The sequence below is a fragment of the Phyllobates terribilis genome, unplaced genomic scaffold, assembly GCF_046119375.1.
Source record: "Phyllobates terribilis strain yellow unplaced genomic scaffold, ASM4611937v1 Scaffold_1911__1_contigs__length_192092, whole genome shotgun sequence".
Lineage (NCBI taxonomy): Eukaryota > Metazoa > Chordata > Amphibia > Anura > Dendrobatidae > Phyllobates > Phyllobates terribilis.
The window spans coordinates 92,847-164,935 of record NW_027364671.1 but is presented as its reverse complement, the minus strand read 5'-3'; the positions used below and the strand labels follow the sequence as shown (position 1 = coordinate 164,935).

The 72,089-nt window shown below is 45.8% G+C and overlaps 1 protein-coding gene across 1 annotated transcript; it reads left to right on the top strand.

The window, feature by feature from the left end:
• Positions 1–46,682: 46,682 nt before the first annotated feature.
• LOC141245568 (protein spinster homolog 1-like) lies at positions 46,683–59,569 on the top strand. Its single transcript, XM_073669077.1, has 14 exons — positions 46,683–46,890; positions 47,063–47,128; positions 47,379–47,515; positions 47,864–48,015; positions 48,716–48,785; positions 49,402–49,541; positions 49,634–49,786; positions 49,960–50,149; positions 50,358–50,423; positions 51,101–51,199; positions 52,476–52,647; positions 55,045–55,061; positions 57,448–57,644; positions 59,281–59,569. The coding sequence occupies exons 1-14, from the start codon at positions 46,683–46,685 to the stop codon at positions 59,567–59,569; spliced, it is 1,956 nt and encodes a 651-aa protein (XP_073525178.1).
• The last annotated feature ends 12,520 nt before the right edge of the window (positions 59,570–72,089 follow it).

Below are 72,089 nucleotides of genomic sequence, written 5' to 3'. Positions count from 1 at the left end.
GGATGGAAGACTCCTTCCGGTGACCATCTTGCTCGTCACTGAGCCCGTAACCCTTCAGGTGGGAATGCTGCACTCAGAGAGGATCTCCTTCCATGTGCTTTCCAGACTCTCTCACTCCCTTTTGCTAGGTCTACCCTGGCTACAGAGACATGAACCCGTTCTGAATTGACAATCCGGTGAGGTGCTCCGTTGGGGGCAGGATTGCCATGAGACCTGCCTGGTCCCGGTTCCCCCGGCTCGACCTCCGGCTACTCCGGCTAATTTACCTGGTCTACCGGCACCTTACTGGTCCTATGCAGATGTCTTCGACAAGAAGGAAGCAGAGACACTGCCACCTCATAGGCCATATGATTGCCCTATCGACCTGGCACCCGGTGCCACTCCACCCCGTGGGCGTATTTACCCGTTGTCGTTGGCCGAAACCCGGGCCTTTCGGAGTACATCGAAGAAAATCTGGCTAGGGGATTCATCCAGAAATCTACCTCCCCGGCTGGAGCCAGATTCTTCTTCGTAAAAAAGAAAGAAGGTTCACTATGCCCCTGTATCGATTATAGAGTGTAGCGTCGGCGTCCCTGCCTCCTGCTAGGCAGGGACGCCGTTCCCCTCACCTCTCCGCTCCGTGCCCGGCGGCTTCCTCCCGCTCTGCTGGCAGCGCGTGCTGCTTCCCGGCCTCTGTGCTTAGGGCGCGCGCGCGCGCGCTCCCCCTCTCTTAAAGGGGCCACGCGCGCCGTCCTAAGGAGTCCCCGGCCAATGGCCGGAGGACCTCACCATATATAAGGCACCTCCTCCAAAATGGAGGTGCCTGAGCAATGTTGTTGCAAAGCCTTTCAACTCTGCTTCAGCCCTCAGGTCCTGTTACCAGTTACCTGCCAGTTACCTGCCAGTCACCTGCCAGTCACCTGCCAGTCACCTGCCAGATTCCTGCCTGTTACTTATCTATCTGCGGTCCGACAGTCTGCCTACCAGCCCTGCCAGTCTGTCTATGGATCAGTCTGCCCGCTCACCTGGGAGCGCTCACCTGCTACCTGCCTGCTAGCCTACCTGGAGGCTCCGCCGTCACGTGCTGTGACCACCTGCCTGTCCAGAGACTCTTGCCCGCTCACCTGGGAGCGCTCACCTGCTACCTGTCTGTTAGCCTACCTGGAGGCTCCGCCGTCACGTGCTGTGACCACCTGCCTATCCAGAGACTCTTGCCCGCTCACCTGGGAGCGCTCACCTGCTACCTGCCTGCTAGCCTACCTGGAGGCTCTGCCGTCACGTGTTGTGACCTCCTGTCTGTCCAGAGACTCTTGCCCGCTCACCTGGGAGCGCTTCTCTGCTACCTGCCTGCTAGCCTACCTGGAGCCGTCACTTGCTGTGACCACCGGCCAGTCCAGAGACTCTTGCCCGCTCACCTGGGAGCGTCCACCTGCTACCTGCCTGCTAGCCTACCTGGAGGCTCTGCCGTCACTTGCCGTGACCACCCGCCTGTCAAGAGACTGTCCCCGTCACTTGCCGTGACCTCCTGCCCTTCTACCCAGAGACTGTCCCCGTCACTTGCCGTGACCTCCTGCCCTTCAACCCAGAGACTGTCCCCGTCACCTGCCATGTCCTCCTGCCCTTCTACCCAGAGACTGTCCCCGTCACTAGCCGTGATTACCTGCCCGCCTTCCCTGGGAGCCACCCGCTTCCTTACAAGGACTGCCCCCTTGTATAGTTGTTCAGAGGTTCCACCTCCCAGACCCGTTACAGTTTGCTCGGGCCATGGAACCCGGTGGCACCCAAACTCCCTCGCTCTCGGACCTATGCCATGAACTGTCCCGTCAGAGGTCCCAACAGTAGTCCATCCTGAGCCACCTGCGGAATGTCAACTCTCGCCTGGACACTCTGACTGCTCCACCAGCAACCACCGCTAGTGTCATGACTCGCAACCCGGCAGCGCCGCTGCCCACCAATACCATGGCATCCTGCCCCGGTCCCCGGCTTTCTGCACCTCCTCGCTTCGGAGGCGACCCCGCTCAAGCTCGGGGCTTCATAAACCAGTGCACCCTGCACTTTGAACTCCTGGCCCACCAGTTTATCTCCGACCGAGCCAAAGTGGCATTCATCATGTCCCATCTCACTGGGGAGGCACTGGCATGGCTTAACCCTCTGTGGGAGAGAGGGGATCCCCTGGTGTCCGACCTGTCGTCTTTCCTCACTGCTTTCCGAAGGGTCTTCGATGAACCGGGACGAAAGACCTCATCTGCCTCCTCTTTGCTACGTCTCCACCAAGGGAGTCTCACCGTGGGCCAATATGCCATACGATTCCGCACCCTCGCTTCTGAGCTTGCCTGGGATAATGAGGCCCTGGTGTCCGTCTTCTGGGAGGGCCTTTCCGGTCGGATTAAAGATGAGCTCGCCGGTCGGGACATTCCTACCACCCTGGATGACCTGGTGTCTCTGGCTACCCGGATTGACATCCGGTTTCAAGAACGTACCAAAGAGACCACCCGTGAGAGAAGGTTTCCCCGCCTAGCTCCTACTTTCCAGAAACCTGTCTCCTCTTCTGTCACTCCCCGGGCGCACTCACCCGAGTCCATGCAGATCGACCAGACCAAGTTGGTCAAATCTCGCCAAGAGTCACGCCGAGCCGAGGGCATTTGCTTCTATTGTGGCAGTAAGGAGCACCTGATTCGTTCCTGCCCGGAGAGGCCGGGAAACTCCAGTGTCTAGGACCGCTCGGAGAGGTCGCCCTAGACAAAAATAAGTCCTCTCCAACCCTGACTTTGTCTGTATCTATCTCCTGGGGAGAGAACCGTCACTTTGAACTCTCCCACCTGGACTCTGGATCCGCTGGAAACCTCATCTCTCAGTCCCTGGTTGAGAAATACCATATTCCCACCAAGTCTCTGGCTGAACCTTTGTCAGTCGCCTCCGTGGATGGAAGACTCCTTCCGGTGACCATCCTGCTCGTCACGGAACCCATAACCCTGCAGGTGGGAATGCTGCACTCTGAGGTAATCTCCTTCCATGTGTTGTCCGGACTCTCCCACTCCCTATTGCTAGGTCTACCTTGGCTCCAGACACATGAACCCGTGTTGAACTGGCATTCCGGTGAAGTACTCCGGTGGGGGCCGGCCTGCCATAAGACCTGCCTGGTTCCGGTTCGTCCGGTTCGTCCTCCACCTATCCCAGCTAATTTACCCGGTCTTCCGGCTCCTTACTGGCCCTATGCTGACGTCTTCGGTAAGAAGGAAGCAGAGACATTGCCACCTCATAGGCCATATGATTGCCCGATCGACCTGGTACCCGGCGCCACTCCACCCCGTGGGCGTATTTATCCGTTGTCTGCGGCAGAAACCCGGGCCATGTCTGAGTACATAGAGGAGAATCTGGCCAGGGGATTTATCCGGAAGTCTACTTCCCCGGCTGGTGCCGGATTCTTCGTTGTCAAAAAAAAAGATGGCTCGCTTCGCCCCTGTATTGACTATAGAGGACTCAATCAGATCACGGTTAAAAATAAATACCCCCTTCCGCTCATCTCTGAGTTATTTGATTGCCTTAAAGGCGCCAGGATCTTTTCCAAGCTGGATCTACGTGGAGCATATAACCTGGTCCGTATCCGTCAGGGAGACGAGTGGAAAACAGCATTTAATACCCGGGACGGACACTATGAGTACCGTGTGATGCCCTTCGGTCTCTGCAATGCTCCCGCCGTCTTCCAAGAACTGGTCAACGACATCTTCCGTGACCTTCTTTACTCCTGCGTGGTGGTATACCTGGACGACATCTTGGTCTTCTCTCCGGATCTTCCCACACACCGGAGGGATGTTCGTCAGGTCCTGCTTAGGCTCAGGCAGAACCACCTCTATGCTAAATACGAGAAGTGCCTTTTTGAGCAGACCTCTCTTCCTTTCCTGGGCTATGTTATCTCCCGGACAGGCTTGCGAATGGATCCCGAGAAGCTCTCTGCTGTCCTAAAGTGGCCCCGTCCGGAGGGCTTGAAGGCGATACAGCGATTCCTGGGCTTCGCTAATTACTATCGTCTCTTCATTCCTCACTTCTCGTCACGGACTGCGCCCATATCTGCGCTCACCCGTAAGGGAGCAAATCCCAAGGTATGGTCATCCGAAGCTGAGGAGGCCTACCTTTCCCTGAAACAAGCCTTCTCCTCTGCCCCTGTGCTGCACCGTCCGGACTGCAACAAACAGTTCTACCTGGAGGTTGATGCCTCCTCCTCTGGAGCCGGAGAAGTGCTCACCCAAAAGTCTTCCTCCGGGAGAATGGTAACCTGCGGCCTTTTCTCTAAAATCTTCTCCTCCTCTGAGCGCAATTACTCCATAGGAGACCGAGAACTGCTAGCCGTTAAATTGGCGCTGGAGGAGTGGCGCTACCTGCTTGAAGGTGCTCTATACCCGGTGATCATCTACACGGATCACAAGAACCTGGCATATCTCCAAAATGCTCAGAGACTTAATCCACGTCAGGCCCGGTGGTCTTTGTTTTTTGCCCGCTTCGATTTCATCCTTCATTTCCGCCCGGCGGACAAAAATGTCAAAGCTGATGCCTTGTTCCGATCTTTCCTGTCCTCCGACCAAGAGGAGGAACCTATGCACATTATCGACCCCTCCAAGGTGATGAATGTGGCCCCCTTGGATTTGACTCGTCTTCCACCCGGCAAGACGTTCGTGGCGCCTCCAGACCGTGAGAGGGTTCTTCGCTGGGGTCATTCTTCTAAACTAGCTGGTCATGCTGGCCAAAAAAAGACCTTCCTACTCATTTCCCGGCATTACTGGTGGTCTACCCTGCGTAAGGATGTGGTAGACTTCGTCTCTGCCTGTTCATCTTGTGGCTGCAACAAAGTTCCCAGACACTTACCAGCTGGTCATCTCCTGCCGCTTCCCATACCTGTTGCCCCGTGGCAACACATCGCTATGGACTTCATTACGATCTTCCTGTCTCTGCCGGGTGTACTGTCATTTGGGTGGTCGCGGACCGCTTCTCTAAAATGGCCCACTTCATTCCCCTGCCTGGTCTTCCGTCTGCACCTGAGCTGGCTAAGGACTTTATCTGCCATATCTTCCGTCTCCATGGCCTACCCCTCCACATCGTGTCGGATCGAGGGGGTTCAGTTTACCTCACGCTTCTGGAGAGCCACATGTAAACTGCTGGACGTCACCCTGGACTTCTCCTCCGCTTACCACCCTCAGTGCAATGGTCAAGTGGAGCGGATCAATCAGATCCTTACCAGCTATCTCCGGCACTTTGTTAATGCCCACCATTCTGATTGGGTGGACCTCCTTCCTTGGGCCGAGTTCTCTTATAATAACCACGAGAGCGAATCCTCTTCCAAGTCCCCGTTCTTTATTGTCTATGGCCAGCACCCCCGGATTCCGTTTCCCGTCTCCGCCTCTGTGGACAACCCTGCCGCGCAGTCTCTTGTCAGAGAGTTTTCTACCATTTGGGAGAGTACTAGGTCTGCACTTCTTCAGTCCTCCGAGCGGATGAAGCGATATGCTGATAAGAGACGTCTGGATCCGCCTCAATTCCGTCCGGGAGACAAGGTTTGGCTCTCTTCCAAACATGTACGGCTCAAGATACCCTCCTACAAGTTAGGCCCTCGCTTCATCGGTCCTTTCGAAATCCTCAGGCAAATTAATCCAGTGGCCTACAAATTAAAACTCCCGGCCACCTTATGGATTTCCAACTCCTTCCACGTATCTCTCCTCAAACCCGTTGTCTTTAACTCTTTTTCCAACAATCCAGGTACTCCTCCTGCTCCGGTTTCCGCTGAAGACGTCTTTGAGGTAGAGAGTATTCTGGCCACTAAGAGGGTAAGAGGAAAGACCTTTTTTTTGGTAGATTGGAAGGGGTTTGGTCCTGAGGAGAGAACATGGGAGCCCTGGGAGAACATCCATGCCCCTCTCATCCTTGCTAAATTTCTCTCTGGACAAAAAAAGGGGGGGCCTAAAGGGGGGGGTACTGTAGCGTCGGCGTCCCTGCCTCCTGCTAGGCAGGGACGCCGTTCCCCTCACCTCTCCGCTCCGTGCCCGGCGGCTTCCTCCCGCTCTGCTGGCAGCGCACGCTGCTTCCCGGCCTCTGTGCTTAGGGCGCGCGCGCGCTCCCCCTCTCTTAAAGGGGCCGCGCGCGCCGTCCTAAGGAGTCCCCAGCCAATGGCCGGAGGACCTCACCATATATAAGGCACCTCCTCCAAAATGGAGGTGCCCGAGCAATGTTGTTGCAAAGCCTTTCAACTCTGCTTCAGCCCTCAGGTCCCGTTACCAGTTACCTGCCAGTCACCTGCCAGATTCCTGCCTGTTACTTATCTATCTGCGGTCCGACAGTCTGCCTACCAGCCCTGCCAGTCTGTCTATGGATCAGTCTGCCCGCTCACCTGGGAGCGCTCACCTGCTACCTGCCTGCTAGCCTACCTGGAGGCTCCGCCGTCACGTGCTGGGACCACCTGCCTGTCCAGAGACTCTTGCCCGCTCACCTGGGAGCGCTCACCTGCTACCTGCCTGTTAGCCTACCTGGAGGCTCCGCCGTCACATGCTGTGACCACCTGCCTGTCCAGAGACTCTTGCCCGCTCACCTGGGAGCGCTCACCTGCTACCTGCCTGCTAGCCTACCTGGAGGCTCTGCTGCCATGTGCCGTGACCTCCCGCCTGTCCAGACACTCTTGCCCGCTCACCTGGGAGCGCTTCTCTGCTACCTGCCTGCTAGCCTACCTGGAGCCGTCACTTGCTGTGACCACCGGCCAGTCCAGAGACTCTTGCCCGCTCACCTGGGAGCGTCCACCTGCTACCTGCCTGCTAGCCTACCTGGAGGCTCTGCCGTCACTTGCCGTGACCACCCGCCTGTCAAGAGACTGTCTCCGTCACTTGCCGTGACCTCCTGCCCTTCTACCCAGAGACTGTCCCCGTCACTTGCCGTGACCTCCTGCCCTTCAACCCAGAGACTGTCCCCGTCACCTGCCATGTCCTCCTGCCCTTCTACCCAGAGACTGTCCCCGTCACTAGCCGTGATTACCTGCCCGCCTTCCCTGGGAGCCACCCGCTTCCTTACAAAGACTACCCCCTTGTATAGTTGCTCAGAGGTTCCACCTCCCTGACCCGTTACATAGAGGACTCAACCAGATTACTATCATAAACAAATATCCCCTGCCACTCATCTCTGAGCTGTTCAACCGCCTTAAAGGTGCGAAGATCTTTACCAAGCTCGATCTTCGTGGGGCATATAACTTGGTCCAGATCCGCCAAGAAGACGAGTGGAAGACGGCATTCAATACCCGGGACGGCCACTATGAATACCGTGTGATGCCCTTCGGCCTCTGTAATGCTCCTGCCGTCTTCCAAGAATTAGTTAATGACATCTTCCGTGACCTCTTATATTTTTGCATGGTGGTGTACCTGGACGACATCTTGGTCTTCTCTCCGGATCTTCCCACACACCGGAGGAATGTTCGTCAGGTCCTGCTTAGGCTCAGGCAGAATCACCTATACGCAAAATTTGAAAAATGCCTCTTCGAGCAGACCTCTCTTCCGTTCCTGGGCTATATTATCTCTAAGACAGGTCTACGGATGGACCCCGAGAAGGTTTCTGCCTTCTTAAAGTGGCCCCGTCCGGAGGGGCTGAAGGCGATTCAGTGATTCCTGGGCTTCGCGAATTATTACCGTCTCTTCATCCCACATTTCTCTTCCCGGACTGCTCCCATCTCTGCGCTCACCCGTAAGGGAGCAAATCCTAAGGAATGGCCGTCCGAAGCAGAGGAGGCCTTCCTCTCCTTAAAACTAGCCTTTTCTTCTGCCCCAGTGCTGCACCGTCCGGATTGCAACAAATTTTCTGGAGGTTGATGCTTCCTCTTCCAGAGCGGTGCTCACCCAGAAATCTCCGTCCGGGAGAATGGTAACCTGCGGCTTCTTCTCCAAGCTCTTCTCATCCGAGCGCAACTACTCCATAGGAGACCGAGAACTGCTAGCCATCAAATTGGCGCTGGAGGAGTGACGTTACCTGCTTGAGGGGGTTCTGCACCCGGTGGTCATCTACACTGACCTCAAAAACCTGGCATATCTACAGAATGCCCAAAGACTCAATCCACGTCAGGCCCGGTGGCCTTTGTTCTTCGCCCGCTTCAACTTTACCCTACATTACCGCCCTGCGGACAAGAACGTTAAAGCCAACGCCTTGTACCGATCCTTCCTGTCTTCCGATCAAGAGGAGGAGCCTATGCATATCATCGATCCCTCCAAAGTGATGAATGTGGCCCCCTTGGACCTGTCTCGTCTCCCACCCAGTAAGACATTTGTAGCGGTTCCAGATCGTAAGAAGGTTCTTCACTGGGGTCATTCATCTAAACTAGCCAGCCATGCTGGCCAGAAGAAGACCTTCTTGCTCATTACCCGGCATTACTGGTGGCCTACCCTGCGCAAGGATGTAGTAGACTTCGTGACGGCCTGTTCGTCCTGTGCCCGCAACAAGGTTCCCAGACATCTTCCAGCCGGCCGTCTCCTGCCTCTTCCCGTACCTGCTGCCCCATGGCAACACATTGCTATGGACTTTATTACCGATCTCCCTGTTTCTGCCGGTTGTACTGTCATTTGGGTGGTCGCTGACCGCTTTTCTAAAATGGCCCACTTCATCCCTCTGCCTGGTCTCCCGTCTGCATCTGTGCTGGCTAAGGACTTCATCCATCACATTTTCGTCTCCATGGCCCACCCCTCCACGTTGTGTCTGATCGCGGGGTCCAGTTTACTTTGCGTTTCTGGAGAGCTACGTGTAAGCTGCTGGATGTTACCCTGGATTTTTCCTCTGCTTACCATCCGCAGTCAAATGGCCAAGTGGAACGTATCAACCAGACCCTTACCAGCTTCCTCCGGCACTTCGTCAACGCTCACCATACCGATTGGGTAGAGCTCCTACCATGGGCCGAATTCTCCTATAACAACCATGAGAGCGAATCTTCTTCCAAGTCCCCGTTCTTTGTAGTCTACGGTCAACATCCCCGGATTCCGTTTCCCGTCTCCGCTTCAGTGGACAACCCTGCCCCGGAGTCTCTGGTCAGCGAATTTTCCACCATTTGGGAGGACACTAGGTCCGCACTTCTTTATTCCTCCGAGCGGATGAAGAAACATGCTGATAAGAGACGCCAGGACCCACCTCAATTCCATCTGGGAGACAAGGTTTGGCTCTCCTCCAAACATGTTCGTCTCAAAATACCCTCCTATAAGTTGGGTCCACGGTTCATCGGTCCTTTTGATGTCCTCAAGCAAATCAACCCAGTAGCCTACAAGTTAAAACTCTGGGCCACCTTACGGATTCCCAACTCCTTCCACGTATCTCTCCTCAAACCAGTTGTGCTTAATTCTTTTTCTGACAATCCAGGTACCCCCCCAGCTCCGGTCTCCGCTGAGGACGTCTATGAGGTAGAGAACATTCTGGCCACCAAGAGGGTAAGAGGAAAAACCTTTTTTCTGGTGGATTGGAAGGGGTTTGGCCCAGAGGAGAGAACTTGGGAACCCAGGGAGAACATCCACGCCTTTCTTCTCCTTAAAAAATTTCTTTCTGGCCTAAAAAAGAGGGGGCGTAAAGGGGGGGTACTGTAGTATCGGCGTCTCTGCTCCCTGACAGGCAGAGACGCCGTCCCTCTTACCGCCACGCTCCCGGCCCGGCGTCTTCCGGCTTTCCTGCTGCTGCTGCCGGCGCGCGCAGCTTCCCGGGCACTGTGCTTAGGGCGCGCTCTCCCCCCCTCTTAAAGGGGCCGCGCGCGCCGTCCTAAGGAGTCCTCAGCCAATGGCCGGAGAACCTCTCATATAGAAGGCACCCCCTCCAAAATGGAGGTGCCCGTGCAAGGTTGTAGCTTTGTGTCCTAAACTCTGCTTCAGCCCTCAGGTCCCGCTGCTAGTCTGACTACCAGTCCAGTCCGCCAGCCTGACTACCAGTCCAGTCCGCCAGCCTGACTACCAGCTCAGTCTGCCAGCCTGACTACCAGTCCAGTCCGCCAGTCTAACTACCAGCCCTGTCCGCCAGTCCTGTCCGCCAGCCTGACTACCAGCCCAGTCCGTCAGCCTGACTACCAGTCCTGTCCGCCAGCCTGACTACCTGTCTCCGCCAGCCCGACGGTCTGCCTACGATCCAAACCCGCCAGTGTGTCTATGGGCCTGGCTTGCCTGCCTACCCGGAGAACGTACCAGTTACCTGCCGTGCCTATCAGTCAGCCTACCTGGAGGCTCTTATCAGTTACCTGCCGTGCCTACCCGGAGGCTCCTGCCAGTTACCCGTGGGAGTCCCCTGCTCTCATACAAAGACAGGCCCAGAGTAGCACCTGGTCCTTCTGCTCGGTCCTTCCCTGGTTCACAGAGTCGATTGAGCCGCCGTGCTACCCTGGTCAGACCGAGTTGATACCTAGTTACGCCCCTCTGGTCCCTCCTTGCTCCGCAGCACAGAGGTTCCACCACCCGGATCCGTAACAAGAAGCAGAGGTGACTCTTGGTCTTCCTTTCCTGGGGCGGTCCTCATGTGAGCCAGTTTCTTTGTAGCGCTTGATGGTTTTTGCAACTGCACTTGGGAACACTTTCAAAGTTTGCCCAATTTTTCGCACTGACTGACCTTCATTTCTTAAAGTAATGATGGCCACTCGTTTTTCTTTACTTAGCTGCTTTTTTCTTGCCATAATACAAATTCTAACAGTCTATTCAGTAGGACTATCAGCTGTGTATCCACCTGACTTCTGCACAACACAACTGATGGTCCCAACCCCATTTATAAGGCAAGAAATCCCACTTATTAAACCTGACAGGGCACACCTGTGAAGTGAAAACCATTTCCGGTGACTACCTCTTGAAGCTCATCAAGAGAATGCCAAGAGTGTGCAAAGCAGTCATCAAAGCAAAAGGTGGCTACTTTGAAGAACCTAGAATATAAGACATATTTTCAGTTGTTTCACACTTTTTTGTTAAGTATATAATTCCACATGTGTTAATTCATAGTTTTGATGCCTTCAGTGTGAATGTACAATTTTCATAGTTATGAAAATACAGAAAAATCTTTAAATGAGAAGGTGTGTCCAAACTTTTGGTCTGTACTGTATATATATGTGGAATGTTTGAGCTGAACGAATCTGTAACAGAGTGAAATTTGCTGAATATATGTGCAGCTGCTAAGTGAGATTTGTGTGACAGAGGCCTCATGTATGTTTGTTTCTTTATGTGAAGGTACAAAATTACATTTAAGTCTGAGAAAATGATGATACATAATTAAGTATTATCTATATAATATATATATTTCTATATTTCTTTAGTAATTATTACTTCTTGATTTAGCTAATAGTGGATAAGGGTAACCACACATTAAAATGGTTTATAAAGCAAATTTACATTTAGAATAATTTTTCACAATGATAATTTTATAGTATTCAAGGATATTATTATTTTTAATGGTTACATAAATAGGTACACACCTCTTCAGACAAATATATGCTATGACATTTATGCAAAATATTTATAGAAGAATAATTATTTTTAATTTGGTTCTGATATATAAATTATTTTCTAAAATAATATTTTTTGCCATTAAGGGGGAAAATGTGCTTTTGATCCTGATTACATAATCACTTTTGATCAATACTTATTTTTCACACATTTTAATGAAGAAGAAATATTAATAAGCTACAATGGTATGATTAAGAAGGGTATTACATGCAAAGTTACATAATTTAATCATTTTTGGTAATACAAGGTTATGACAAATATGAAATCATCCAGATAATGGAAATATAAGGGTATTTTTATGGAGAATACAATTACTCTGCATTTGTCATTAACATATAAAGGCCTTATTTTTATTATTATTATTATTATTATTATTTTTAGTCTTAATTTAATTTTTCTTTTTTCAATTTTATTCTTACTTTCTTCTTATTTTTTCATTTTTCATTTTTAATTCTAATTTTTTTATTTTATTATTTCAGTTCAATATCTCAATTGAGAAAACACATTCATATTTAATAAAGTAATGTCTAGTACAAGAATATTGCTTCATTAAATATAATGATATGGTTCCAATATAAGAAAAAAAATATTTCAATTTTTTGAGTAAACACAAGTCATTCTTGCATTCATTCATTCATATATTTATTCATTTTGGTTCATGAGTATACTTTCTTTGGTATTATTGGTAAACACTAGTGATTAGCGAGCTTGCTCGCCACTGCTCGGTACTCACCCGAGCATCTCAGTACTCGAGATGCTCGGAGCTCGCCGAGTACTTTCGAGATGCTCGAGCGGGAGCTCGGGTCCCCGTCCTGCATGTTTGGCGCTATTTAGAGCACCAATCATGCAGGGATTGTCTGCCACTCACTGTAATGCCACAGCCATGGTGGTTGTGGCATTACAGTGATTGCCCAAATCGATGGGAACAGTGCTCACAGAGAAACATGAAAAGCCGGCAATTCAGCAGCGGCATACACCGGTACCGACAATTTAGAACAGAAAGAATAGAGCATCACACATAGATTAGATCGATAGAAACATGTCAGTCACATATATAATAAGTACAGTGACACTGTTGGTTACTGTACTTGTTATTTAGTGTTAAAATAAAGGATTTATTAAAAAAAAAAATAATAGTGTTTTCATGCACCCGTCTCTTTAAAAAAGCCGGCCGGCAATTCTTCAGCGGCATACATCGGTACCCGACAATTTAGAACAGAAATAGAGCATCACACATAGATTAGATAGATAGAAACATGTCAGTCACATATATAATAAGTACAGTGACAGTGTTGGTTACTGTACTTGTCATTTAGTGTTAAAATAAAGGATTTATTAAAAAAAAAATTGGCATAGGGTTCCCTGTAATTTTAGTCTCTAGCGGAGGTTAAGCAGACGGCTGGGGCAGATGTCTGAAACCTGGGAAGGGGGTAATACCCACGGAGCTTCCCAGGCCACTAATATCAGCCCCCAGCTGAATACCTAGCCTTTACCAGCTATTAAAATGGGGGACCCCCCCAAAAAAGTGACGAGGGGTCCCCCCTATTTTAATAGCTAGCAAAGGCTAGGCAGACAGCTGGGGGCTGATATTAATAGCCCAGGAAGGGTGGCATGAATATTGGCCCCCTCCCAGGCTAGAAACACCAGCCGTCAGCCGCCCTATGGATGCGCCAATTCTGGCACTTATCCTCGCTCTTCCCACTGCCCTGTAGCGGTGGCAGTGGGGTAATAGGGCGGGCGTTGATGTCAGCTTATAATGCCAGCTGAGATCAAGCCCAGGTTAGTAATGGAGAGGCGTCTATAAGACACCCCCATTACTAACCCCATAGTCAAAGTTAAAAAAAAACACAAACACCCAGAATAAAGTCCTTTAATTGAAATAAACGCACAATTCTTTAATGTTCTAAATTAAACCATACTTACCATCACGCCCATTCCAGCTGAAGCCAATGTCTTCTGCAATAAAAGTAAAATAATAAACCAACCTCATCCTTACATTTCCATGGTTCCCAGGACGGCTCCAGCTCTGCTACATTCACATGACAGGCTGGATCGCAGCCGAAAGCTGAATTTCATGAAATAATAAAAAAAAAATTGACGTGGGGCTTCGCCCTATTTTTGTGTCCAGCCAGGTACAGCAGGCAGGAGCGGGCTGCCCCCAACCACCAGCTGCCAATTTGTACCTGGCCGGACACAACAATATAGGGAAGCCCTTTTTTTTCTTTATTATTTCATGAATTTCATGAAATAATAAAAAAAAAAAATACATGGGGCTTCGCCCTATTTTTGTGTCCAGCCAGGTACAACTAGGCAGCTGGGGGCTGGAATCCGCAGCGCATGGAGGCCCAAGCTTTCTGCCCCCCCCCCCCGCTGTAAATTGCAGTCCGCAGCCACCCCAGAAAATGGCGCGTTCATAGAAGCGCCATCTTCTGGTGCTGTACCCAACTCATCTAGGGCCCTGGTGCGGTGGCTCACTGGGTAATAAAGGGGTTAGGGTCAGCTTGGTATTATCAGCTGGCCCTAAGCCCGAAATTCATGGGGTCACGCCAATATTAGACATGACCGCCATGAATTTCTAGTAAAGTATTTAAAAAAAACACAACACCCAGAATAAAGTCCTTTAATTTAAATAAACGCACAATTCTTTAATGTTTTAAATTAAACCATACTTACCATCACGCCCATTCCAGCTGAAGCCTATGTCTTCTGCAATAAAAGTAAAATAATAAAGCAACCTCATCCTTGCCTTTCCATGGTTCCCAGGACGGCTTCAGCTCTGCTACATTCACATGACAGGCTGGATCGCTGCCGAAAGCTGCCATCCCGCTTGCCATGCCGCAGACTCTGAGAAGCGCAGGCATGCTTGCGCTCATCAGTGTATGGCTGTGACGGCATCCAGATGAGCTGAGTTCATGTCCAATGAACTCAGCTCACCTCATGCACGTCACTGACAGCGTGGGAAAATTCTCCTGCGCATGCGGTGAGCGTGAGAGAATTCTCCTGCGCTCAGCGCAAGCGCAGGAGAATTTTCCCACGCTTGTGGTGAGCGCAGGAGAATTCTCTCACGCTCACCGCATGCGCAGGAGAATTTTCCCACGCTGTCAGTGACGTGCATGAGGTGAGCTGAGTTCATTGGACATTAACTCGGCTCATCTGGATGCCGTCACAGCCAGACACTGAGGAGCGCAAGCATACCTGCGCTTCTCAGTGTCTGCGGCATGGCAAGCTGGATGGCAGCTTTCGGCTGCGATCCAGCCTGTCATGTGAATGTAGCAGAGCTGGAGCCGGCCTGGGAACCATGGAAAGGTAAGGATGAGGTTGGTTTACTATTTTATTTTTATTGCAGGAGATCGTTGGCTTTAGCTGGAATGGGCGTGAAGGTAAGTATGGTTTAATTTAGAACATTAAAGAATTGTGCGTTTATTTCAATTAAAGGACTCTATTCTGGGTGTTTGTGTTTTTTTTTAACTTTGACTATGGGGTTAGTAATGGGGGTGTCTTATAAACGCCTCTCCATTACTAACCTGGGCTTGATGTCAGCTGGCATTATAAGCTGACATCAACCCCAGCCCTATTACCCCACTGCCACCGCTACAGGGCAGTGGGAAGAGCGAGGCTAAGTGCCAGAATTGGCGCATCCTATGGGGTGGCTGACGGCTGGTGTTTCTAGCGTGGGAGGGGGCCAATATTCATGGCACCCTTCCTGGGCTTTTAATATCAGCCCCCAGCTGTCTGCCTAGCCTTTGCTAGCTATTAAAATAGGGGGGACCCCACGTCATTTTTTGGGGGGGTCCCCCATTTTAAGCCTTTACTAGCTAGGTATTCAGCCCCCAGCTGAATACCTAGCCTTTACTAGCTATTAAAATGGGGGACCCCCAAAAAAATGATGTGGGGTCCCCCATTTTAATAGCTAGCAAAGGCTAGGTATTCAGCTGGAGGCTGATATTAGTAGCCTGGGAAGCTCTGTGGGTATTACCCCCTTCCCAGGCTTCAAACATCTGCCCTAGCCGTCTGCTTAACCTCCGCTAGAGACTAAAATTACGGGGAACCCCACGCCAATTTTTTTAAATAAATCCTTTCTTTTAACACTAAATGACAAGTACAGTAATCAACACTATCACTGTACTTATTATATATGTGACTGACATGTTTCTCCTGCGCTCACCGCAAGCGCAGGAGAATTTTCCCACGCTTGCGGTGAGCGCAGGAGAATTCTCTCACGCTCACCGCATGCGCAGGAGAATTTTCCCACGCTGTCAGTGACATGCATGAGGTGAGCTGAGTTCATTGGACATTAACTCGGCTCATCTGGATGCCGTCACAGCCAGACACTGAGGAGCGCAAGCATACCTGCGCTTCTCAGTGTCTGCGGCATGGCAAGCTGGATGGCAGCTTTCGGCTGCGATCCAGCCTGTCATGTGAATGTAGCAGAGCTGGAGCCGGCCTGGGAACCATGGAAAGGTAAGGATGAGGTTGGTTCACTATTTTATTTTTATTGCAGGAGATCGTTGGCTTTAGCTGGAATGGGCGTGATGGTAAGTATGGTTTAATTTAGAACATTAAAGAATTGTGCGTTTATTTCAATTAAAGGACTCTATTCTGGGTGTTTGTGTTTTTTTTTAACTTTGACTATGGGGTTAGTAATGGGGGTGTCTTATAAACGCCTCTCCATTACTAACCTGGGCTTGATGTCAGCTGGCATTATAAGCTGACATCAACCCCAGCCCTATTACCCCACTGCCACCGCTACAGGGCAGTGGGAAGAGCGAGGCTAAGTGCCAGAATTGGCGCATCCTATGGGGTGGCTGACGGCTGGTGTTTCTAGCGTGGGAGGGGGCCAATATTCATGGCACCCTTCCTGGGCTTTTAATATCAGCCCCCAGCTGTCTGCCTAGCCTTTGCTAGCTATTAAAATAGGGGGGACCCCACGTCATTTTTTGGGGGGGTCCCCCATTTTAAGCCTTTACTAGCTAGGTATTCAGCCCCCAGCTGAATACCTAGCCTTTACTAGCTATTAAAATGGGGGACCCCAAAAAAAATGACGTGGGGTCCCCCATTTTAATAGCTAGCAAAGGCTAGGTATTCAGCTGGAGGCTGATATTAGTAGCCTGGGAAGCTCTGTGGGTATTACCCCCTTCCCAGGCTTCAAACATCTGCCCTAGCCGTCTGCTTAACCTCCGCTAGAGACTAAAATTACGGGGAACCCCACGCCAATTTTTTTAAATAAATCCTTTCTTTTAACACTAAATGACAAGTACAGTAATCAACACTATCACTGTACTTATTATATATGTGACTGACATGTTTCTATCTATCTAATCTATGTGTGATGCTCTATTCTTTCTGTTCTAAATTGTCTGGTACCGGTGTATGCTGCTGGTGATGAATTGCCGGCCGGCTTTTTTAAAGAGACAAAAACACTATTATTTTTTTTTAATAAATCCTTTATTTTAACACTAAATGACAAGTACAGTAACCAACACTATCACTGTACTTATTATATATGTGACTGTCATGTTTCTATCTATCTAATCTATGTGTGATGCTCTTTTCTTTCTGTTCTAAATTGTCAGGTACCGGTGTATGCCGCTGATGAATTGCCAGCCGGCTTTTTTAAAGAGACGGGTGCATGAAAATCGGAGGGCACTAGTGTGTTCCAATTGCCCTGCTATGTTTTTCACGCACCCTCCTATATACCTTGCCTGCCTGTCTGCCTATATATTCTGCCAGCCTGACGTTTAATTGAGCACTGTTCCCATCGATTTGGGCAATTTTTGACCTTCTGCAGACCGCCGGGGGGACCGCCAGAAAAATGCTCGAGTTTCCCATAGACTTACATTGGGCTCGTTGCTCGGGTCGAGCACCCGAGTATTCCAATTTGCTCAACCCGAGCTTCGAGCACCCGAGCCTTTTAGTGCTCGCTCATCACTAATAAACACTTGTTTCAAAACACACTGACACCTATGGGTTGGAAAAGGTAATTACACCTATGACATAAAAATGTTCTATCACATGAAGAACTTGATTAATAATGAATTACTATCTATTATTGTTTTATTATTCCAAACATAATTTATTTTAATATTTTGATAATAATTAGATGAACATTATTGATTGCTATGGTACCCTATGATATTATAGGTTAGGAAAGTTGCCAGATTTGGTATCAGATTAGCGAATGAAGACTTCAATCAAGACATTGCAATTATTAATTCTATCTTAATAAAGATTTTTCATATTTATAAATTAAAGAGATTCTCAAAAGTTACAAGAAGAAGCAACCGATATACGGAAATCTCAGAAGGTAAAGATGTTGTGAATGCTGAGTGATAATAGACTGTGTCAATTACAATACATTCACACCACTGATAACCACGACTGCAGAGGACGATGATCCTATATGAACTGGGTTGTGTTCAAGTTTCATCATGTTCCAGTGGTTTCCTATCACCTGAAAGCTGGTGAATAATAACGGAGTGTCAGGATTCTGCCAGCCTGATATATGTGTTCTGTACATTAAGGATTAAGTACTGGTTATGGTGCTATATAGAGCAGGGAAGTGTCAAGTTAACCCTTGCTTTTCTGACCAAAGACGTCACACCTGTTCCAAAAGTGACAGGAGACCAGTGAGGATGACACGGAGGATTCCAGAATTATCCAAAGACAATCCAACGTAAGTCCAGGTGACACTGCACAGATATTAAAGCTACATTTCATCCATGGACTTTGTTTTCTTATCAATTGACACACATGATCTTTCTAATAAAGAGTACAGTTTAAAGACTGAACAATAATGAACACAATTATGGACTGTACAATATCTACACGCTATAATTTATTTCAAAGGAATTTTCATCTAAAGACTGTGTTTTAAAAGAACCAAGAAGAAGACGAGACAAGAACCGATGACATCAGATGATGACGATTGGACCCGTGATTATTTCGATTTAGATTTAGGGAAGTATAATTATATATGTTAAATGAATAAACAGACTGCGACCCGCATAATAAATGACGTGGGTTAATGGTCCCCAGAAAAATTCCGACCCCGTCTCCACATAGCCCACTCAAGACTTATATAAAACTAGGAGAACAGCTGAGTGAAATCGCATGAAAAGACTTTATTGTAGACATAGTTCATTAAAAGACAATACATAGCATTAATAGTTATGACACAAAATTAAGACAAGCAGACAAATGGTCCCGCATATTTGTAAGTGGGTCTCTCCAGAGGTTCACCCCTAGAGTCAGAAGGGTGCATGCTTACACTAAAACAGGGAGAGGGACGCACAATCAGGGCAAGCAAAAAGGTCACTCCCATATGGACCATGCGGTCCAGAAAGACCCAAAGGTCATATTGTACCAAACTTACCCTAATGTAAGGGGCCCCAGACCTCTGGGAGACCACACAGGGACCAGATAGTGAATGAGAAAGGCCTCGACGCGCGTTTCGCCGGGTGTAGATCAGCTTTATCAAGAGGCGTGTGTGAGGGTGCTGCCAGGACCTTTAAATATGCCCAGAAGTGTCACATGATACATCATGTGGTCGTCCAAGATGGCCGCCAAGTACTGGATGATGGGCGGCGCATGCGCAACGGCCGTCACATATCCCGCGCACGCGCCCCAGCTGTCATGACGTCGGCGCGCGGACCGAAATGCAAATGAATGCTATTCCCGGCGGCGCGCCGAAGGCATAAAGACAGCCGAGCGCAGCACGGCACGGGACGGACCGGGCGCATGTGCACTACATCCATGTAGGAGGTGAGCTTGGGACTGAGTGCCAATAACAGAAATGAAACCACATAAAGGGAGCAACAATATCCCCACCAATCAAAACCCGGTAGCTATTCCAGCCAGCCAGCACAATACTAATGTTCTATAAAAGTTAATATCATGATACTAATAGTAGCAAATAATGCTGGTCATGGAAGTACAGCTCAATAGAAAGGTATGAAAGGAGGGGATGGTGCATTAGGTCAAAAAAAGAGGTACATATGTCTATACAATTAGCGTTATAACAGCATAAGTCCCCTTGCAAAAGGGGACATATAGTGCCAAAAAGTGCACAACTATAGATTTCTCAACATGGTTTCAATCAGTCACAAGTACCAGATATCAAACAGAATCCACAAGTAAAGTGTACATCCCGGTCAAGAATCAAGAGTGCAGTAGCAGTATCTGTATCAGAATCTCTTGTAGACATCAAAAGACGAAGGAGTTCAAAAGACAGATCGTCTGCCATAGATGTACATCAAAAAGAAGAGGTCCTGGGGCACAGTCACTGTCGGAGAAAATGTGAGTACAAAGAGAATAAAAGGGAAAATATAAAAATTAGAAAAGAATATAAAAACTAAAAACCTAAAGCCATGGTCCAGAAATAGACATATCATGGTCCACAGGGGAGCAGAAACACAGAACATATCATACAATCCGTCACTTCATTTCAGAGGAAGGACGAGAACCCCAAACTCTCATTGAGGCCCCGCGGAGCCATGGTGTCTAAAGTGACGATCCATCTGGCCTCCTTTTGGGCCAGAAGTTGCTTACCATTTCCACCCCGGGAGCCCAAATGTATGACATCAATGCCGCAAAACTTTAGTGTCCTCGGATCGCAATTGTGGACAGCCTTAAAGTGACGCGGCAATGTTTTGAGCTCCCTGGGGTCGGCCACCGTCCGAGCCGCGCCAATGTCCCGCACGTGTTCACAAACCCTGATCCTCAGCTCTCTCGTAGTGAGTCCTACATAAATTAATTGACAACCACATGTAGCATAATATATAACATGGGTTGTACCGCATGAGATGTAATTGCGGATTTTAAACTCACGAGAGCCATCAGAGAACGTGAACACCCAGCTGCGCAGGATATTGGCGCAGGCGGCACAGTGGCCACAGGGGAACGAGCCAAACGTGGGTCCGCGGGACACAAATGGATTCGTCAAGGGAGTTATATAGTGGCTGGATACCAGTATGTCACCCAGGTTATTGGCCCGCCGGGGGGTCATTTGTGGATAGCTTCCTAAAGATTCACGTAGGGAGGGCTCCGCGCTGAGCACACCCCAATGACGGGAAAGGATCCGCCGCATATTCCCCCACTCATGATTATATGTGGAGATGTAGCGGATTCTTTCCGTTGTCACCCGTTTGGATGAATTTGAGGAATAAATCAGATGGTTACGGAATGTGTTCCGTGCTCTCGAGTAGCCACGGCCGATGCAGTGGTTGCTATACCCACGTTGCCTGAAACGTTCTGCCAGATCCGAAGCCTGTCTCCTAAACTTGTAGTCGGTGGAACAGATCCGCCTCATCCTCAGGAATTGTCTGACCGGGATGGCACGAATTGTAGAGGGATCATGTGCAGAGGCAGCATGTATTAAGGAATTGACCGAGGTGGGTTTTCTAAAGACATCAGTCTGGATGGTGTGGTACTCACCCACCTCCAGACTGATGTCTAGAAAGTCAATCTGTTTATGATGGTATGTATAGGTAAGCCTAATGGAACGATTGTTTGAGTTAAGCTGCACCATGAAATCGTCAAGCTCCTCCACCGTCCCCCGCCACAGAAACAAAATATCATCGATGTATCTAAGCCATGACACGACGGGGTCGGCGCGGCGCACGCCCTCGTCGCCAAAAATGTCTCTCTCCCAGGACCTCAAGAAGAGATTGGCGTACGAGGGCGCACAAGACGCCCCCATCGCCGTGCCACGCCTTTGTAGATGCACCGTATCTTTGAATAAAAAATAATTGTGGTGGAGGACGAAGTGGAGGAGATCAAGGATAAAATTTCGTGAGAGGCCGTCCAGATCGGACGCCCCAAGGAAGAGGCGGACTGCAGAAAGGCCCAGATCATGGCTAATACATGTGTAGAGGCTCTCAACATCGGCCGTGACTAGCAGGATACCATCCGTCACAAGGACGCCATTAACGCGCCTTAAGACGTCCATCGTGTCCTGAATGTATGAAGGAAGTGTCTCCACTAATGGGCGAAGGTGGCTGTCAATATACTGGCAAATAGGACCACACAAATTACTTAGGCCTGACACGATTGGACGTCCCGGCGGGTTGAGGGCGTCCTTGCGAATTTTTGGAAGTAGGTAAAAAGTAGCAGTTTTAGGGAATCGAACAGGTAAAGCTTCAACTGTTTGCTTGTTAATAATTCCCTGATCACAGGCCCTGCCCAGGATCCCCTGGAGCGCGGCAGAGAAGGAGGCAGTAGGATTAAAGGGTAACCTCGAATATGTCTTGGTATCCCTTAGTTGGCGTAACGCCTCCCTCTCATATTTAGAACAGGGCCACAGTACAATGTTCCCTCCCTTGTCCGCTGGTTTAATAACCACATCACGAAGTGATTTCAACCGTTCTATCGCAGTACGCTGAGAATGAGTAAGATTGTCAATGCGTCTGCGTGTGGAGAGATGTCTCAAATCCTCCGTCACTAGACGCACAAATATTTCAACTGCCGGACTCAGGGACAAGTGAGGGAACCTTGTGGATCTAGGATACCTCGACTGTGGTAACCCACCTGTATTTGGGGGTTGGTCCTGCTCCATCAAGAGGTCCTACAAATCCTTCAATGCCTCCATCTCTGTCGTGGTTACAGGGCCATCCTCACCATGTGGCCTGGAATGTAATTTTTTAAGAATAAGTTTACGTGCAAACAGGTGAAGGTCCTTCAGGGCAGTAAAAAAATTAAATGCATTAGTGGGTGCAAAAGATAGTCCCAGCCCCAGGACCTCCATCTGCTTGTCAGTTAGTACGTGGTTGGATAAGTTAACAATGCGGAGCCCCCCGCAAGCAGCACTAACCTGGTAAGGTGTGGCACGTGTTCTTCTATTATTGGGTCTTGTTTGAATCTTTGAAGATAGGAAGCCATCCACACCAGGGCGGCCACCTGGGTTGCCACCTGGGTTTTCTGACGGTGTTTGTTCGCCGTTAGAAGTAGTTGAAGCGACCAATGTAGTTAAATGAATATTAGTCACGGCTTACCATAACATGGATTCACATCATTATGCTATTGAATACATATAACAATAATCCGATATTGATATTATTATTATTATTATTATTATTATTATTATTATTAATATTGTTATGGACATTAAATGATATTGCCAAGGAAGAAGAAAAGAAAAATGATCCTATTATCCTAATGATGAACCTATCTACTTTGAGGATTTCAGTTGATGTCTGTCATCCTCAAAAGGGGGAATTGTTAAATATTAATTACGGATATTAATTTTATTCTGAATTCTGTACCATACATTGCATAAGATTGCATCAGCCATTGTGCTAGGGTTTCTAGGTAACATGCGCTATTTGTTTATTTTTAGTTAGTCCATTTCACAGGACACTGGACGACACATGGTGTCATCCTAACACACGTGCTGGACACAGACAGACGCAACCTACCATCCAGGATCCAAGGAAAAGATGAGTGAATCTCAACTATTAAGCTAATTATGGATAAATGGACAATCACTCTAACTATTTAACTATTTTATGTAACTATTGCAATCATTCTTTATAATGGACAATCCAAGAATAAATCGATATATTTTTTTATAAGAATATCGTGATATTGATACTTTGATCAATCGCATCTGATAAGAAGTCCTCAATAGAAAAATATACTGAAAGAAGTATTTTTTTTACACCTTCAGACATTTGTCCCATGGTTCACTCAAACCAACACTGTGGGACCATTTGGCTGCCAAAATATTATAGGGAGTCTGTTCCCAACCTGGTATCTCAATAGACTCAGTAACAACTATCTTTTTCTTAAATAAAGGCATGTGTGACATGCAGAAGGAATGCTGTTGCTTCAAAAGCATCCAGCAACTGTTACAAAATAACACAAGCACAGGAGACAGGAAGTGTTGTGCTCCAGAAGCATCCAGCAACTAGAGGGGTTAACACCGTCACAGGAGACAGGGAGTGTTTTAGCAGAGCCCCAGGGGGATTGTGGGGAACTTGTTATTGTAGTTTGGCTGAAGCCGAAGAGAAAGGTAGTGTGTTATCTGGATCTGACAGAAGGCAACTAAACAGGATTCAGATCACGAGAGAAAATAAACACATGTCAGATAAACTCCCTGAACTAACAGTGCAGAGTATTATCGGGCAGGAAGATAAGAACTGGAAGGAATTGTGTCACAGGGATCATCTCCCTCATCAAACCCTGCCCCCCTACATCTCCATGCAGGATACAGAATGCTGTTTACTATTGTGTCCTTGTGAAGGAAAAGCCTGTGGTTGTGTATGCATAGAAGTGTGCTGCTAAGAGATCTAATCTATGCTGAATTATGCTACTGAAGAGACTGTAATACTGTGCCTTGTGAAGAAACTACTGTATTGTTACTGGAGCCGGTTGCTCAAGAAACTCAGACTGTACTGTAATGAAGATTGTTGCTGTAATATCCCTGAATTGCACTGGCCGTGCTTCAGATTACATTCCACTGTTAAACTGTTAAAAAAGACTCTTGTTAGATGTGTCTGGTCAGCAATTGAATCTATCATGTGCCTGAGAGAAGCTTCTGCCTATGGTTGCCCTGAGTAACATTTCCCCGAGGATTCCAAAGAATTCATGAAACCGGTCTCGTCCTATCTGAACCTAGTGACGTGCGTGTAACATTGGTGGCCCGTACAGGGAATCCTAAGTGGGAATTAGCATGTAGAGGGAGAAGAGGAAAAGTGTCTGGAAAACACAGCAGCAAAACACATCAATTCAACTCTGCTACACCAGTTAAAGGGGACCAGACCTAAAGAAAACTCACTAGCAGCAATGGATGTGGAAATACAAATGGACAGAATTAGTGAGCTGCTTCTTCAGTTAACCTGTGAAAAATTGAGAACAGTAGCAGAACATATAAAGATGTCAGAAGAACAGATTTCTAAAGCACACAACCGCAGGTAACTGTTAGCTGCCATTAATGCAAAAATGGATGAGCTGGGGAGAAAGAAGCTGAAGACGTCATGGGGACATTCCTCCAGGAGCTAACACAGTTTCTAACCTGGCTGAAGTTTGAGGATGGAGGGGTGGCACCAATTACCAAAAGCAGGAATCTCCATCCGCAGACAGAACTACAGGAATTTAAAGAACAATTCAAAGCCCTAACAACAGCCCTACAGGAATCAATCAAAACCTCTGAACGGGTGACAGACTCAGACACAACCTTTACCCTGCTCGGACTAGATAAATCAGAAAGACAGTCCTCTGTAACACCACAAATCACCATAAGGAAAGAATTCAAGATCCTGGGACAGATTTGAGAGTGTGAACAGAAAGAGAAACTGTCTTATATGAACTTGCTGCACCAGATCGATGCTGGCTTACAGAAAGGCTACAAGCCAGATGAGATCATTGAGGGGGTGGTGAAAGCGATCATCCCAGGACTGAACCTCCGTAGTATGCTAGAAATGAAGAGTCAATTGACCTTGCAACAGCTGAAGATGATTTTGAAAGGGCACTATAAAGAAGAGAGTACTTCAGAATTGTTCCACCGACTCATTAACCTCTCACAGAAAAATAATGAATCACCCCAAAGTTTCTTGTTCAGAGCAATTGAACTGAAGGAGAGATTGTTGTTTGCATCCAGAGATGTAGAAGCGGAGAAGAGGTTTGATGCTAGACTATTCCAGAAGAAGTTTTTGAGAACATTGGGAACGAGATTAATCAGCAAAGGCATCAAGTTGCAGCTGAAACAGTACCTAGAAGATCCTGGCATTCTGGACCAAGTCCTAATTGAAAAAATGAATGAGGCAACTTGTTTGGAGTCAGAGAGCGAACAGAAGTTACAGATAGGCTCTGCTCCTAAAATCACCAAAATGAGTCAGCTGAAGCTGGGGACCCCCGGTGGCCAGTCCGAAGATCATCATGGAGACCCTCCAGTGCCACCTCCGAGAGGGAACTTTAAATCACCAACAAAAGAGAGGACCGCCAACGCTGACTGGGAGGAAGTAATAGATCTGCGAGCCGAGTTGATTTCGGTAAAAAAGTTGATTCGTACCAGGCTGGAACCTGTATCCCTCAGACCCAGGAGTGGGTTCCAGAACAGAAGATACCCGACTTGTGAAGTGTGCCGTTCATCAAATCAGAGTACGGTGTGTGTCCACTGTCTAAGATGTGGTGAGGAAGGACATTTTGCCAAGGAATGCAAAGGGTCAGAGATGGGTCGTTGAAGTAGCTGACTTCAATTCCAGCATCAAGTACAGGCCAGGAAAATGCAATGCGGATGCTGACGGATTGTCGAGAATGCCTCTAGAGCCTATGGAGTTCATGCAAAAATTCTCGGAGGAAGTCAGTCTGGAAGCAATTGAGAGCACTACCCAAGCAGTACAAGTTTATCAGGAGGAAGACACACCATTGTGGTGTCCGTTGACGGTGGAAACCACCATAAAAGCGGGAGAATAAGATCACCCCCTGTCTATTCAACAACTACCAAAAGAAAAAATCCATAGAGCACAACGGAAAGATCAGATAATTGGTAGAATACTACTTTATGTGGACCAAGATCGGTTTCCAAGTAAACGGGAGAGAGATAATGAATCACCAGCAGTATGTTTTAGTTAAAGAATGGACGAAGCTCTACCTCAGTGAAGACAGTATCCTGTATTGTAAAGGAGGACAAAACCGGCAGTTAGTACTACCCAGAGTATTCCGTAGGTTGATCTTCAAAGAACTCAATGAAAACATAAGACACCTAGGAGTGGAAAGGACCACCAACTTGATCCGTGAATATTTCTTCTGACCGTACATGCAGAGAGATATTGAGAGGTATGTGACCAGGGAGTGTGGGTGTCTGAAAGATAAACATCCCAACACATCAACCCAGGCACTTATGGGCAACTACAGTATGTATCCGTTTGAGATGGTCTCAATAGACTTTCTACATCTCGAGACGTGCAAGGGTGGCTACGAATACATATTGGTGGTGATGGACCATTTTACTCGATTTGCCCAAGCATATCCCACCACCAATAAAGCTGGTCAAACAGTGGCAGAGAAGTTCTTCAATGATTTTGCTTTGAGGTTTGGTTTCCCTACGAGGTTACACCACGACCAAGAAAAAGAAATTGAGAACCAGCTCGTAGACAAGCTAGGAAAATACTGTAGAATTCAGAGATCCCACACAACGCCCTATCACCTAGAGGGTAATGGACAAGTGGAACGTTTTAAGCGGACATTATTGTCGATGTTGCGCACTTTAAAGTGGTTGTCCACTACTTTTACATTGATGCCCAATTCGTAGGATAGGGCATCAATGTATGATCGGCCAGGGTCCCGCACGCGGCACCCCGGCCGATCAGCTGCTACTAGCGCCGGCGGCGGTGGCCGCAGGCCGGAAGTGATCACCAGCGGAGCTCCACCGTCAAATGGTAGTGGCCGCCGCGGTGTACTGCACATCCGCCTCCTATTCAATTGAATGGGAGGCGGATGTGCAGCACACCTCGGCGGCCACTACCACTTGACGGCGGAGCCCCACAGGTGAGCACTTCAGGCCGGTGGCCACCGATAACAGCTGGTATGTGGGGGTGCCACGTGTGGGACCCTGGCCGATCATACATTGATGCCCTATCCTACGGATTGGACATAAATGTAAAAGTAGTGGACAACTTCTTGTCAGGACTCTTGTTTTCCTTTGGGACATTTCTGCCCTTTTTCAAGATGGCGTCTTCTGTATCATGTGCCCTTACCTCCTGCCCTTATTACTCCACCCCAGCCTCTAGTCCAGTGCTAGAGTATTTTGCCTGAGATCCTCCTTCTGGTGGCTTCCTGGCTTTCTGCATGCTCCCGAAATTCTGCTGGAATCATCTGTTCCCTGAGAGCCTGCTTCATACTCTAGTTTCCAGCATTTCTCGTGCCCCTGGCTGTTTTGTGCTGGTTCCTCTGCACCTCTGCCCTCCATCTGCTTTGGCTCTCAAGTAAGCTGCTCTGAGTTCTCAGTCTCCTTATTCGGATGGTTGCTGAGCATGGGACTGGTCTGCACTGTCCGAGACTTTACCCGGGCCTCTTTGATTGCTTCTGCATTGTATGGACTTGCTGATGTATAATGGTGAACTAACCTTGCAAAGACTCATTATTCTGTGAACTTAAGACTGAGATTTCTCTGCATTTTTGTGCAAAACACTGTGTGCTTTAATATAGACTTTTCACCTATAAACTGTGTACTGTTGTGTCTCGCTCCACGCAAACAGTCTCCTTAGTTATCCACTATAATTGTTACAGGATACTCTAGCCCCTTTAGGAGACTGCTGGAGCAATGACTGCAGAAAGCAAGTTAGAGCAGGTGTATGCCATAATTAGATCTCTGCAGAAAGATGTGGAAGGTGTGCAAAAGAGACTTGGAGGCCTTGTGCACAATCAACAAGTGTTTGGACAAACTTTACAGGACTTAAGTATCCGTATGGCGGCTCAGGAAAACAAACTTGCTGGCTTGGAGTCCCAATATGGACGGGCTTTCCAGGACTTAAACACGCAAATAGCGGCACAAGTGACTTTACCCTCTGGTAAACCGCCACTAGCCAGTCCACCTAAGTTGCCACCATTCAGGCTTAATGGTGATCGTGACAAATTTTGCGGTTTTGTGAACCAGTGTATGCTATATTTTGATGTGCATGTTGACCGTTTTCCTACTGATCGCTCTAAAGTATTGTGTGTAATTATGCTGCTGACCTCATGAGCGCTCGCCTGGGCGAATCCGATGATCGAGTCTCGTGATCCACGGTTAAATGATTTGGATGAGCTCTTGGCCGCTATGGCATTAATGTTTGATGACCCTAATCGCCGCGCAACTGCTGAGTCTGCTTTATTATCTGTACGCCAGGGTAAACGCTCTGTTATTGAATATGCGACTGAATTTAGGAGATTAGCGGTTGATACTAATTGGGACAGTTATGCACAATTGCCTATTTTTAAGAAAGGTCTGTCTAGCATTGTGAAGGATGAACTAGCCCGTTCAGAGTCACCACAAGAGTTAGAAACGTTTATACAGCATTGTGTACGCATAGACATTCGTCTTACTGAGCGTAGACAGGAGAAATTGGCTGTATTTAACCGTATGTCTAATTTTTCCTTTCCTCCAAAAGAGCCTTCAGGTAAATCATCTCGGGAGGTAGAGGAGGTGGCCATGCAGATTGATTCTGTGCAGAGGCGTGAGAGTAATGAGCGCCGAGAGCACCGTCTGCGAGAGAGGCTATGTTTCTACTGCAGTCAGTCAGACCACTTCCCAATTTACTGTCCTAAGCTGTCTGACAAGGTGCTAGCAGCGGTAGGGGAGTATGATAACTGTGACGATGAGTCTGACATCTCTGAATGTAGCCTGCCATTAAACGCTGTTTTCCATTCTGTCTCTCTGGCTACACCTCCCAGGGAGCTGCAGGAAAAGAACTCTCACTCTTCACTCCCTATTAAGATTCTGTGTACAGGGCAGTGGATTTTCAGTGCGGCTATGATTGACTCTGGCGCTGGGGGCAACTTTATGGACATTACATTCGCCAAGGAACATGGCATTGAGATACAGCGTAGAGCCTCACCAATTGCCATGGAAACAATGGATGGGTCACCCTTAGTCTCTGGGCCTGTGGATCAGGAAACAGTACCCCTTGAAATTTTGTTGGAGCCTAATCATCAGGAGCAACTTTCTTTTCTATTAATTTCTTCTCCTCATTTTCCTGTGATTTTAGGCATCCCTTGGTTGCGTGCTTGAAACCAGATTGTCAACTGGGAGACCAAGGAGATTACCTTCCCAACAAGGAGCAACTCAGCGATTACAGAAGCCGTTCCTGAGTCCAGAGATAAAGAATCTCCTGCACAGGTTTTTTCTTTACCTTCTGTGTATAAAGATTTCTCTGATATTTGTGACCAGAAGAAAGCAGATCATCTTCTTCCACATAGGCATTATGACTATCCCATTGAGCTGCTTCCTGGGACAGCTATTCCTTTCAGTAATGTATACCCTTTGGCGGCACCTGAGCTTCAGGCCCTGAAGGAATATATTGATGAAAATCTGGCTAAAGGCTTCATACGCCCTTCTTCCTCACCAGCAGGGGCGCCTATATTTTTTGTGAAGAAAAAGGATGGGACCCTGAGACCCTGTATTGACTATAGGGAACTTAATAAGGTAACCATACGGAATCGCTATCCTTTGCTGTTGATTCCCGAATTATTGGACAGAGTTCATCATGTCAAGATATTCACTAAACTGGACCTTCGTGGGGCTTATAATCTGGTGCGTATTCGTTCCGGTGTTGAATGGAAGACAGCATTCAGATGTCGGTATGGACACTTTGAATACCTCGTGATGCCCTTTGGGCTTTGTAATGCCCCTGCGACGTTTCAACATCTTGCTAATGACATTTTTAGAGATCTATTAGATCAGTTTGTGGTGATCTATTTGGATGATATTCTATTTTTTTCTGACTCTCTGCAGGAACATGAGGAACATGTCAAATCTGTTTTGAAACGTCTGATAGAGAACCATCTGTATATCAAGCCGGAGAAATTTGAGTTCCATCGTTCTGAGATCCAGTTTTTAGGTTATATCATCTCTCCTCAGGGGCTGAACATGGAATCTGGTAAGATTCAGGCAATCCTTGACTGGCCGGTACCTAAGAACGTTAAAGAGGTCCAACGTTTTATCGGTTTTGCAAATTTCTATAGACGTTTTATTCAAAATTTTTCTGATATTGTTCGGCCCATCACTTCCTTGACCAAGAAAGAAAAGCCCTCTAAGTGGTCATCACAGGCTCAAGAAGCTTTTGATCGGCTTAAGACCCGTTTCACCTACGTACCGCTGTTGATCCACCCAGACCCAGCACAGCCTTTCATTGTGGAGGTGGACGCTTCTGATAATGCTTTGGGGGCTACTCTCTCCCAAAGAACTGGAGAGAAGAGTCTGCTACATCCTTGTGCTTGTGGGAGACAAGGAATTGCTGGCTATTATTGTAGCTTTCAAGGAATGGAGGCACCATCTGCAAGGAGCCACACAACAGATTGTAGTATTGACTGACCATCGGAATTTAGAGTTCCTTAGATCCGCTAGAGGTCTTTCTCCTCGGCAGGCTCGTTGGAATCTATTTTTAAATCAATTTAACTTTGTTATTTCGTACCACCCAGGTTCTCGTAATGGGAAGGCTGATGCTTTATCCCGATTCCATGCTGCGGATTCCGTACATGGAGCCCCGTCCAAGACCATTCTATCTGATGCCAACTTCATCGGAGTGATCCACAATCAAGACTTATGGAAGGAGTTCAAGGAGGCCTATGACAGTGATGTATTTCTGGCCAATCCTCCTGCTGATATCAATCTCGTTCTTAGGAGTGGCATGTGGTTCAGAGATCGACGTATCTACGTCCCTGAGGCCGTCCGTCAACAGATCCTCAAGTTGGTCCACGACTCCAAGTTGGCTGGTCCCAGGGGGGTACAGAAGACACAAGAATTCCTAAACAGATTTTTCTGGTGGCCGACTTGCCTGAAGGATACTAAGGACTATGTGCTCTCTTGCGAGGTATGTGCTCGTTACAAGACTCCTCGTGTGTCACCTACGGGTCTTCTTCAACCATTACCTGTTCCGTCTCGTCCATGGGGGTCTATCTCAATGGACTTCATCGTGGAGCTGCCTATGTGGCGCCCAGCTGCGCTTGGTACTACAGATCCTAGAGGGTTGCATAGAAGGATTTCTCCACAAGAGGCCCCCACAGCACACACACACCTCCACCTTCCACCTCAGACCACCAGAGGGAGCCCGTTAGAGATATAAATAGGGAAGGTGGAGCTAGGCAGCTCAGTGATTCAGCAGTTCCTGCTCAGACACAGAAGTAGTCAGTGCAGTCGAGCCAGAGCCTAGCAGTTCCTGCAGAAAGAGTTCAGTATAGTCTGTAGAGTGAGTCCAGACTAGAACTCACAGAGCTCAGGATAGAGAGCTAGGAGTGTGCCGACACTCTGAGAGTGGCGAAGAAGAGCAGCGTCCTGGCTGCAGTGTGTGTAGCCTAGTGAGGGGCTGAGCGGGGCCGAAGGCGAGTGGAAAGGGAGTGGCATAGGGGGCAGAGAAGCTTAACCAGCTCACCCCGAAGCATATACCGGACACCGGGTCCGAGTCTACGTGGATCTTCATGACCAGTAGAAAACAACCGGAACCCCTGGCAAACTACATGTCCCAGGATCACCAAAAGCTGATACGTACCAGGGTCAGGAATCACGGAGACCCCAAAGAATAGGGAGAGTGATCTCCAACAGAAGGCCCTATCACCAAGTCAGCAGGTGCAGAGCAGAAACCAGGTTAGGTCTAGCTCCAGGCAGGTCAGAAACTTACTACAGAGAGGCAAGAGACAGGAGGCTCTACACCCGCTCACTGGGGAGGATCTTGATATGCACCCTTCACCCTACAGTGCTCCAGGATGTGCCTGAACTTCCATCAGTAAAAGGTACTGAAGTGACTTTCGTGTGTGCTCCTATTCTTGCTCTGACCCGGCTGGGTCCCCTCTGTCCTGCATCCCCCTCCCTCCTACGCTGCCCTGAGGCCCTGCTCCACCTGTGGGGAGCAATACCATCTAAGCTGCCACAACACCGGCCTCAGTGGACTGCTGCAGCGCTGGTGATCCTCACCAGGCACCACAGGTGGCGTCACGAACATTTACAAACCTATTATCCCAATAGACATTCCCCTCTTTTCAGTTGTCCGCCCTGGGCCACGAACCGGGCCAGCCACCATGATATCCCCCAAACATCTGAGGGCCCGGCTGCCGAGTACCCCACGGCCCCGGGGGCGCGACAACTTCATCGGGTGGTATGAATACGATCCTGGTGATAGTTGATCGTCTGACCAAGGCTGCCCATTTTGTTCCTTGCACTGGCCTCCCCTCAGCTAAGGATACAGTGAAGTTGATTATACAAAATGTTTTTCGGCTGCATGGGGTCCTGGATGAGATCATCTCTGACCATGGAGTGCAGTTTACCTCAAGATTTTGGAAGGGGTTTTGCTCTGCACTCAATATTAATGTCTGTCTTTCTTCCGCTTATCACCCTCACACAAATGGCCAGACCGAGCGTACCAATCAGACTTTGGAACAATATCTAAGATGCTATATCAGCGATCTTCAGTATGATTGGTTGGAGCTTCTTCCATTAGCTGAATTCTCTTACAACAACTCTCAGAGTGCCTCCACTAAGTTAACACCTTTCTTTGCCAATTTGGATTTTCATCCGAGTATTTTTCCTAGGTCTCCGATTAATGCTCCTGTTCCAGCTGTAGAGGAAAGGCTGACTGCAATGAGGCAAAATTTGGAGGTTCTGAAGGAATCTCTGACCTCGGCTCAGGAACGTTACAAAAGATCGGCTGATAGATTCCGTAAACCAGCACCCATGTTTAAGGTAGGAGATTCCGTGTGGTTATCCACTAAAAATCTAAAGTTGAACTTTCCTTCACAGAAGCTTGGATAGAAGTTCATCGGTCCTTTCAAGATCAACGGTATTGTGAGCTCTGTGGCCTGCCGTCTGAAGCTGCCTAGGAATATGAAGGTACATCCAGTTTTTCATGTTTCCTTACTGAAGCCTGTGTCTCCTAATACCTTCCAGGGACGTGTTGTGCCACCTCCACAGCCTGTAGTGATTGATGGGCAAGAGGAATTTGTGGTGGAGGAAGTGATTAACTCTAGGACTCGCAGGAATCGGCTTCAGTATTTGAAAAGATGGCAGGGGTATCACCCTGAAGAAGACTCTTGGGAACCTGTGGAAAACATCAATCCCCATAAAAAGATTTCTCGTTTCCATCAAAGATTCCCTGAGAAACCGGGTCCAGGATCATCCTCAGGCTGCTAGTAAGGAGGGAGTAATGTCAGGACTCTGAATGTTTCATTTTCTTTTGGGACATTTCTGCCCTTTTTCAAGATGGCATCTTCTGTATCATGTGCCCTTACCTCCTGCCCTTATAACTCCACCCCAGCCTCTAGTCCAGTGCTAGAGTATTTTGCCTGAGATCCTGGCTGTTTTGTGCAGGTTCCTCTGCACCTCTGCCCTCCATCTGCTTTGGCTCTCAAGTAAGCTGCTCTGAGTTCTCAGTCTCCTTATTCGGATGGTCGCTGAGCATGGGACTGGTCTGCACTGTCCGAGACTTTACCCGGGCCTCTTTGATTGCTTCTGCATTGTATGGACTTGCTGATATATAATGGTGAACTAACCTTGCAAAGACTCATTATTCTGTGAACTTAAGACTTTGAGATTTCTCTGCATTTTTGTGCAAAACACTGTGTGCTTTAATATAGACTTTTCACCTATAAACTGTGTACTGTTGTGTCTTGCTCCACGCAAACACTTTCCTTAGTTATCCACTATAATTGTGACACTTCTTTAACAGCTGACGAGAAGAAAGACTGGAAGAGTTCTCTGTCAAAAGTGGTACATGCTTATAACTGTGCAAAGAGTGATGCAACAGGTTACTCAACCTTCTTCCTATTAAATGGCCAAGACTGCCAATCGACATCATGTTCGATACTACTGTGTCAGAGACTTACAGAACGTATCTGGAGTACGTTCGGAAATGGAAGGAACGGATGGCAGAAGCATACAACATAGCGTCCAAAGTGGTTATGCAAGGACAGAGCAAGAGTAAGGAGTACTATCATCGAAAATGTTATGGAACAGAAGTGGTACCAGTAAGCTGGGTGCTAGTCAAGAAGACAAGGTGTATGTGGTCGTAAAGAGGAAAGTCGATGACAGTCCAGTGTATGAAATCCGATTGGAAGGAGGGGACAATAAAACCAGAATAGTCTATCAGAATTTATTACTACCATGTCATTATCTCCCACCACAACAAGACTTCCCAGAAGCAGAGCGACATCGACCAAGATCGACTAAGAGACCACCACAGATTAAAGCTCCGGTGGGAGATAGTGACCTTGAAAGTTCCAATGAAGAAGAGCACACCGTTTTATTTCTCGGACCGGCAAGGAGAGGGATGTACCATCCTCAGGAGAGTGAACTAAGTCCAGAGGCTCCAGAGTTTGTACCAAGGAGTACAGATGAAGTCCAATTCAGATCTGATGATCGAACACCGGTCACTGGAGAGACCGATCGACACTCAGGAGAAGCAGAATTACCAGACCATGTAGAACCAAGCGATTCCAGAGAAGTGCAGGAACTTACAGAGGCAGTTCCAGGAGCATCTGAGGAAGCACGGGAAATGAGTGCGGCGGAAGAAACTCCTGTGACCGAAGAACCCGTGGTATCTGAGGAACAACCCTCCAGGAGGATGTCGACTCGAGAAGTGAAGAGGCCCGTGATACTGATGTATGAGACACTTGGTGAACCGAGTCAAGTGCCAAGGACTGTCGACTGGAAACAGGTATCTTTGCCTACGGACCAGGTAAGCCCACTGGAGTGGTATTCACCACTGAGAGGCAGTATGGAAGATGTTGCCTGGTGGAAAGACTTGTTTTCATGCTTTGATTTTCCTTAAAAGACTTTGTAGAAATAAAGAACTGTTAAGGCCTAGTGAGAGAGACAGCTTGTTGAAGATGTACGAAAAGCTCCAGCTGAAGCTGAAGAGATTGTGTTAATTGTGTTAATTGTTTATTTCTTACAGGAGTACTACAAGAAAAAGGTTGTAGAATAGATTGTTATAAATGTTTATAAATGTTATGCCAATTTGTATATAAAGTTACTCAACTTTCACCACTGTCTCAGAATTGGTTAGATTGACCAATTAAGAAGAATGTTGAGGACGACATTCAAAAAGGAGGGAGAGTGTGACATGCAGAAGTAGTGCGGTTGCTTCAAAAGCATCCAGCAACTCCAAAGACATACTGATACAGAATCTAGATTGTGAGCCCCAATGGGGACAGTGCCCATAATGTCTGTAAATTGTCTGAATTGTAAAGCGCTGCGGAATATGTTGCCGCTATATAAATAAAAAGATTATTATTATTATAACTGTTACAAATAACACAAGCACAGGAGACAGGAAGTGTTGTGCTTCGGTAGCATCCAGCAATTAGAGGGGTTAACACAGTCACAGGAGCCAGGGAGTGTTTCAGCAGAGTCCCAGGGGGATTGTGGGGAACTTGTTATTGTAGTCTGGCTGAAGCCGAAGAGAAAGGTGGTGTGTTATCTGGATCTGACAGAAAGCAACTGAACAGGATTCAGATCAGGAAAGAAACTAAACACAGGTGAGATAAACTCCTTGAACTAACAGTGCAAAGTATTATCGGGCAGGAAGATAAGAACTGGAAGGAATTGTATCACAGAGATCATCTCCCTTATCAAATCCTCCCCCCCTCCATTTCCATGCAGGATAAATAATGCTGTGTACTATTGTGTCCTTGTGAAGGAAAAGCCTGTGGTTGTGTATGCATAGAAGTGTGCTGCTAAGAGATCTAATCTATGCTGAATTATGCTACTGAAGAGACTGTAATACTATGCCTTGTGAAGAAACTACTGTATTGTTACTGGAACCGGTTGCTCAAGAAACTCAGACTGTACTGTAATGAAGATTGTTGCTGTAATATCCCTGAATTGCACTGGCCATGCTTCAGATTAAATTCCACTGTTAAACTGTTGAAAAAGACTCTTGTCAGATGTGTCTGGTCAGCAATTGAATCTATCGTGTGCCTGAGAGAAGCTGCAGCCTATGGTCGCCCTGAGTAACGGTTCCCCGAGGATTCCAAAGAATTCATGAAACCTGTCTCGCCCTATCTGAACCTAGCAGCGTGCGTGTAACACATGTTTAACGCAATGTCACTCTATCACACCTTATCACACAGAGGCCTTATAAATTCTAGATGATTGGAATTTTGAACAAAAAGAACTTCTGAACCTTCTGCGTATCCTGCTGACTACGCCAAATGTTTTGCCAAGTTTTTTTTAACGCTAAGGTTCGGATATGGCTTTAAAGAAGGAAACCACTTGCGATGTTACGCAATTTTATTTATAATAGTTGATTTAAAAGATAAAATACATAATTAAAGGAATAGTATGATATGATGATATTGCGAACACTTTTGTATATGTTATAATACAAATGTTAAGTACATATATATACTCACTTCATCACCAAGGAGCTTTTAAACATCATCCGTCGGGAATATCAGAGAAGCAATTTCACCAAGACAGAGAACTCCTAGAAATCTTCATAACACTGCATGGACAGGTATCACAACACTACACACCAGTGCAGGTACAACTTATGGCTTCTGCTCAGTAATATTCTCTCTGGCCTTATATAGTAAATGTATACTACTAAGTCTAATTCACCTTTGCCCCGACAGTGGCTGGCTGTAGGAAGAAAGATAAATCAGATACAGGCTCTTACATAGACAATGGTACACAATTCAAAAAGCTCTTAGGGATCAAGTACCGTATTTTTCGGACTATAAGACGCACTTTTTTCCTACAAAATTTTGGAGGAAAATGGGCTTACGGAGCACTGAATATTCATGCTCCTTAATAGCGGCACACAGTGTATTCCCAGTGCGGCTCCTGCTGCTGCCGGGCGATCGCTTTTGCCCGCTGTCAAAGGGCATGGATATTCACTCCCTCTCCACACCCATGGGAGTACACAGTCCCAGCGTGAGGAGCAGTGACTTCCGGCAGCTGATCTCTCCCTGTGAGCTGCGCATGGCAGTGACCCCATGCGCGGCTCACATGGCAAGATCAGTGCGGGCAGACAGAACACAGCGCTGGAGGAGAGAGAAGAAAGGTGAGTAGGAGTGTTTATTTTTTTATGTGCAGTGTGATGGGGATTAGGGGGACCATGAATACCAGGATAAGGATGAGGGGGGCATACATAAAGGGATAAGGATGAGGGGGACCATGCATGCCAGGATAAGGATGAGGGGGCCATACATACCAGGGTAAGGGGGCTATACATAACAGGATAAGGATGAAGGGGCCATGCATACCATGATAAGGATGAAGGGGCAATACTTACCAGGTTACGGATGAGGGGGTCATACATACCAGGATACGGATCAGGGGGCCATACATACCAGGATAAGGATGAGGGGGCCATACATACCAGGATAAGGATGAGGGGGATCATACATACCAGTATATGGATGAGGGGAATCATGCATACCAGGATAAGGATGATGGGTGCCATGCATACCAGGATAAGGATGATGGGTGCCATGCATACCAGGATAAGGATGAGGGAAGTCATGCATACCAGGACAAGGATGAGGGATGTCATAAATACCAGGATAGGGATGAGGGATGCCATACATACCAGGATAGGGATTAGGGGTGCCATGCATACCAGGATAGGGATTAGGGTGCCATGCATACCAGGTTAGGGATTCGGGGTGCCATGCATACCAGGATAGGGATTAGGGGTGCCATACATACCAGGATAGGGATGAGGGGTGCCATGCATACCAGGATAAGGATGAGGGGTGCCATGCATAACAGGATAGGGATTAGGGGTGCCATGGATACCAGGATAGGGATTAGGGGTGCCATGCATACCAGGTTAGGGATTAGGGGTGCCATAATACCAGGATAGGGATGAGGGGTGCCATGCATACCAGGATAAGGATGAGGGGTGCCATGCATACCAGGATAGGGATTAGGGGTTCCATGCATACCAAGATAGGGATTAGGGGTGCCATACATACCAGGATTGGGGTATGAGGCGTGCCATGCATACCAGGATAAGGATGAGGGGTGCCATGCACACCAGATTGGAGGGGTGCCATACATATCAGGATGGAGGAGTGCCATGCATATCAGGATGGAGGGGTGCCATGTGAAGCATCGGCGTCTCTGCCTCCTGGCGGACAGAGACGCTGTTCCCCTCACCGCCGCAGTCCAGGTCCGGCGTCCTCCGGCTCCCCTGCTGCTGTGGCGTGCAGCCACCCGGGCACCGTGCTTAGGGCACGCGCGCGCTCCCTCCCTCTTAAATCTAGCCTACCTGGAGCACCAACCTCTTACCTGTCGTGCCCACCAGCTCGCCTACCCGGAGCAACAGTCTGGCTATCTGCCGAACCAGCCTGCTTATCTACCCGGACCACCCATCAGCCTTCCTGCTGTGCTCATCCGCTGTACCCATCTGACCCGTGGGAGTCACCTGCTCTCACACAAGGTCGGTCCTAGAGTGGCACCTGGTCCCCCTGCTCGGTCCCTCCCTGGTTCACGGAGTTGATTGAGCCGCCGTGCGACATTGGTCAGGCCGAGTAGGCACTTAGTCACGCCCCTCTGGTCCCTCCTTGCACCGAAGCACAGAGGTTCCACCTCCCGGACTCATAACACCATGCATATCAGGATGAAGGGGTGCCATGCATATCAGGATGGAGGGGTGCAGTGCATACCAGGATGGGGATGGGGACCAGGTATAATAGGAAGGGGGGGGGGGCATATATACCAGGATGGGGGATATTATCAGAATCGGGGGACATTACCCCTATAGCAGTGTCAGCAACAGACCCCCTCCCCCTTAACAGGGCATCGTGACCACATTTTTTGCTTTAATTTTTTTTCTATTTTCCTCCTCTAAAACCTAGGTGCGTCTTATGGTCCGAAAAATACGGTAAGTAATTAAACACAAAAGGTTATGTAAATCTTCATGTTTTACAATAACCCTCCATAAACAGAAGACTATTGGTGATAGATGCTTCAGACAATGAATAAGCAGGTCCTAACATAGTCTTGTGTCTAAACTTCAAGTAAATACAAAGTAAATGAAAACAGAATGAGCCTTATATATCTGTCAGTATATAACCAAACCAGAGCACATGCTGGTTTGATTTGAACACATTCTTTATATTTCATATTGGACCCAGAGTTCCATACATGTGTTCCTGAAATACTCGGTTTCACCATATCGCCCCTTATATCTATATAGTGCTGTCACACGTGCCACTTCTGAAGCTGCCAAAGGACAATTATACAGAAGCCCAAAACGTGACTTGTCTGAAATAAAAAAAAATTCTGTATGGCTCTATATGGTTTATTATATAGTTTCTGTATGGCACTATTATGTAGGTACTCACTGTAAGGCAGTATAATGTTGGTACAGTATAGCACTATTATGTAAGTATTGTATATGTATTATATATGATCCATACCAGCGCTCGGCCATATGGACACTCGGCATGCAATGCAAGTTATATACCTTGAACTACTTGGTCTCATCACTCCATTCGAACCCAATATCTTATGTCGCTAAACCATATTCAGAGACACAAATCTTCTGAATTCTGGGGGTAGGCGATGACCTTTATTAACAAATGATATAAAGCTCACACAAAAATACAGGAGGATCTTGCATTTTAGAATGGATGATGAAGAAGTCACCAGCCATCGCCACTGCTCCTGCGGAGGGCAAGTCTGGATCTGCCTGTTTACCATGTCGCTGCCAAGTGTCTTCTCATCTTCTCATGCAAGATTATCCATCCTCCAACTGTGACAATTATAAAGAAAGCAGAAGACATAATATCAATACATATTTTTTTATTTTACTCACTTATATAGCGCCAATTAATTCCACAGCGCTTTACAGACATTATCATCACTGTCCCCATTGGGGCTCACAAGCTAGATTCATATAAAATGTAACAGTAATGTACATATGGTAACAACCCTAATAAGGATAAAAATAATAAATGTCATAATAATGTACTCAATAATGTGAGGGAGGGTGGGCCGTGACACTTGCAAAATCTTGATGGCTGAGAATACAGAAATAGCGTTTCAGGAGTATAAAGATCTCAATAAGAAATGTAAAAAAGTAATCAAACTAGTAAAGTTATCTACCAAAACACAAATCGCCAGTGACATTAAAATAAATTCCCCCAAATTTTTACAAATATATCAATGCCAAAAAGAAAAAAATGGATGGTATCGGCCCTTCAAAAGATCATAATAAAATAATTATAGAGGGCAAAGAAAAAGCTGAAATATTCAACAGGGATGCCCAAACTTTTACATGCCACTGTATATGTGTGTGTATGATTGTGTCCATGTGATTGCAACTGAAGTTTGTTTGTGAGACGCACAAGAGTTGTTTACATTAGAACAAGCTCACTGACAGATTCTCAGCTAACTCACTCTGCAGCCAGATGTGCAGGGTAATAAAGAGTCTGTAAAAGCCACACAGTGTAAAATTTGTAAGGAAATCCAATTTCAAGCAATATTTTTAGCTCTATTTACATGCATTAAAGAAGTTATCCACTACTTGGACAACTCCTGTTTATACCCCACGCTTGGCCCCCGTAAAATAATAAAACTTATACTCCCCTCCAGTGCTGGCGCCGTTTCCGTGGTGTCAGAATTCGCTGTCCCCGGGGCTCACATTGTCTTGTTGTTGTGACATGTGACACCGGTGACAATCAGCGCAGGCGTCAATGTCTCTGCGTTCAGACAAATGGGACATGAAAAGGAAGGCAGAGATGAGCCGCATTCAGGGTCTCCTCTTCATGTTCGATTTGTCCAAAGGCGGAGACAGTGACGCCAGCACTGATTGGTCACGAGTGTCACATGTCACAATAACTGCACGAGAACCCCGGGACCGCGAGTGTCGACAGCGTGGGAACGGCGCCAGCAAGGGAGGTGATATAGTTTATTTTATTTTATCATGGGAGGTGAGTAAGGCTGTGTGCCCACAATGCGTTTTTTAAGCGTTTCCTCAGCAGCAAAAACACTGCAGAAACGCATTAAAAACGCATGTTAGAAGGCCTGCCATGATCCCCAATGATAATCCGCGTGTGCTATGCACATGCTGCGGACATTTCTGCTGCGGATTATCATTGCGGAAAAAAACGCAGCACTATCAATTATTTTGCGGAAGCGCTGCATTTTCGCCGCCATTGACTTGCATTAGAATACGCCAATTCCGCAAGACTGCATCTGTACTTGCATAATTGGCGCGTTCTAATGTGCGGATGGTACCCGGGTGTAGAGGAGAAGAGAGTCTCATCCACACCCAGGTACCATTAAAAAAAAGCTGTAAAAAAAAGAATAAAATAAAAAATAAATATATACTTACCTTCCGGCGGCCCGCGCTGTGCTCCTCCTTACTTCCCGGCACTTCGCGATGGAATGAAGGACCTGCGCTGACGTCAGAGTCATGTGACAGGTCACGCGACGCTGACGCCGGCAGGTCCTTCAATCCACCGCTGCCAGGAGCCGGGACGGTGAAGCAAGACAGCGCGGGCCGTAAATATACGAGGGCGATCCAAAAGTAATGATAATCAATACTAAACACAATGAATATAGTCAAAAATTTTTTTTATTTTTCTACATAGTCTCCTAACAAGTCTATACATTTAGTCCATCTCTTTTCTCAACTTAGAATTCCCTTCGAAAAAAATTCTTGATCTTGACCCTCAAAAAAATCCCCAACAGCTGTTATCACGTCGCTATTGTCGTCAAATTTCTTGCCCCGGAGGTGTTCCTTGAGCCAAGGAAAGAGAAAGAAGTCACTGGGGGCTAGATCTGGCGAATAGGGGGGGGGGTTGTTCCACCAGTTCAAAGCCCGCTTCTTGTATGGTAGCCATGGCAACTGCAACTTTGTGAGCCGGCGCGTTATCTTGGTGAAACAGCACTCCAGCCTGCCGTTTGCCGCGCCTTTTCTCCTTGATAGCCTCCCGCAATCTTCTTATTTGTTCTGTGTAGTAGGAGCCCGTAATAGTGGCTCCCTTCTCCAAATAGTCCACCATAATAATTCCTTCAGCGTCCCAAAAAACGGACGCCATAACCTTCCCTGCTGAGCTTGACACTTTGAGTTTCTTCGGTGTCAGTTCGTTGGCTCGTTTCCATGTCATCGATTGTTGTTTCGTTTCGGGATCAAAGTGGTGGATCCAGGTCTTGTCCATGGTCAAAAAACGTGACAAAAAATTCTCCTTGTCTGCTTGGAACTTTTCGAGACGTGCTCTTGAAATGTTAACTTGTTTCTTCTTTTGCTCGTCGGTTAAAATTTTTGGCACCCAACGCGCCGAGACCTTTCTCATATGCAATTCTTTTGCAAGGATTCTTTGAATACTGCCATATGAGATCCCTGTGACCTCCGCTACATGCCTGATAGTCACTCTTCGATCGGCCAATACAACTTCTTCAACTTTTTTCATGTTTTCTTCATTGAGGGACGTGGATGGGCGTCCTTCACGATGTTCATCTTCCGTCGATGTTCTTCCCAGCCTAAATTCCTTGGCCCAGCGTGCAACTGTGGAATATGGAAGAGAAAAGACCCCAACGTTTCCACCAAGTCGCTGTGTATGTCTTTGGTAGTAATTTTTTTCAAGCAGAGGTATTTGATGACAGCTCTGAGCTCGTTTTTTTCCATTTTGATGTTCACTCCTCGGCAGTTCCTACTCAAATGAATGTAGCTCCCGTGAATCGTGGCCTATTTAAGTGATTTTTTTTTCCTGGACTAGTGGGTACCTAAGAGAGAAGAAAACATTTTATTTTAATTTCTGTGTGCAATAGAAATAACCGATTATCATTACTTTTGGATCGCCCCTCGTATATTTATTTTTTTATTTTTTGACATTCTCTCGGTCACACTATATAAATTCATGCCGGTTGCATGGATTTATATAGTGTGACCAAGTTGTCAAGCATTTTCCAAGTGATGCTAAAATCACAACCCGCATGCGGAAATGCAAGTGAAGAACGCTTCACATCCGCATGTCCCTGGCAGGAAAAACGCATGTACAATCCGCATGTACAATCCGCATGTACAATCCGTATGCGTTTTTTTCTGCCAGGGAGATGCAGAAACGCTCAGGAAAAAATCCTGAGCATTTCTGCATCGTGGGCACATAGCCTATAGGTTGTTTTTTTTTTTATCTTATCAGGGTTCAACATTTTCAAATGAAAAGATTCATTAGGTGACTCTTTGTATCAAAGTACACTGAGTGTATATGCATGCACCGCACGATGACATCACAATGGCTTAGAACCTCCAGCGACCGGCTGATGATGTCACAATCGGCCCCTGCGTATAAGTATGGGCGCCGGCCGGATCCCAGTCACTCACTATTGTGTGTTGCAAAATTTGCTATAGAAAGTGATATTTATTTGTTATTATCAGCGCCCTCCGGTGGGAAGAGAGAAAGGTAAGTCTGAACTTCATCTAATGAGTAATGGGAGTCTGTCCCAGGGGGAGACACAACCTGTAGATGATTATAGGGGGGACATATATAGATTTCCCTATAAAATTATCCCCAATAACAGTATAGACACGGTTTTGTAAACTGTCATTAACCCTTTTAGAACATGGCCAATATTTCCTCCTCTTCTTATTCTTCATTTTTCCAATCACTTAGTCAGGTGAAAGCTTGTTTTTTTCTTTTTGTGAGACGAGTTGTTGCTGAAAAATGGGGAAACAATTACGAGTGCGGTGAAATGGTGAAAAGCAAAATAATTTTGCAACAGTTTTTTGTGCTTCCTTTTCACCGCATTCATTTTTTGGTAAGATTTATCTGGAAATATGATTCAGGGTCAGCGTGATTACAGCAATATCAAACATATTGCTTTTTTATTATCATTATTATCATTAGTATTATTATTACAGTGGTTGCAACAATTTCAGAACTTTGTAAAAAAAAAAGTTTTTTTCACCATTTTATGAGCCTCTGCTCTTGTTTTTTTTCCATGGCGAGTTGTCATTATTATTGACACCATTTTTGGGAACATACAAAGATTTGATGACATTTTATTGCATTTTTTGGGGGGAAGATGCTGCGATAGAAAAAAAAAGGCAATTCTGGCGTTTTGATGGTTTTTCTTACTTTTATGGATACATTGATGCACAATATGTATATTTTTATCTCTTTAGTTTTTAATTAGGAACAGGAGTTAATTGAACTTTTTATATTTTATATATATTTTTTTAAATTTTTGTTGATATTTATTTTTATTTTTTTACTCCCCCTGGTAGACTTGAACCTATGATTGTTTGATTGTTTATACTATATACAGCAATAGCACAGTATTGTGGTATATATTGAAATTTATGTTCTTATTGTGCTGTAGTACCACAATTCTCAGCATGCACTTCTAGAAAAGTATAGGACTACAGGTGTCAGCATGCCCTGTCATCAGAGTCCTTATCATTCTGTAGTACTACAACACCCAGTATATACATCTGGAAAAGTATAGAACTAGCAAGATCCATCCTCAAGTCTTTCATTGTGCTTTGGTCTATAATGAAATTGATGTTCCTCTTGATGGATGGATGGATGGATGGATTCAGTAGTACTACAAAACTCAGCATGTCCATCCATCCATCCAGAGGGACATGAATTTCAATATAGACCACAGCACAATGAAAAACGTGAGGGTGGAGCATGCTAGTTCTATACTTTTCCAGACGTACATACTGGGTGTTGTAGTACTACAGAATCCATGGATGGACGGATGATTAGATAGATCGATGACATCACAATGGCTTAGAACCCCCAGTGACCGGCTGATGATGTCACAATCGGCCCCTGTGTATAACTATGGGCGCCGGCCGGATCCCAGCCACTCACTATTGTGTGTTGTACTCACGATTTCTGTGTTGCAAAATTTGCTATAGAAAGTGATATTTATTTGTTATTATCAGCGCCCTCCGGTGGAAAGAGAGAAAGGTAAGTCTGAACTTCATCTAATGAGTAATGGGAGCCTTTCCCAGGGGGAGACAACCTGTAGATGATTATAGGGGGACATATATAGATTTCCCTATAGAATTATCCCCAATAACAGTATAGACACGTTTTTTGTAAATTGTCATTAACCCTTTCAAAGCACGGCCAATATTTCCTCCACTTTTTTATTTTTCTGATCACATAGTCAGGTGAAAGCTTGTTTTTTTTTTTTGTGAGACGAGTTGTTGCTTAGAAGAACAGCATTCATTTAACGTTATATTATACTGAAAAATGGGGAAAAAAATAATAACTATGGTGAAATGGTGAAAAAAAAACAGAAAAACAAAACTGTTTTTTGTGCTTTTTACCACGTTCATTTTGTGGTACGATTGATCTGGAAAGATGATTCAGGGTTCATATTGTTTTATTATTATTATTATTGTTATTACTTACCGTAAGTGGTTACAACAATAGTTTTAGAATTTAAAAAAAAAATTGATTTGTTTCACCATTTTATGGCAAGTTGATGTTTTTATTGACACCATTTTGGGGAACATACACAGTTTGGGTGACTTTTTATTGCATTTTTCGGGGAAGGTGCCGTAATAAAAAAAAAAACAAGGGAAAAAAAGGCCATTCTGGCGTTTTGATTGTTTCTCTTACTTTTATGGATATATTGATGCCAGAGACTGTATTTTGCAGATTAGAAGATGCACCCCAAATTTTGGGGAGGAAAATGGGAAAAAAATGAAATTAATAAAATAGTGCGTCTTATAATCCCCTTTTACGATAGCTTACCCGGGGGTGGTCGAGGGGGCTGCGGTGAAGCGGGATCCCAGGAGGCAGGGTCGCTGCTGCAGAAAGCTTTCAACGGTGGCAGGAGTGGGGCAATGCTGCAGGGCCCGGGCTGGAAGGTTGGGGTGCTCAGCACAGTGCGAGACTGCTCCGGGCCACGGGCTTTCAGAAAATATCAAACAAGTCCCCACACTGCCCATCGTTTGCATCGTTTTCACTGCAGTGGACTTTGGGAAAATGGCGCATGTTTAGATTGAGATCTCCGCTCCCAAGATCGAGATCTCGGGAGCCGAGATCTACACATGCTCCGCTGGAGGCGTCCATTTTCCCGAAGTCCACCGCAGTGAAAACGATGGGCAGTGCGGGGGTTCCACTGACATTTTCTGGAAGCCTGGTGCCCGAAGCAGCCTCGCATCGCTGACCACCCCCACCTCCCAGTCTGGGGCCCACAGCATCGCCCCACCACCTTCAACTTCCTGCAGCAGTGACCCTGACTCCTGGGACCCTGCTCCACCGCAGATACCCCCCCAGCCCGGTAAGCTACAATTGGATTATAAATCGCACCCCCATTTTCCCCCCAAATTTGGGAGAACAAAAAGTGAGTCTTATAATCTGAAAAATACATATATATATATATATATATATGCTTGTTTTTTTTCTCTTTATTTTTGAAATCTTTATATTTTATTATTTTTTTTATATTAAAGAAAAACTTTTTTTGCTGAATTTGACCTCATTTTTAGTCCCTCTAGGGGACTTAAACTTATTGTTGTTCGATTGCTTATTACACTATATACTGCACTACCACGGAATTGACTGAGACTAATGCAATATTTTTACCGTCTTGTGTTTTTCTCCAGTGTTTGCAGGGCTCTGTTGAACATGGCATCTCTCTTCAATTCCACCCCAAAAATGCCACTTCTATTAGAAGATGTGGAAAAAGGAAAAGACCAGCAAGATGAGGATGAAAACTGCGAAGAACAGGACCTGCACGCCCGGACTGGAGTCTCCATAGTCCGCTCTTTCATTATTGTAGGCGTTCTAACCTTCATCAATCTGGTCACCTTCATAGCTGCCTTCACTTTCGTAGGTAAGTAGGCGTAAACCGGCTTATGTCGGGGGCAAGGTGTATAAGGCCCAAAACTGCAAAAAAAGAAGAAAATCTTCATGGCCAACGAGAAGGCTCGTTAGCTGCTGTGATGTCTATTCCTGCACTTCTCTAATTACAATAATCATTCGTGTTCTTCTTTTTGTTCTGGCAGGAGCGATTTCTTACCTACAAAGCGCATTTAAAATGGACGACAGCAAATCCGGCCTTATAAGCTTAGGTAAACTTTTAACATAAAATCCCATTCTATAGGTCACTTGTGAGGACGGCTGGAATCTCGTGACATCATAAGGTTCCAATTTTGTAACGTTCACATGATGGCCGCCTTTATAGTTACCAAAAATGCAAACAGTGATGAGGACGGGAGAAGTGTTTTCAGTGCAACAGTTTAAATAATCCTCAAATATAAATAAATATATGTTAAAGAAATCATTTCTATTAACTGTGACCTCTTGTTTTTCCCCTTCTAGTATTCACGATCAGCAGTGTCCTGTTTGGTCAAATCTATGGATACCTGGGTGACCGCTGGAACAGAAAATACATCATGTGTGCAGGGATGTCCTTCTGGTCGGCCATCATTCTCTGCAAGTCCTACGTTCCCAATGAGGTAACTGATCTAATTGGTAGAAGCATAAAGACTTAAGGCTCATGCAGACGTCTGTGGATCTCGGTGCCATCATGGACAATAATGCACGGACTGGCCGCGGGTCTTCCGACCCGAGCATCGCTATCACGCTGTCAGAGATCGGACCGGGATCCACCGACGTCTGCATGAGCCCTAAAGCCTCTCACTTGTTTGTATGTAGATCAGTATTTTGCATTAGTATTTGCAAGACAAAAGTGAGAGCGGGTCCAAAATTAGGAAAAGTTTATAATTTTTCCATTACCGTATTTCTTTAGGTGTCTTAGAAAACTTTCATAAATGGTCACTGAATATTTTTTTGTGTTTTCACAGTATTTTACAGTTTTTCTCCTAATTAATGGACTGTCTGGAGCTGCAGAGGCAAGTTTTAAAATAACTGCCCCCTCCATCATTGCCGACGTCTTCGTGGGAGATCGGCGCAGCCGCGCGCTTAACTTGTATTACTTAGCAGCACCCTTTGGCTGGTGAGTGTAGATCTATTTATTGTTTTAAGGAGGGAATCATAGCCAAACTGTCTAAGAGTAAGTCCGACAAGGCGGATTTGCTGTGGACTTTTTTCGGTACGGATTTTGCTCTACAGATGCATGTACAATACATATGGATGGCGTTTCAAAAACCCCTCCGCAAGTAATGATCATGGTGTCGCAACACGTAGGGGGAGGATCAGCAGTGAACCAGCAAACATTTCTGGAATTGCTGCAGATTTCTAGGAAATTGATTCAAGACTCTAAATGGAAATATTTTTTCAGCAATGTCAAGACTTTCCCTAACAGAAAACTGCACTGATTGCTATGGGCAAAAAAGTTTTCTGCTAGACAGTTTGACTTTTAGCACTTATGACAAGAGCTCCTCAAAGAATGTGAAGACTCAGAATGATCTTACACTTTTTATTGTTTTTTTATAAATCATTTAAATGGACATAGGAAATGTTGTAATATATCTTATCAGGAAATATACTTATTTCCCTTCATTAATTCACTGATAAAAATCCATCTTCAGTGACAAGACAGATTGTAGCTTTATGCGGCATGGGGTAACAGTTGCTGCTCATAGAAGTCTATGGAGGGGGTGGAGTAGGAAGGAGGAGCCGGAAAAAGGCACTCAAAAATGTATATGTTTATATGTGTGCAGAAATTATGACAACTTTGTTTTTGTTTTTTACAGTGGCCTTGGTTACATCATTGGGTCTAAAGTGACAAGTGCATTTGGTGGCGCCTGGCAATGGGCCTTCCGGGTAAGTAATAGGTCTGAGGGATCTTGTGGACAAACTGTGAATCTTAATTATAATTCCTGAATCGTATTAAAGGGAATCTGGCAGTATGTTTTTCCATTTGATCTGAGAGCAGGGGCCCTGTAGGGGCAGAGCACCTGATTCCAGCGATGTGTCACTTACTGCTCCTTGTAGATGCTTTAAAAAAAAAATCACTGTTTTATTAGCAGGAGATTATGACGAGGGGACTAGTTGTCTCGTGCCATGTAGTCCTCCTGTTCTGTGTAACCCCGACCCCACCACTGATTGGTGGCTTTCTGCCTATGTACAGTGTGCACAGAAAAATCTACCAATCAGTGGTGTAGGCAGGGTATACAGAGCTCAGCATTCAGAGTACTGCTAGATCTGCAGCAGAGAAAACTGGGATTTTATCAATACTTCACCAAGCACACCAGCAAGTGACACATCGCTGGAATCGGGGTCTCTGTCCCTGCATTATGCTGCTCTCAGATGCGCAGCAAACACCTCGTCGCAGATCCCCTTTAATGGAACCAGTTCCACAACAGTCTGTGCTCATGTCCTTTTTGTGATGAAACCTCTGTATATGTGATATGTGATGTCTCCTTCTTCATCTACACAGATCATCTCTGCTCTGGGCCTGGTAGGAGTCCTGCTCATGGCTGCATTTGTAAAAGAACCGTCCAGAGGAGCTGCAGAGGAAAAGAACAAACCACTGAGCTTCAAAGGATGGCTTATGGATGCCAACCAACTGCGTAAAAAGTAGGTGTCTTCTGTGCATTGATTTATGTCACTGATCTCCCCCGTGACTTCTGCGTCATTTACAAGTTTTTTACCCTTTTCTCTCTCTGCAGCCGAAGTCTTCTGTTTTCTACTCTTGGGACTATTATGGTAAAATTTGTGGCAGCTGCATTCGGCTTCTGGGCTGTTACTTTCCTGAAGCGTGCCCGGGCTCTCATGCTACAGAAGGCGCCATATCAGACTCAACTATCCAACTATGATGACAGGTACAAGTTTAGCAAACTTTAATTTGACATTCACTGGTGGGAATTTAATTCCCCCTATGACCGTTTTCTCTCTAAAAAAAAATATTTATATTTCAAATTATTATTATATCAAATTATTTATATTTCATTTCTTCAAGCTACTTTACTAATCTCTTTACCGCTTTTCTTTGCAGTCTGATTTTCGGAGGACTTACGGTCATCTCTGGCATCCTTGGAGTTGGAACAGGGGCGGAGATAGCCAAGAGATGCAGGAAGTACAACCCTCGTGCTGACCCTATAGTTTGTGCGGTTGGATTGCTGGGCTCCGCCATTTTCCTGCTGTTGGCTATTATTCTTGCAGACATCAGCCTTGTGGCCACTTATGTAAGTACCTGGAGTACAGATTGCTTTCATCCCCTTACTGGGTCTCGGCTATAGGACCGAGCAGTAGAAATCATAGACTATGGCGGGGGCTGTCTATGAATGTACGGAGACTGGGGTGGATGAATGGATTATAAAGACAAAACCTATGGGGGATAGGAAAGCGTGCAAGACACAAATGTTTATATGTATTGTTCTTTACTCTCTGCAGGTGTTTATATTCATCGGGACCATATTTCTGAGCCTGAACTTTTCAGTTTCAACTGATATCCGCCTGGTGAGTGGAGAAAAGCGCTAAACTTATCATAGCTATAATTATATGTATGTAGTCAGTCTCTATGTTCTGTTTTTACCCATCAAATGCCCCATAATCCTGGCTGTGCCCAAGCGTCTGTTGGGTAATTCCCAACTAAAAATAAACCTGGCGCAAGATGATTAAAAACTTCTTTAGTAAAATCTCAGTCCACAACATGTCTGGGCTTCTTATCTATCCTGGCTGATTGTGCATTTAAAGGGGTTGTCCACTACTTTCACATTGATGCCCTACCCGTAGGATATGGCATCAATGTAGGATGGCCGGGGTCCCGCACGCGGCACCCCCGGCGATCAGCAGTTATTGGTATCTGCAGCGGCTGCCACCGGCCGGAGGGGCTTACCTGCGGTGTTTGGCCGTCAAGTTATAGTGGTCACCGCGGTGTACTGCACATCCACCTCCTATTCAATTGACTTGAATAGGTAAGGACTTCCGGCTGGTGGCAGCCGCCGCCGGCACCGATAACTGCTGATCGGAAGGGATGCCGCATGCGGGACCCCGGCCGATCATACATTGATGCCCTATCCATAGTGGACAACTTCTTTAACTTAGGCTTCAAGTATGTTCACTTTGTCCATGTTCTCTTGTCTCGTTGGGTTCAGTGACTCCTTCTGCTCATTCAGAATATTCTCTTGTTTCAGTATGTGGTTTCTCCCACAAGGCGATCAACAGCACAGGCGTTATCGATGGCGGGGTCCCACCTGCTGGGGGAAGCTGGAAGCTCCTATTTCATCGGGCTAGTAAGTAGCTGTTACATATTCTCACATCACTTTAGGGCTACATTCACACATCTGTTTCCATTTGTACATTGTCGCAAAACAGACCATTTTTCTCTTGTGTCATCTGTTTTTTTAAAAAGTGAAGGTGGTAGACTGTCCAAACTTTATTTATCCATTGACTCTTAATAATGGATCAATGAAAAATGGATGAAACACAGATGGAAAACTGAAGTACAAAGTATATCATCCTTTCTCCATCCATTTTTAACAGATTCCTATAGACTAGAAATAGTAACCCCAGTTTTAATTTTTATTTCATAAATCAATAGTACAGTACACATGAAAATAAGAAACGTTGGAATATATCTTTTCAGAGAAATCTGCTTCTTTCTCCTCTCGAACTGATCGTTTATTCTCAAAGTTCTCACTGTATTCAGTGAAGCATTACTGGGATAGGAGATGACAGTTGGTGCTTATAACATTCTATGGAGAGGAAAGAGGGAGGAGCTAGAGGCAGGCTCCCCCCATGTACATAGAATCTGATCAACAGCAATTGTCATCTCCTATCTCAGTAATGTAAAAATCTGTCTTCACTGATTACAGATTTTATCTGTGAATTAAGAATGTTATAAATTAATGGAGGAAAAATAAGCAGATTTATCTGATAAGATCTACCACAAAGTTGCTTATTTTCACGTGTACTGTATTGATTTTATAACGACAGTTACTCTTTACTGGCCAAGTCTGATCCGCAGAACGGATGAGAATAGGACATGCTCTGTCACAGAGGAGTTTTTAAAACTCGCTGTAGCCTATTCATAACATACTTAAAAGGGTTCACCGGGACTATTTGATTTTTTTTACTATGGGCTAACAGGCAAGTCGTTGCTAAATACCTGCCTGTAGTGCCCGGGACCGATCTCTGCCAACACCCGCGATTCAGTGGCCTCCCCTGATATCACGTTGACAGAGCAGCATCTTCTCTTCCGCTCTGTTGACGGGGTGGCAGAACTCCAAAGACAAGATGTCCTGGAGTTACGTCACAGATTATCTGCTGAAGAAGGATGTCACAAGTGTCCTGTTCCCAGACAATGTGTAGTACTGGAGCTGCGGATACTGGAAGCATTGCTGTTCATAGTTTGGAGGAGCCGCTATCTGCAGTGAGGCACCTTCTCTTTCTATGATCACCAGATTTCATTGGTATCCATTGACTGCTGTCAGCATAAACGTGTCCAGTCAATTATGTTTTTTTACTTTCATTAACCATACATAATTATTTATCTCGTCTCATCTTCAGATATCCGACCGCATCAAAAGTTACAATCCAGACTCGGCTCTTTCGAACTTCCGCAGTCTGCAGTACGCCCTCATGGTTTGCCCCTTTGTGCTGGTTTTCGGAGGAGGATTCTTTTTCGCATGCGCCCTCTTTGTTGAAAATGATCGTAAGAAGGCAGAGACAGAGTCTGAAGGTACGTGCAGAAATAAGTTAATTATCCGATCATATCTCTTACAGAATTGGATTAGCATTAGCTCCATAATTAGTAAATGTAATACCCAGCATCTGTATAATACATCCATCCCCATAACAAAGCTCCATAACATAACATTAACAAAGCTGCATAACATAACATTAACAAAGCTGCAATTAACTTATTATTATGACATAAATAGTTTTATCCTAAGGCTATGTGCCCACGATGCAGAAATGCTCAGGATTTTTCCTGAGCGTTTCTGCATCTCCCCTGGCAGAAAAAACGCATGCGGATTGTACATGCGGATTGTACATGCGGATTGTACATGCGTTTTTCTGCCAGGGACATGCGGATGTGAAGCGTTCTTCACATGCATTTCCGCATGCGGGTTGATAAGCGCTTTCCAAGCGATTTTAGCATCACTTGGAAAGTGCTTGACAACTTGGTCACACTATATAAATCCATGCAAACGGCATGGATTTATATAGTGTGACCCCAAAGAATGGTTAAAAATAAAAAAATAAATATATACTTACCTTCCGATGGCCCCGGCAGTCTTGCTTCACTCCGTCCTGGCTGCCGGCAGATCGCGGTACACTGAAGGACCTGCCAACGTCAGCATCGCGTGACCCGTCACATGGCTATGACGTCAGCGCAGGTCCTTCAGTCCACCGCGATCTGCCGGCATGGGAGGACGAGCGCACCGCGGCCCGCCGGAAGGTAAGTATAACATATATTTTTTATTTTATTCTTTTTTTTACAGGTACTATGGCACCTGGGTGTGGATGTCTCCTCTCCTCCACACCCGGGTACCATCCCCACAATGGAACGCATACATCTACATATACAGTGATGCGGAGTCCATGCGGTCTAATGCAAGTCAATGGCGGAGAAAACTCAGCGCTTCCGCAAAATAATTGGTAGTGCTGCTTTTTTTACGCAATGATAATCCGCAGCGGAAATTTCTGCAGCATGTGCACAGCACATACGGATTATCATTGGGGAACATGGCAGACCTTCTACCATGCGTTTTTTAAGCGTTTCTGCAGCGTTTTTGCCGCTGCGGAAACGCTTAAAAAACGCATCGTGGGCACACAGCCTAAGTGTGACCCTACCCTACTGATATGGGGCTGATTATATGACATAAATTGTATTTGAAAAAATCTGCTATGTCTTTTTGGTGGAATCTACTTTTAAGAGAACCTGTCACTCGCCATAAATATACATTTATTTTAACCCGGTATAAATGCTGCTATTCTCCTGAATACGGCATTGTTTGTCTCTTGTTCTCAAATCTCCTTGTTCCTGATAGGTCTCCCTGCTCCCTATATATTTATCCACTATTTTAGCCAACTGGCCGTTGTCATCAAGATGTTTCTCAAAAAGAGAAGTTTTTGAGGGTCACGCCCACTTGGCAAAAATAAATACAAATACTAGATTTACATAAAGGGAAAAGGGGGCAATTTCTCAGGAAATTAGAATCTTGAGGAACAAAGGATGAACAATGCCAGATTCAGGAGAACAACAGGATTTACAACGGGTAAAAAATGGTAAATGTCGGATCATCTCGTTCAATTGTTTTTACTTAACATTTACAAAAAAAATAACATTAAGAAGGAATATAAATTGGGGAGGGGAAAAAGGAGTAATGGGGTAACAATGGGAAGTTACAGGAGAGAAAGTAAAGGCAAGGCTAGTCATTATTATTAGTAATAAACAACTATTATAACTTTGACCATAATATGTGTAAACAATTAGTTTGGTATATATCCGGTATTGTTTGTTTATACAACTATTTTAGTTTTTAAGTTTTGGGTTTAGCCTGAGTAAAAAAAAACTCTTCCACTATGGCATTCATCTAACTAAATATCAGCTACAACATTTTTTCACTAATCGCAAAGTTGAACTTTAATATTGTGCGTTGATGCCTTTCCATTACTTCTAATATTGATGGAGGAATTATTTGCTTCCATTTTGTTGCGATTAAATGTTTAATCACCAAAAAGATATGACAAGAGATATGTTGAAATTTGGGTGGGATTTCTTCTAGACCTTGTGATAATAATATTAATTGTGGTGTAAGTGGAATATTGGGTTTAGAAATTCATAGGAGTAAGTTCAAAGTTTCTTTCCATAATTCCTTTATGGACAACTCCAAAATATGTGTAAAATGTCTCCCGGTTTAGCACAACCTCTCCAGCATAGAGGAGGTTGGGAAGGAAATGCTCTGCGGGGTCTCATTGGAGTAAAGGAGCACCGCAGCATAATGTTATAGTGCGTCTCTTGGAAACACGTAGTGGCACAATATGTCAGGTTTAATGCTTTACTGTACATGTAGATAATCCTTCTGTATCATTTTCTATCAAATAATTTAATTTTATTTCATCTTTATAGACTTTGTCCTGAAGGAGGTAATATCTACAGCTCCATAAATTAGAACTTTTTAAAGCTGGACCTGAGGAAAAATGAAAGGTAAGATAAGATGGGAATAGTCAACTTTAACTTTTTTAATTTTTGGTAATGAGAATATATAATTTGAGAATATAATTTGAGTGGGTTTTCAGATCCTATTATTTCAGAGTTAGAATTTTTAGTTTCTTTCCAGGCCAGGTATCTCTTCTTAGAACTATTCAATCCTTTTACAAGAGGAGATAAAATATTAAGTACCAATTTTATTTTTTTAAGGGGATGAGTGATAATACCAGATGGGAAATATATTAGTTATACAACCATATAAATCATCGTATAAAACTGTACACTTGTTAAACTACGTTTTGCTTCTTTTGTTGGAGACAGTGGCTCCAGCTTTGCGGCACGAATCATCACGTTGTACATTCAATGTCCGTTCCGGCTATGACAACTTGCTGGAGGTCCTAGATTCATTGGGGATCTGCAGGGGTTTGTCTGACATCTTTAAGTTCCTGGATGTCTTTTAATGTTTTAGAAATACTTGATCTTTTACTAAAGCTAAAATAGTGGGGAGAAGATCCTTTACAGTAAAAATAGTTCTATTTAGATCTAGCTTTATTAACGCTACATAATCAATAATTTATTTTTTAATTTAAATTTATAGATTTAAAAAATTGCACTCATGTACTTCTTAGATATCCATGAAATGCTTAGTGCCGGCCAATATGAAACATTCTGGGTTTAGGAATCCAGTGGGTGGTCTCAGATCTCACATAGTGATTGTCAGCCCCCTCTATATGAATGGGGGGTACAGTCCTAAACTAAGAATAAGCCAATATCACTTATCTTAAATCTTTTCTCACAAGGCTAGAAATCAGTAACCAGGAGTACATTGCCTGCCGCTTATATATGATATCCAGTTGTTTCATCTTCAGTCATATTTATTATTTCTACAGATCACTATTCCGGAGAGAGGCCTGATTGTGATCCGTCAATGAACAAAGAATCCAGCCGGATGTGACGACTCTTCCACAAGGCGAAAACAAGTCAGAAAAAAGAGACAGATTCCGGGCTCGGTCTCTGTTCTCGCATACGACATTTACTGGACTTTCCGCAGTCAGATGAACTCACGGAATAAAGTGAGGTTCCTGCTGCATCAAGAGGCAGATTCCGGGCTCGGTCTCTGTTCTCACTTCTGGATACGACATTTACTGGACTTTCCGCAGTCAGATGAACTCACGGAATAAAGTGAGCTTCCTGCTGCATAAGGAGACAGATTCCGGGCTCGGTCTCTGTTCTCGTCCTATCATGATTAGTGCCACATTGAAGACTATTGGGCAACACGGTGGCTCAGTGGTTAGCACTGTTGCTTTGCAGCGTTCGGGTCCAAACCCAACCAAAGAGAACAACTGCATGGAGTTTGTATGCTCTCCCCGTGTTCGCGTGGGTTTCCTCCGGGTTCTCCGGTTTCCTCCCACACTCCAAAGACATACTGATAGGAAATTGATAAATAAATAATTAAATATTATTTCAACTATTATTGAAAATTCTTATATTTGACTCCTTGAATGAAGCTAATAGTCAGTGTATGATAACATATCTGAGCCACTGTATGGGTCTTCACAGTGCTTAATAGAGGCAACTGGGGGTCAACCCAACAAATCATAGGAGCCTCAGGTCTGGTCAATGATTCCTCCCCAGGTCCACACATTGCATTCCATGTCCTGAGCTCACGTATGTGATCAGTCCTCCATTATGGTAAATGGAAAATATAGAAACAACCAATCAAAAGTCTAACACCTTACTGCCCTATGACATACTATTACATCATGGGCACATGGGATTAAACATGAACTGTGCTATTTTCATGGTAGTCGTGCTGTGCAGGCTTAGCAGCTGAGCCCGCACTTCAAGGAGAGTTGGCTGCAACTGCCGACTTTGGTGTTAGCACCTATCCCGACAGTTTAACCCTTTAGATGATGCGGTCAATAGCGACCACCGCATCAATATGGTGGACAGAAGGAAGGGGCCCCCTCTGTACCTTCATTATTACCCCCATGTTACAATCACGGTGTATCGATGGTTATCATGGCAAGCTGAGACCTAACAACAGCCTCTGGGTCTATCAGCAATGGAAGCTTGTTGAAAAAAAGAAGGATCGCTTCACTGTACCAAACTTTTAGGGTGCTCTGAAGAAATAGGTAGTATAGATATCAAAAAAGAACTTCGGCACTCCAATATGGATGCAAAAAATTGGTTTTTATTAGCAGAATTCCCCTTAAATGAAAAGCAGGCCAACGTTTCGACTCTGATTATTGCAGTAAGTTCGAGGGGATCCTCAACAAATGCTCAATGGACATTATTGTGTTGACAATTGATTTTCTCCAGAAGGAAATAACCAATCTACATACTAGGATTGCCTCTACTGAGCAACAATTGAGTAATACGATTTCATCTGAAGAATTTACAACACTGAAAAACAAAGTGGACAAAACCATTTCTGATTCTGAATATCGCAACGAACTCCAGATCCAGAAAAAATCTAAATTTCTATGTGACGCTGAAAACTACCTCAATAATCAAGTGTATAGATGGCGCTCTTCAGATCAAGGCAGAAGCAGCAGATCATACAGGCGAGGATACAACTCTTCTCCAGGCCGACACTCCTCTACAGACAGCAAACGAGGTACCTATCAACCAAATTATTTTTTGGATCAACGCAGAAACCGTCCACCAAGAATAAGACGAGGCGGGGGAGGCGATCGACAGACAGACAACGCTCGGATGACAACTCGTTCTCGGGTAGGACTAACATCGTGTATAACATCTTCTCACAATCCTTAGCACCGGCCGAATTAGACCTATTGCAAAAAGGTCTTTCATTTAGCCCTACACCTGCCTTTGATACATTCCAACTGGAGCAAGAACTACAACGCTTTTATAGAACCTTAAGATTGAAAGTCCATTTTTCCTCTGGTAGGGGGCTTACTACTGATCCTCCAGGTGCCTCTCAGAGCAGCCAGAATGATGGAATGTTCTCTTTACATGGCTTGAAACTGCGTATTCCTAGCCATTTCCAACCGCCTTGTACATATTATCATGTAGAGACATATATTGACTTGGTCCAGAAAGACATTAATGAAGTCCTACAAGCCATAAAGAGAGGCGATCTGCATAACAAAAATAACCTCAACCCTGAGGAAAGTATGGCCCTCTCCTCATTGAAAAAAAGGAAAGAACTTATTGTAAAACCAGCTGATAAGGGGGGAGCAATTGTTATTATGGACCGGTCTTATTATATATCAGAGATATACACTCAATTGAATGATACTGAAACGTATCTACCTATAACACGTAACCCCACCACAGAGGTAGCTAATTTAATTAAAAATTTAGTCTCACATCATTCTCAGAGAGGCACAATCGATTCCAAACTGTCAGAATTTTTGGTCAATCCAAACCCAATAATGCCGGTATTTTATACCTTACCCAAAATACACAAGAATCTATGGGCACCACCCGGGAGACCTATTGTAGCCTCTACAGATTCTATTTTGTTACCCTTGGCTATTACATTAGAAAAAATTTTAACACCCCATATTCAGAAGATTACCTCATACCTTAAGGACACTACCCATTTTTTGACATGCATAAGAGAATTAGGACCAATCCCTACTAACAGCATCCTAACAACAATGGATGTCAACAGTCTCTATACTAGTATCAATCACCAGTAGGGCATTTGTGCCACAATAAAATTTGTAAGAGCCCATACTACATTCTCAGCCGATCAGATTGACTTTTGCAGTGATTTATTAACTTTGATCCTCACCAAAAATTTTTCATGTTTGAAGATCGTTTTTTCTTTCAAAAGAGGGGTACGGCGATGGGCTCCAATGTGGCACCCCCCTATGCCAATATCTTCATGGGGAATTTTGAGATAGATCATGTATATACTCACCCTCTGTTTGAAAAGCATGTGCTATGCTGGAGACGTTTTATTGACGATATTTTCTTTATTTGGACTGGCACAAGACAAAACTTAAAAACTTTTTTTGATGACCTTAACAGCAAACTTACTAATCTGACATTTACCATACACCAAGACCCACATTCCATACGTTTTTTGGACACACGGATTACACTCGTTGACACAGGATATCTAGTCAGTGACTTATACACAAAACCAACAGATAAAAACAGTCTATTGTTGTATTCCAGTTCTCACCCGGGCCATATTAAAAGGTCATTACCAAAATCACAACATAATAGGGTGGATCGAATAGTGTCTACTGCAGATTCTAAAAAAATTAGACATGAGGAGATGAACGACAAATTTCGACAGAGGGGTTACCCATCACATATCTTGAACCAGGTCACCCAACCTACTTCACGACGGAATAATAACTCACGACTGACTTTCGTGAACACCTATCACCCCTTTGGGGGACAGATATTCAAGTGCATTAAAAATATTGGTCCCTGTTACGGCAATCTTATCCGGATATAGAGAAATTTACCGATGTCCCCCTACTATGTCATAAAAGATCCCGAAACATTCGCGACCATTTGGTTAGAGCCGACGTGGGATCTACAAATAAGGGACCAATCCAACGCACCTTGGCCACCCCCCGGAGGGGAACTTTCCCGTGTCTAGGATGTTTACAGTGTTCAAATATTACTAAGGGTGACACTGGAAGTGCATTGAGGTGAAGGGTGCATTGCTGGAAAAGGGAAAAAAAAAAAAACTCTTTAAATATCTTAGTTTGCGAGTGTGAACGAGCTGCGTGAGTCCGGAGCGTAAGTGCGAACGAAAGTAAGTGTGTGACTTGTTTTTCAGTGACTTTGTATTCAGGGAGTTTGGAAGGGAGGACTTTGGACTGAATTGCTGACTGTATTTCATTAATTCTTTACTTTACTTTTTACTTAACATTCTGTATATTGCAATCCCCATTAGGAAATGAGCTCCATTATTGACAATGCTATCCAGTGTACATCTTGCCACATGTATGTATTCCTTGAACAGCAGGTCGAGGTTGCTTACTGCTGCGCGAGATGTGTGCACGTTGTGCGTTTGGAAGCCCAGATACTGGATCTAAATGAGCAGCTGGCAACACTGAGATCCATTGACAACATGGAAAGGAGTCTGCTGCTCACTGAGCAGCAGCTTACTGGGGTAGATGTGGGGGAGGGTGGTAGTCGGGAGCTGCAGGACAGTGAGGTCGCTAGTTGGGTGACAGTTAGAAGGGGTGGTAGAGGGAAGAGTGCCAGGGAGGCTAGTCCTGATCTGGCACACCCCAATAAGTTTGCAAAGTTGGCAGATGAGGGGAGTGATGGTACAGGGGTAGCACTACTGCAGCAAGGCATCTCCGGCTTTCAGGGGACGAGTGTCAGCTCCAGTAAAGAGGGAAATAGGAGAGTAGGGCAGGCTAGGCAGGTGCTGGTAGTGGGGGACTCAATTATTAGAGGAAAAGATAGGGCAATCTGTCACAAAGACAGGGATCGTCGAACAGTGTGCTGCCTACCTGGCGCTCGAGTCCGGCACATCGCTGATCGGGTTGACAGATTACTGGGAGGGGCTGGTGAGGACCCAGCGGTCATGCTGCACATTGGCACAAATGACAAAGTTAGAGGTAGGTGGAAGGTCCTTAAAGATGATTTTAGGGAATTAGGCTGCAAGCTGAAAGCAAGGACCTCCAAGGTGGTATTCTCTGAAATACTACCGGTACCACGTGCCACGCCAGAGAGGCAACGGGAGATTTGGGAGATAAATAAGTGGCTCAAGAACTGGTGTAGGAAAGAGGGATTTGGGTTCCTGGAGAACTGGGCCGACTTCTCAGTTGGCTACAGACTCTACGCTAGGGACCGGCTGCACCTTAATGGGGAGGGTGCAGCTGTGCTGGGGGAGAAAATGGCTAGAAGGTTGGAGGAGTGTTTAAACTAGGGATTGGGGGGGAGGGTATTCATTTTATAGGTGGGGAAGATAGTGCAGATAGTGACCTGGGCACAAATAAAGAAATTGGGGGTGGGGTTAGAACAGTCAATAAAGTAAGATGGAATAGAGGTACAGAGAGATACATAAAATGCATGTACACTAATGCCAGAAGCCTCACCAACAAAATGGAGGAATTAGAATTAATTTTGTTGGAAAATAATTATGACATGGTAGGGATATCTGCGACATGGCTGGACGAGAGCCATGACTGGGCAGTTAATTTACAGGGCTATAGTCTGTTCAGAAATGACCGTACAAACAAGCGAGGGGGGGTGTGTGTTTATATGTAAAATCATCCTTAAAACCTGTCTTGCGGGAGGATATATGTGAATCTAATGAAAATGTAGAGTCCCTGTGGGTGGAGATAAGGGGAGGGGGAAAAAATAATAAATTACTGATAGGGGTTTGTTATAAGTCTCCAAAAATAATGGAAGTAGCGGAGAATATCCTCGTAAAGCAGATAGATGAAGCAGCGACTCAAGGAGAAGTCATTATTATGGGAGACTTCAACTACCCTGAAATACATTGGGGGACAGAAACATGTAGTTCAAGCAAAGGAAATAGGTTTTTGACTACTATGAGAGACAATTACCTTTCACAACTGGTTCAGGACCCAACAAGAAGGGGGGCACTGCTAGACCTAATATTAACCAATAGGCCAGACCGCATATCAAATATATTAGTTGGGGGTCACTTGGGTAATAGTGATCACAAAATAATACGTTTTCATGTAACCTTTAATAAGATGTGTAGTAGCGGGGTTACAAGGACACTAAACTTCAGGAAGGCAAATTTCCAACGGTTAAGAGATCATCTTAGTGCAATAAACTGGGACGATATCCTGAGACATAAAGCTACACAAAGCAAATGGGAGAAATTTATTAACATCCTGAATAGGACCTGTGCACAATATATACCCCTTGGGAATAAACATGCTAGAAATAGGAGGAAACCACTATGGCTAAATAGAGCTGTAAGGGGCGCAATAAGTGACAAAAAGAAAGCATTTAGAGAACTAAAGCAAGTAGGTAGTGATGAGGCATTAAATAAATATAGAAAATTAAATAAATTATGTAAAAAACAAATCAAGGCAGCAAAGATTTAGGCAGAGAGAATTATTGCCAGAGAAAGTAAAAATAACCCCAAAATATTCTTTAACTATATAAATAGTAAAAAACTAAAAAATGATAGTGTTGGCCCCCTTAAAAATAGTCTGGGTGAAATGGTGGATGAGGATGAGGAAAAAGCCAATATGCTAAATGATTTTTTTTCAACCGTATTTACACAAGAAAATCGCATGACAGAAAACATGATTAGTGATAACAAAAATTCTCCAGTAAATGTCACTTGCTTAACCCAGCAGGAAGTATGGCGGCATCTAAAAATCACTAAAGTTGACAAATCACCGGGCCCGGATGGGATACACCCGCGAGTACTGCAGGAATTAAGTAACGTCATAGATAGACCATTATTTTTAATCTTTAAAGATTCCATAATAACAGGGTCTGTACCACAGGACTGGCGTATAGCAAATGTGGTGCCAATATTCAAAAAGGGGACAAAAACTGAACTTGGAAATTATAGGCCGGTAAGCTTAACCTCTACTGTGGGTAAAATCCTGGAGGGTTTCCTAAGAGATGCTATAATAGAGTATCTGAAGAAGAATAACCTCATGACCCAATATCAACATGGGTTTACGAGGGACCGTTCCTGTCAAACTAATCTGATCAGTTTTTATGAGGAGGCAAGTTCCGGACTGGACCAAGGAAATGCAGTGGATGTTGTGTATATGGACTTTTCAAAAGCTTTTGATACGGTTCCACACAAAAGGTTGATACACAAAATGAGAACAATGGGGATAGGGGAAAATATATGTATGTGGGTTAAGAATTGGCTCAGTGATAGGAAACAAAGGGTGGCTATTAATGGAAAACACTCAAACCGGGTCTCAGTTAACAGTGGGGTACCACAGGGGTCAGTATTGGGCCCACTTCTTTTTAACATATTTATTAATGACACTAAACTCTGCAGGGTAATCAATACAGAGGAGGACAATTTTATATTACAGGAGGATCTATGTAAACTAGAAGCTTGGGCTGATAAATGGCAAATGAGCTTTAATGGGGATAAATGTAAGGTAATGCACTTGGGCAGAGGAAATAAAATGTATAATTATAAGCTTAATTGTAAAACACATGGCAAAACTGTTACTGAAAAAGACCTGGGTGTATTGGTGGACGACAAGCTCAGTGTAGTGGCCAGTGTCAGGCTGCTTCTGCAAAGGCAAATAAAATAATGGGATGCATTAAAAGAGGCATAGATGCTCATGAGGAGAACATAATTTTACCTCTATACAAGTCATTAGTGCGACCACACTTAGAATACTGTGTACAGTTCTGGTCTCCGGTGTATAAGAAAGACATAGCTGAACTAGAGCGGGGGCAGAGAAGAGCGACCAAGGTTATTAGAGGACTGGGGGTCTGCAATACCAAGACAGGTTATTACACTTGGGGTTATTTACTGTGGAAAAAAGAAGGCTTAGGGGTGATCTTATTACTATGTACAAGTATATGAGGGGACAGTACAAAGAGCTTTCTACTGATCTTTTTACTCTGAGGCCTGAGACGGGGACAAGGGGGCATCTTCTACGTCTAGAGGAAAGAAGGTTTAATCATAATCACAGACGGGGATTCTTTACTGTAAGAGCAGTGAGACTATGGAACTCTCTGCCGCATGATGTTGTAATGAGTGATTCACTGTTAAAATTTAAGAAGGGCATGGATGCCTTTCTTGAAAAGTATAATATTACAGGTTATAAATACTAGATTCCTTGATAGGGCGTTGATCCAGGGAACTAGTCTGATTGTCGTATGGAGTCAGGAAGGATTTTTTTTCCCCAATGTGGAGCTTAGTGTTTACCACATGTTTTTTTTTTGCCTTCCTCTGGATCAACATGTTAGGCTATGGGTTGAACTAGATGGACTTAGTCTTCCTTCAACCTTAAAAACTATGTTACTTTTACACATCCTCATTTTGGCAAACGTTATTCTATTAAAGAATATTTCTCTTGTGATTCCACGTATGTGGTGTATCTAATTAAGTGTCCATGCGGTCTCGCATATGTTGGTGAGACCACCCAACATATCCGAGACCGTATTTCACAACACAAATCGACAATTCGTTGTGGACGCACGATGTTACCTATACCAGCACATTTTCTAGCTATGTCCCACAACATTTCACAACTAAGGTATCAAGTAATTGATCACATTCCGCCAAATAGACAGGGGAGCAACCGGATTCAAAACCTCAAAAAACGTGAGCTATACTGGATACATACGCTACAGATCCTCACTCCGAAAGGACTTAATAGGGAGAATGACGCACAAGATGAATAAAAAATTCCTATATCGCCCCCAAAAATCCCTCTACCTATATGACATAAAACTCACTCTGTCCAGTGTCTATTGGATAGGATAATAAACCAGGGTTTAGCGGATAATTCTATGCTACTGATTAAAGTTTTAAGTTGTGGGTCATTCACTGGGCTTTCAGTATGGATGACTAGATTGTTTGCCATTTTATAATAATTGAATATATTTCATGTTACTGATTATTTTTCTTTGTCTTGTAGGTTGCTAATTAAGGTTCCCAGGGACCTCCGTAACGAATCCCATGCATTTTTTTCTTTGACTCTTCAGGATCCCCCTCCTTATTTTGCAATTTAATATAATATAATCTATTTTTCAAGTATTCATCTCCTATAGCCCCTCCTAAGGTTGGCTCACCCTGCGTTATTCTGCTCTTGATTGAGTATAACCTCTTTCCACTGATTTACACCTTAAGTAAAGTCTATCCACTTACTTCCAGTGTAGCGTATATACTGCGCATGTCCGGAAGTGACTTGCGTTCCACTGTCTCCCTTTGCGTTCCAGCACGCGCACCGGAAGTCAGTATGGCCATACTGCGCATGACCGGATATACACCGGCGTTCTTTCACCGCTTCCACCAACGCACTAGTCCTATATAATATATATATAGTCCTATATATATAGTCCTTTATATAGTCCTTCCTTCTTTCCACCACACGGCGCTTTTTCGCGGTTCCTAGTCCATGCACTATTCCCTTCACGCCAGGTATGTAATCCTTCAGTGTTCCCTACGCCATTTTTGCTATTTGAACCGTTTGTTCTGTGTCTAATTGTTCCTACTTACCTGTAATAGAGTTTCTTTGCTGCTACTCCTCTTGTAACTAACTCTATGACGGACCATGACACCATATGGGATCAGTGACTCCATGAGCTTACATTGATATTCCCATTAGAAGCCTTATGATGAATATATTGCATGTTACCTACACTCTTTAATATAAATTGTACCCTTTTTCCTCATTGTAAATCATCTGACAACGTTTGTCCTTCAAGCATATATGTGAATATACAGTACAGACCAAAAGTTTGGACACACCTTCTCATTTAAAGATTTTTCTGTATTTTCATGACTTTGAAAATTGTACATTCACACTGAAGGCATCAAAACTATGAATTAACACATGTGGAATTATATACTTAACAAAAAGTGTAAAACAACTGAAAATATGTCTTATATTCTTGGTTCTTCAAAGTAGCCACCTTTTGCTTTGATGACTGCTTTGCACACTCTTGGCATTCTCTTGATGAGCTTCAAGAGGTAGTCACCGGAAATGGTCTTCCAACAATCTTGAAGGAGTTCCCAGAGATGCTTAGCACTTGTTGGCCCTTTTGCCTTCAATCTGCGGTCCAGCTCACCCCAAACCATCTCGATTGGGTTCAGGTCTTGTTACTGTGGAGGCCAGGTCATCTGGCGTAGCACCCCATCTCTCTCCTTATTGGTCAAAAAGCCCTCACAAAGCCTGGAGGTGTGTTTGGGGTCATTGTCCTGTTGAAAAATAAATGATGGTCCAACTAAACACAAACCGGATGGAATAGCATGGCGCTGCAAGATGCTGTGGTAGCCATGCTGGTTCAGTATGCCTTCAATTTTGAATAAATCCCCAACAGTGTCACCAGCAAAGCACCCCCACACCATCACACCTCCTCCTCCATGCTTCACGGTGGGAACCATGCATGCAGAGTCCATCCGTTCACCTCTTCTGCGTCGCACAAAGACGTGTGTTCTTTAGCCCATACAAGAGTCTTCTGCTTGTTGCCTGTCCTTAGCAGTGGTTTCCTAGCAGCTATTTTACCATGAAGGCCTGCTGCTCAAAGTCTCCTCTTAACAGTTGTTGAAGAGATGTGTCCGCTGCTAGAACTCTGTGTGGCAGTGGCCTGGTCTCTAATCTGAGCTGCTGTTAACCTGCGATTTCTGAGGCTGGTGACTCGGATAAGCTTATCCTCAGAAGCAGAGGTGACTCTTGGTCTTCCTTTCCTGGGGCAGTCCTCATGTGAGCCAGTTTCTTTGTAGCGCTTGATGGTTTTTGCAACTGCACTTGGGGACACTTTCAAAGTTTGCCCAATTTTTCGGACTGACTGACCTTCATTTCTTAAAGTAATGATGGCCACTCGTTTTTCTTTACTTAGCTGCTTTTTTCTTGCCATAATACAAATTCTAACAGTCTATTCAATAGGACTATCAGCTGTGTATCCACCTGACTTATGCACAACACAACTGATGGTCCCAACCCCATTTATAAGGCAAGAAATCCCATGTATTAAACCTGACAGGGCACACCTGTGAAGTGAAAACCATTTCCGGTGACTACCTCTTGAAGCTCATCAAGAGAATGCCAAGAGTGTGCAAAGCAGTCATCAAAGCAAAAGGTGGCTACTTTGAAGAACCTAGAATATAAGACATATTTTCAGTTGTTTCACACTTTTTTGTTAAGTATATAATTCCACATGTGTTAATTCATAGTTTTGATGCCTTCAGTGTGAATGTACAATTTTCATAGTCATGAAAATACAGAAAAATCTTTAAATGAGAAGGTGCACACTTAGCTCCAGTACCGGCTGTGTCTCTTGTCTGATTGTTTAGGGCGGCGGCGCGGCTACTGCCTGATTCTTATAGTTACTGTGTGCGCACTCCTAATGCCTCCCCAGCCTATTGCTGTGAGTCACTGGATACTTAAACCTCCTCCACCCAGTAGGGGGTGCCTGAGCAACACTTTGATTCAGTGTGTTCTGTGCAACTGAGTTGCCAGGTCCTGTCCTGTATCTTGTCTGTTTCCGCCCCTGGGGGCTGTATACCCAGGCCTGTTACCTGTATCTGTGACTTCTAGTCTGTCTCCGCCACCATGAGGGCTGAGTTCCCAGGCTCGTTATTGTATCTTATTACTGGTTCAGCTCCTGTCTGAACTGTGTCCTAGCCCGTTACCTGTTTCTCTCTATGTCCGAACCTTCCCTTTTCCTGCAGTGTCTGAACCTGCACCTAACTCCAACTTGTTGTCTCTGAACTTCTGTTTGTGAGTTTTGTGTACACTCGCTACTTCATTGTAAGTACCATGTGTGTATCTAGTTCTGCTTGTTCATCGCACCTGCGGTTTCGCTCTGCTCTGCTTGTTCACCGCACCTGCGGTTTTGCTCTGCTCTGCTTGTCCACCACACCTGCGGTTTCGCTCCGCTCTGCTTGTCCACTGCACCGGCGGTTTCGCTCTGCTCCGCCCTGCATGTTCACCGCACCGGCGGTTTCGCTCTGCTCTGCTTGTCCACCGCACCTGCGGTTTCGCTCTGCTCTGCTTGTTCACCGCACCTGCGGTTTTGCTCTGCTCTGCTTGTCCACCACACCTGCGGTTTCGCTCCGCTCTGCTTGTCCACTGCACCGGCGGTTTCGCTCTGCTCCGCCCTGCATGTTCACCGCACCGGCGGTTTCGCTCTGCTCAGCTTGTTCATCGCACCTGCGGTTTCGCTCTGCTCAGCTTGTTCACCGCACCTGCGGGTTTTGCTCTGCTCTGTTGGTTTACCGCACCTGCGGGTTTTGCTCTGCTCTGCTTCTCTACCACACCTGCGGGTTTTGCTCTACTCTGCTTGTTTACCACACCCGCAGGCTTTGCTCTGCTCTGCTTGTCTATCGCACGTGCGGGTTTTGCTCTGCTCTGCTTGTTTACCGCACCTGCGGGCTTTGCTCTGCTCTGCTTGTCTACCGCACCTGCGGGTTTTGCTCTGCTCTACTTGTCTACCGCATCTGCGGGTTTTGCTCTGCTCTACTTGTCTACCGCATCTGCGGGTTTTGCTCTGCCCTGCTTGTCTATCGCATCTGCGGGTTTTGCTCTGCTCTGCTTGTCTACCGCACCTGCGGGTTTTGCTCTGCTCCACTTGTCTACCGCACCTGTGGGTTTTACTCTGCTCTGCTTTTCTACCGCACCTGCGGGTTTTGCTCTGCTCTGCTTGTCTACCGCACCTACGGGTTTTTCCCTGCTCTGCTTGTCTACCGCACCTGCGGGTTTTGCTCTGCCCTGCTTGTCAACCGCACCTGCGGGTTTTGCTCTGCTCTACTTGTCTACCGCATCTGCGGGTTTTGCTCTGCTCTGCTTGTCTACTGCATCTGCGGGTTTTGCTCTGCTCTGCTTGTCTACTGCACCTGGGGCTCCTTTCCTGTGTCCTAGTCTGTCATGGTCCCTATCCTGCCTGTGTTCTTACCTGCCAGTACCCGCCTGTCTGCATGCCAGCCGTGCCTGCCAGTGCCCACCTGTCTGCAGGCCAGCCGTGCCGACCAGTGCCCATCTGTCTGCATACCAGCCGTGCCTGCCAATACCCACCTATCTGCATACCAGCCGTGCCTGCCAGTACCTACCTGTCTGTATGCCAGCCTAACCTGTCTGTTCCTGCATTCCCCAGTGTGGGTCAACAGCTGTGACCGGGGTCTGACCTGGAGTAGCACCTGGTCCCTCTGCTCAGTTCCTCCCTGGTTCACGGAGTCGACTGAGCCGTCGTGTGACCTTGGTCGGACCGAGTTGATACTTAGTTACGCCCCTCCAGACACTCCTCAGTTCATGGTCCAGTGGGATCACTAATCATGCTCACGCCAGTCAGTCCGGGCGTGTGCGTAACAGTTTGCTCAGGCCATGGTCCCCGTTGAACCCCACGATCCTTCGCTCTCGGAGACATTTGAATTCTTGTCTGGCGAATACGTGCACCAAGGAAAAAATTTTTTCTCAAGCTGAGGTCCAGGCGATTTACGCACCAGCCCAAATGGAGCAATCAGCACTCGTTCCTGCGGATCCACCACGGTACTATGGGGATCCAAAACAAAGCCGTTCGTTTGTGGAGCAATGTATGCTGCATTTCAAATTCTATGCTCACTATTTTCCCACTGATCGGGTTAAAGTAGCATTCATGATGTCCTACTTAGCGGGTGATGCCTTGAAGTGGATCACCCCCCCCCTATGGGAAGCATGGGATCCTATTGCCTCCGACCTGCAGGCCTTCCTGGTGGCCTTTCTAATGCTCTTCGATGACCATAACCCTGAAGCTTCTGCTAAAGCTTCCCTTCCCAATATCCTGGAGCAGTCCCCATTGGTGATGCGTGTAGGTAGCCCACCAGTTTCCCAGCCAGAAGAGGCTTCTGCCCACACAGAATCCACACAGGATGACAATGCTCCATAGAATACATCTCTTCCCAACCTCAAGGGGGGGGTACTGTAACATCCCTGGCGGCATGCTGGCATGCCTTACCACATCTCACCTTGCAAGACCGCCATCTTACCTATCAATCCAGGCTGCCCACTTTGCTCCAGTACTGACTGTGTCTCTTGTCTGATTGCTTAGGGCGGCGGCCCGGCTACTGCCTGATTCTTATAGTTACTGTGTGCGCACTCCTAATGCCTCCCCAGCCTATTGCTGTGAGTCACTGGATACTTAAACCTCCTCCAGACAGTAGGGGGTGCCTGAGCAACACTTTGATTCAGTGTGTTCTGTGCAACTGAGTTGCCAGGTCCTGTCCTGTATCTTGTCTGTTTCCGCCCCTGGGGGCTGTATACCCAGGCCTGTTACCTGTATCTGTGACTTCTAGTCTGTCTCCGCCACCATGAGGGCTGAGTTCCCAGGCTCGTTAATATATCTTATTACTGGTTCAGCTCCTGTCTGAACTGTGTCATAGCCCGTTACCTGTTTCTCTCTATGTCCGAACCTTCCCTTTTCCTGCAGTGTCTGAACCTGCACCTAACTCCAACTCGTTGTCTCTGAACTTCTGTTTGTGAGTTTTGTGTACACTCGCTACTTCATTGTAAGTACCTTGTGTGTATCTAGTTCTGCTTGTTCACCGCACCTGCGGTTTTGCTCTGCCCTGCTTGTTCACCGCACCTGCAGTTTCGCTCTGATCTGCTTGTCCACCGCACCTGTGGTTTTGCTCTGCTCTGCTTGTCTACCGCATCTGCAGGTTTTGCTCTGCTTTGCTTGTCTACCGCATCTGCAGGTTTTGCTCTGCTCTGCTTGTCTACCGCACCTGTGGCTCCGTTCCTGTGTCCCAGTCTGTATTGGTCCCTATCCTGCCTGCGTTCCTACCTGCCAGTACCCGCCTGTCTGCATGCCAGCCGTGCCTGCCAGTGCCCACCTGTCTGCATGCCAGCCGTGCCTGCCAGTGCCCACCTGTCTGCATACCAGCCGTGCCTGCCAATACCCACCTGTCTGCATACCAGCCGTGCCTGCCAGTACCCACCTGTCTGTATGCCAGCCTAACCTGCCTGTTCCTGCATTCCCCGGTGTGGGTCAACAGCTGTGACCAGGGTCTGACCTGGAGTAGCACCTGGTCCCTCTGCTCGGTTCCTCCCTGGTTCACGGAGTCGACTGAGCCGCCATGTGACCTTGGTCGGTCCGAGTTGATACTTAGTTACACCCCTCCAGGCACTCCTCGTTTCATGGTCCAATGGGATCACTAATCATGCTCACGCCAGTCAGTCCGGGCGTGTGCATAACACAGCAAAGCACCCCCACACCATCACACCTCCTCCTCCATGCTTCACGGTGGGAACCAGGCATGTAGAGTCCATCCGTTCAACTTTTCTGCGTCGCACAAAGACACGGTGGTTGGAACCAAAGATCTCAAATTTGGACTCATCAGACCAAAGCACAGATTTCCACTGGTCTAATGTCCATTCCTTGTGTTCTTTAGCCCAAACAAGTCTCTTCTGCTTGTTGCCTGTCCTTAGCAGTGGTTTCCTAGCAGCTATTTTACCATGAAGGCCTGCTGCACAAAGTCTCCTCTTAACAGTTGTTGTAGAGATGTGTCTGCTGCTAGAACTCTGTGTGGCATTGACCTGGTCTCTAATCTGAGCTGCTGATAACCTGCGATTTCCGAGGCTGGTGACTCGGATAAACTTATCCTCAGAAGTGTAGTATCGGCGTCTATGCCCCCTGAGAGGCAGAGACGCCGTCCCTCTTACCGCCGCGCTCCCGGCCCGGCGTCTTCCGGCTCTCCTGCTGCTGCTGCCGGCGCGCTCAGCTTCCCGGGCACTGTGCTTAGGCCGGACTCTTTAGGATGGCGCGCGCGGCCCCTTTAAGAGTGGGGGAGCGCGCGCGCGCCGTCCTAAGTAGTCCCCGGCCGATAGCCGGAGGACCTCTCATATAAATGGCACCTCCAAAATGGAGGTGCCCGTGCAAGGTTGTTGTTATGATCTGCAACAAGAACTAAGGAAAGATAGGGGAAAGCTGTCCCTACAGTAAGACTAAGCTGAATCCCTACGATGTAGCGGGCTGCCTGTTCCTAGTGAACAGACCCGCCTTCGTCCTCGGCTAGTCTGAACGAAGACCTATAGAATTAAGGGAGGGGTCCCTAAAAGAACTAAGGACTGGGACAAAAATGGGACACCCCCTAAACAGAAATTGTTGTAGAACACAAAAGACAAACTGACAAAAAGTATGAGAGGTCCAAGAGGACCAAGCAAACTGACAGAGATAGGCACCGAAGCACCAGGCTAGCAAAACAGTCAAACAACACTGAAGTCCAGCAAAGCCAGAAGGGTGGAGCTGGAATATATAGGCAGATGGTTCTAACAGTACCCCCTCTTTTATGAGGATCCTCCGGATTCTCCAGGCCCAGGCCTATCCGGAAACCTACTGTGGAA

Excerpts from the sequence above, each read along its gene's own strand:
- LOC141245568 (XM_073669077.1), top strand. The coding sequence starts at position 46,683 with ATGGCATCTCTCTTCAATTCCACCCCAAAAATGCCACTTCTATTAGAA. Across the intron at positions 46,891-47,062 it reads AGCTGCCTTCACTTTCGTAG|GAGCGATTTCTTACCTACAA; the intron begins GTAAGTAGGCGT and ends TTGTTCTGGCAG. Across the intron at positions 50,424-51,100 it reads TTTCAACTGATATCCGCCTG|TATGTGGTTTCTCCCACAAG; the intron begins GTGAGTGGAGAA and ends CTCTTGTTTCAG.